At 41.5% G+C, this 65,181-nt stretch overlaps 2 protein-coding genes and 1 pseudogene across 5 annotated transcripts in view; 1 reads left to right on the forward strand and 2 right to left on the reverse strand.

Moving 5' to 3' along the window:
- MMP7 (matrix metallopeptidase 7) overlaps nucleotides 1-10,155 on the forward strand; it is a 10,167-nt gene extending 12 nt beyond the window's left edge. Inside the window, exons 1-6 of one of the 4 annotated variants that reach the window (XM_086338850.1) lie at nucleotides 1-128; nucleotides 2,892-3,201; nucleotides 3,287-3,435; nucleotides 5,160-5,288; nucleotides 7,569-7,730; nucleotides 9,881-10,155. The exon at nucleotides 1-128 is cut by the window's left edge and continues 12 nt beyond it. In XM_086338850.1, the coding sequence (XP_086194976.1) occupies nucleotides 38-128; nucleotides 2,892-3,201; nucleotides 3,287-3,435; nucleotides 5,160-5,288; nucleotides 7,569-7,730; nucleotides 9,881-9,909 (870 nt within the window). In that variant the 5' untranslated portion in view covers nucleotides 1-37 and the 3' untranslated portion in view covers nucleotides 9,910-10,155. The remainder of the gene's footprint in view (nucleotides 129-2,891; nucleotides 3,202-3,286; nucleotides 3,436-5,159; nucleotides 5,289-7,568; nucleotides 7,731-9,880) is intronic. The other 3 variants (XM_086338851.1, XM_086338852.1, XM_086338853.1) reach the window with 3 other exon arrangements.
- Nucleotides 10,156-37,571: 27,416 nt separating this feature from the next.
- LOC147357290 (endogenous retrovirus group K member 10 Gag polyprotein-like) lies at nucleotides 37,572-38,243 on the reverse strand (annotated as a pseudogene).
- Nucleotides 38,229-39,740, reverse strand: LOC147357291 (uncharacterized). Its single transcript, XM_086338279.1, has one exon. It carries the CDS (start codon nucleotides 39,149-39,151, stop codon nucleotides 38,255-38,257), a length of 897 nt encoding a protein of 298 aa, XP_086194405.1. The 5' UTR covers nucleotides 39,152-39,740; the 3' UTR covers nucleotides 38,229-38,254.
- Nucleotides 39,741-65,181: the final 25,441 nt, after the last annotated feature.

Here is a 65,181-nt window from a genome sequence, read left to right on the forward strand (position 1 = left end):
GTAAGTGCGAGGAGACAGCTATGCGGCTGGCGCTGCTATGCGCTGCCTGCCTGCTGCCCGGCAGCCCGGCCCTGCCACTCGGCCCGGGCCCGGGAGGCGAGGGAGACCCACGCTGGCAGCTGGCTCAGGTACGTCTCTGGCCCACTCTCCCGGGCCGCCACGGACTTTCCAGACAAACTGTGCTTTGCCACTTTAATAACTTTCCCTATTATAAAGGCAATATATGATTTAATCAAGTAGCGATTAAGTGCAGGCTCTGAAGCTTGCCCAAAGGGGATTCAAGTTCCACCTCCTCCACTCGACTGCGTGGATGGACAGAGGCGTGTTATTAACCTTTGAGCTTCAGTTTTCTAGCTGAAGATACAACGATATCAGTCAAATAGGGGTGTTGTGAAGCAACATCCCTGAGACATATTATATAAATTGAAGCTTTCACGACCACTACAGTGTATTGTAACTCGAGATATTCTCATAAAGAGCAAAGTGATGCTCCTTAAGATGAGGACCCTAGTGATGGAGAGACATGAGAACAGAAAATGAGGGTAGATGTTGCAGCTCTCCTGCTGATAAACCGATGATGATGGGTGAGGCATGAACTTCTGACTTCGTTTTCTCATATATCCAGTGGAGACAGTAATACTGTGTTTTATCTGGAGAAGTCTAGCAAATAAATGAAGTGGTAACAATACCAGGTATCATGTATGTAACAACTTCAGATTATGAAATACGTCCTAAACGTGGTGTCATTGAATCCTCAGCTCTATCCTGGGAAAAAGAAGAAACCAAAGTAAAAGTAATTCACATCCCACATACTTGCTAACTGTAGAGACAAGAGTCAAGAACAAGTTCTGGTTCAAAAGTCATGTACTTTCCAATATATTACTTAATAATTATCCTAATGTGAGTGAGGGACAGAAAGTGTTAGTGGCTCAGTCGAGTCCAACTCTTTTTCGACCCCATGGACTACAGCCCACAGGGCTCCTCTGCCCATGGGATTCTCCAGGCAAGAATACTGGAGTGGGTGGCCATTCCCTTCTCCATGGGATCTTCCTGACCCAGGGATCAAACTCAAGCCTCCTTGGGTTCTCCTTCAGATTCTTTACAGGCTGAGCCACCAGAGAAGCCCAAAGTGTAATTAATTATTATTTGGTAAAAGTATTGTTTATAAATTTAAGCATAAGAAAAGTTGAGTTTTATTTCACACTAACTTTGACTTTTTTCAAAGTCCCTGTAATGTGTTGGATTGAACCATATGAAATTACTGATATTTGACCATTTTAAAAAAGTATTTATTTTATTTTTGGCTGCGCTGGGTCTTCGTTGCTGTATGTGGGCTTCCTCCAGTTGCAATGCATAGCCTTGTCATCGTGGTGGCATCTCTCGTAAGGACAATAGGCTCAGTATCTGTGGCACACAGGCTTAGTTGCGCCCCGGCATGTGGAATCCTCCCAGAGCAGGGGTCAAACCCATGTCCTCTGCATTGGCAGGCAGAGTTTTAACAACTGGACCATCAAGGAGGTCCTATTTGACTATTTTCTTTTGATCTGAAAAAGGTCCATTTCATATGGTTCCAACCTTCTGGATTCAGAAGGAGTCCACTTGCAGGAGTGTTGAGCCCCTCCACCCAGGGTGCAGATTGCCAGTAAACCAGAGGGAGGTTCTCTAGTTTTAAAGGAAGGTAGGAAAAGTCATCTCAAGGATACTGAGAGATTTCTTCCAGAAAGTGTCTTTGCAAAGCTGGTAGCTCTGGAAGGGAGAAAATGAGCTATTTGTTTTTAAATCAGGGATTAACTCCCAACTGTCATGGATGAACAGTGAGTACTTGTATTGAATGAAACACAGTCTTGGGAACAGGAAGAGAGAGCACCTTACTGCTAAGGTTACTTACGTGAAGTTCATAAACCTAACTCATTTTGACGGCACTATCACACATTAACATGACGCTGTACGTTTTTCTGAGGAAATGGGCTTTGGAATCAGAATTGGAGTTCAAATATCCGTTCCTTTTGTTACTCCTGGGTGACTTCATGCAAGTTACTCCCCTTCTCTGAGCCATGATTCTTCAAATGTGAAATAGGAAAGTATTGCCATACCCAACTTCCAGGGTGGTTATGAGGTTTAAATAAGATAAGCATATAAAGCTCTTGGTATATTCCCTGCCACTAGTAAGTGCTTCATCAAGGTTCTGGGGAGGCTGCTGCTGTTGTTATTTTCATTCACTCTCTATTTTTTCCTATTTAGGAAAAAATAAATATCCTCACACCCATTCACTGGGGTCCTTTAAGAAATTCCCCCGGACCTAACGGCACATGGAACACACCTAAGAAACCTGCTTTACCTTACAGCTTCACAAAGAGGGTTTTACAAAGAACTTAGCTATGGAAAGAGCTCTGGCCTGGCAAGCAGTCAAGAAACTCAGGACCAGTTTGCCTACTAGCATAATACATGACTGCGGAGCACATCATTTAGTTACTATGAGTTTTGATTTCTTCACCTAGAAAATACATATATTAAATGAAATAATGTCCTAATTTCCTTTCCCAGGACTAAAATGTTAAAACCTTTAACCTCAGGGGACCTGACCTCCAGAGCATCTTAGAAAGGGCTGGGTGACTTTGGATCTCCCCAAAGGGTCTCTGATGCCAAGGGCAGACCTCAGGTGCACACCTTGAGGGCAAACGGGGCACTCTTCCTGACTATTAAAAACAAGTCTGTGTTTTAAAATTATACAATGGGATAACAGAAAAAGAGAGGTACTCTTTTCTTTCGGCCATGAAATGAAATGGCAATGACTCATCATCAATATTACATTTCCTTCTCATGAATGTACTTTTGTTTTACCTGGTTACTGTGTAACTATTCTGCCTTCAAACTACTGTTTGGGTCCATAGGAATCAGAGGCAAAGATGTGCAGACTTCTGAGATAAAAGAAGACAACAAACAAGAATTACAGATCAATTACTCTTTCCAACAGGACTATCTTAAGAGGTTTTATTCATCTGACTCAAAAATTAAGGATGCCAATAGTTTAGAAGTCAGACTCAAGCGGATGGAAGGATTCTTTCACCTGCCTATAACTGGAATATTAAGCCCCCGTATTATAGAGATCATGGAGAAGCCCAGATGTGGAGTACCAGATGTTGCAGAATTTTCGCTATTCCCAAATCATCCTAAATGGACTTCTAAAGTAGTTACCTACAGGTCAGTTTTGCTTTGGCTCATTTTGGCAAAAGCAATATAGTCTTTTTCCTAAAAGGTCAAACATTGTTTTCTTGCTTGCTACCAGGATCATGTCATATACTTCAGACTTACCACATATCACAGTGAATCAATTAGTGGCCAAGGCCTTCAAAATATGGAGCGAAGCAATCCCACTGACGTTTAAGAGACTTAGATGGGGAACTGCTGATATCATGATTGGCTTTGCAAGAAGAGGTAAGGAAGATTCCTTCAGGCTGATCCTGTGCGCTGTTTTGCTTGTTGTGTATATCCGTGCCCTCCTGTTTTCCAGATTTAAAATCTTTAATGAGATATAGGTAGATGATAGACAGATACATCAATCTCTTTACAGATTAATGGGATACAGATATAAAGATAAGCATATATGTCAATGTTACTACATTTTTTTTCTAGTCCATTAATTTAGAGCCACTTTTTATAGCAGAAGATGGCAAACTATGATCCATGTGCCAAATCCGTAAATAAATATTTATTAGAACATAGCCATTCGGTTCAGTTCAGTCACTCAGCCATGTCTGACTCTATGACCCCATGGACTGCAGCACGCCAGGCCTCCCTGTCCATCACCAACTCCCAGAGCTTACTCAGACTTATGTCCATTGAACCAGGGTCTCCTGCAATGCAGGCGCATTCTTTAGCAACTGAGCTATGAGGGAAGCCCGAACACAGCCATGTTCTTTCACTTACCTATTGTCTGTGAGTGCGTTGGGCTACAATGACAGACTTTAGTAAATACAGCAGAGATCATGAAGCCCACAGATCTGGTCCTTTGCAGAAAAAGTTTGCCAACCTCTATTTTATAACATGAATCATTTTATATATGTGTGTAAGTTATAAGCAAGGGCTTCCCAAGTAGTGCTAGTGGTAAAGACCTGCCTGCCAGTGCAGGAGACATATAAGACACGTGTTTGATCCCTAGCTTGGGAAGGTCCCCTGGAGGAGGGCATGGCAACCCACTCCATATCCTTGCCTGGAGAATCCCGTGGACAGAGAAGCCAGGCAGGCTACGGTCCATAGTGTCGCAGGGAGTCAGACACGACTGAAGCAACTTAGCATGCACGCACATATATAAGCAAAAGAAGAGGTTACAACTTCCAAAAGCCCTAAGTGGTCTCCAAGAATTGAACTGCCCCTGTGGCCTATTGCCAACAGCTTTCATGTATTTAGTAAGAAAGCAGAAAATATAAAATTTTATATTAAAGGGCTTAAGGAGATAAAACCCATATACATGAACTGCTATTAATTACTGGTGCTTCATGGTACAAATTTTAGAGGCAAATGTTGCTCTTTTGGTCTGCTTTAATATTATACTTCCTGGGTGCTGTGAATTTAGCTGAAATTTAAACTTAAACACAATATTGACAAGAGTGAAGAAAACCTTATAGAAAGCACTGATCACGACACTCCATGCTTTTTAAGAACCAGATAAGTTGGATATGGCCAGATAACAGTTTGAAAATAAATTTCTCTGCATCACAAATAAAAGCACATCAAAATCTACTTTAGGACACCTTGAGCACAGTTCTTCAAGAAACTACTATATTCACAAAGAATAAGCTAGATTTTTATGAAAACTTACATTAAATGATATTCAATTACCTGCTGAATCCAGTATTCTCCACTCTGCCACCATGCGGCAAAGGAAAATGATCAAATTTAACGTTTAGATGGCACCATAAATTAGATGTGAATGTTTTAAAGTCCTGCATCAGTAAGCTTTCAAAATGTGGAGGTTATCAGGGATGAGCAGCAGCTGTATGAAAGAAAAAGTTCCTGTGACAAACAAATACCCAAACCACCCTGTCATGTAGCTGGCTGCTTGGACTGATCTTTTTCACCTCACTAATCATATAGACTGAAAGATGGAATGACTGGATATAGATTCAGTCTCTAAAGGCAATCGCCCTGCTTTCTTTCAGCTCACGGGGACCCGTATCCCTTTGATGGGCCAGGAGCCACACTGGCTCATGCCTTTGCACCCGGGCCAGGCCTGGGAGGAGATGCTCACTTCGATGAGGATGAACGCTGGACTGATGGTATCAGGATAGGTACAGCATCCTGTATCTCTTCCCCTACACATCCTTTTTAAAATCCTGAACTTTCCATATCTTAACTCTCTCTAACTTTGATAATTGCTTTGATTAATAATAGTTATCTAGTCTTGCTAACTGCCAACCTCTGTGCTTTAAATGTGCTCATAATGTTCCACGTATGGAAGATGGAGGCTCCGGCTACAGTGTCAAGCAACATTGGGTTCAATTTGCTCTACCTCTACCAGTTAGTCACATTCTCTTTGGACAAGTTACTTAACTTCTCTGAGCCTCAGTTTCCTCATCTGTGAAATGGAACTGTAAGTAATTCCCACCCCACAGGATTGTTGTTTGAATTAAATGAGATAATGCTTATGCAATGCTTAGCATAGTGCTTGGAATATATTAATATTTCAATAAATTATAACTATTTTGTATATATCCCCCAAATATTTTTTAATTAAAGGAGAAAAAGGGGCTGCTGCCGCCGCCGCTAAATCACTCAGTCGTGTCCGACTCTGTGCGACCCCATAGACAGCAGCCCACCAGGCTCCCCTGTCCCTGGGATTCTCCAGGCAAGAACACTGGATCGGGTTGCCATTTCCTTCTCCAATGCATGAAAGAGAAAAGTGAAAGTGAAGTCGCTCAGTCGTTTCCGACTCTTAGCGACCCCATGGACTGCAGCCCACCAGGCTCCTCCATCCATGGGATTTTCCAGGCAAAAGGACTGGAGTGGGGTGCCATTGCCTTCTCTGGAAAAAGGGGCAGAGACTATGATATTTGGAGTATTATATATAATTCTAATATTATATGGGCTTCCTAGTTTCCTCTAGTCACAAATAATCCACATGCCAATGCAGGAGACATAGAGATGTGGGTTCGATCCCTGGGACAGGAAGATCCCCTGAAGGAGGGCATGGCAACCCATTCCAGTATTCTTGCCTGGAGAATCCCATGGACAGAGGATCCCGCTGGGCTACAGTCCATAGCGTTGCAAAGACACGGGCACAACTGAAGCAACAGCACTCACACACTAATATTAGTCATTATTGGTCAGAAAGAACCCACACTATAACCCAGCCCATTGTGGTCATCATTTTACAAAGTGGAAGATTATAGACAAAACAGAAAACTAATGAAGAGAAGCTCTAGATAAATAATCCTAATTGAAAACAATGCTTTTAAAAAATTGGCTACTAACTGGCCCTGAAAGTAAAATGAATACCTGTGTTTGGCAGTGGGAATTCACCACCATAGTGATGCCTTGCTGTGAAAATCTAACCTATGTAAAATTATGACACTGCTTCCATCTCACATCTTGCGTGTGTTTTTCATTCTTCCCTCTTCCCACTCAAAGTAAACTAAAGACACCTTCCTTCAGTCTAATGCACCATGATTGGAACTCTGGCCCCTCAAACTCACACACTCGCAACTTCCTTGTTATTTGCAAAGCCTATCTATGAGTCTGAGGGAGAGAGAACATATATTTAACACACTTTAACAAATCGAAAGCAAATTGCAGCCTTGCCTGGAGGTCCTGCCCTACAGTCATGCTTTCTCAAAACCAGCTTTCTCTCTCCTGCTATTCAGAGCCACTATCATTGGGCTTCCCTGGTGGCTCAGAGGTTAAAGCGTCTGCCCGCAATGCGGGAGACCTGGGTTCAATCCCTGGGTCAGAAAGATCCCCTGGAGAAGGAAGTGGCAACCCACTCCAGTATTCTTGCCTGGAGAATCCCATGGACGGAGGAGCCTGGTGGGCCACAGTCCACGGGGTCGCAAAGAGTCAGACATGACTAAGAGACTTCACTTTCACTTTCATCATTTATTGAATATTCATCATTTTTCAGATATTGGGAAATTCAAGTTATTATGACAAATCTATAAGGTAGGAATTATTGTCTCCATTTAACAGATGAGGAACTGAGCCTCAGCAATACCCATTAATTTGTCCAGAGTTGTCCAGCTAGTAAGTAGCTGAGCCAGGTTTCAAACTCAGGTCTTTATAATAATCCTTTGCTTTCTGCTTCTGAACACTGCAGAGTGATTACATAAGAAGCAAATAGGCAGAAAAAAACTTATATTTTCTTAAAACCAGAAGTGGTGATAAGATTAAAGTACTACTTTTCTGATTCCTCTTTTAAACCTACCTCCTCATGAAGGCCTGGAAACAAATAATAAAACTATGGAGGATTTAAAGAGTTAGGTATCTTATAGTTACTTTGATTTTGATTATATGTTTTGATTTTATTATACATATAGTTATTTTTACAGTCACTGTATGTCTCTCTTTGGTCTCAGGAGTTAACTTCCTGTATGTTGCAACACATGAGCTTGGCCATTCCTTAGGTCTGAGTCATTCGTCTGATCCTAATGCTGTGATGTATCCAACCTACAGCAAAGAAGATTCCAAGAATTTCAAACTTTCACAGGATGATATCAACGGAATTCAGCTATTATACGGTAATACTTCCATATTTCCATAAGGAGGCATTGTCTCCTTATGGTAGGCCTGAATGAGAAAGGCTGGGAAATAGGTATTTACTCTGAAAAACACACTGGAACATATATCTCTAAAAGCCTATTGAGGGGAGAAATTTGAGACATTAGATACTTGAAATCTAATCAGACTATCTTATACTATGAGAATATTTATACTATGATTTTAAGTTTTCAGTAATATAATATCATTTGATGAAATCGTGAAAATGAAACTTCAAGGGGTTTTTCTTTAAGCTGCAACTCACTCTTACTTCTTGCTTGATTCAAGTACTTTAGGAGTCTCCCCCACAGGGATGGACTGAGGAATATAACACCTTCCCCTGTAGCTTCCCACTCCCAAGGATTTGGCCCTAGAGGAGGAAAAGTGACCTAATTTTTCCTGCCTGCATGTGTACATAGGGAAAGGGGTTAACCATAAACAGTGACTTCTTATAATTGTTAGTCATGACTGTATGAATATCCCATGTCCCAATCTACATGGGATTTTTTTGTTTTAATCAATTTCCAAACTCAGTTTTAAAAAAATTAACTGATTTGTATTTGCTTGATCAAGTCAGAAAGAGTATTGTGAGAAAGAAATCAAAGGACAAGGATAAAAAGCTATGTCTCCAGACAAATGAAAGATTTAATTATATAGGTATTAAATGTAAAGAGTTTATTAATTCTTATAGAAAATATAATAGTAATAGAGCAGAAAATATAATAGTAGGAATCAAAGAAGATAAATAAATCATCCAAGGACAAATTCTGGGTTCTTGAACAAAGATTCCAAGCCAGGGCTGCATGACTTCACACGTTCTACTACACAATTCAGCTGATCACTACTTAGTATGCTTTTAAAAGCAATTTGGAAAAGAGAATATATACAGAATGATATCTTTAAGTAAACAGATACAATTAAACTTTTCTGGCAAAAATGTCAGGATGATAAGAATACACTGCAAAAAGATCACCTAAGAGTCTTTGAATGTTCAGAAAAGCAATGAAAGTGCTCCCACATAATAAGTAATGCAATGTCCTCAGAGGGAAATTACTCCTGAAAGATAACAGATTGAAGCTGTAATTTACTATTAATCAGCTTTTCTCAAATTGTGTTTCCAGAACACTTGGCCTACCAGACAATTCCCGCCCCTACCCAGCCCCCACCAAAAAAAAAAAAAGATGCTTTGGAGAAACAAATTCAAAAACCACTACCTACTGTATTTGAGGTACACAGGATGTTACAGAGAACCTAACAAACTCTCATTTAATTCAGCGCTTACTAAATTACAATCCTCTGTGTGGAACACCCATTGAGCCCTCTCAGAATAGCATTTCAAAGAAGACAGTTTGGAAAATATCATGTAACTGTACCTCAAAGTTCTTATTTAAGGAGATGCTGCTGTCAAAAAAGTTCATGAAACACTGACAACTGTTGGCAGTTTTCACCAACAAAGTAGAAAATATTATTAGTACCTCCCCTTATATAAAACCATGGAACTCATGGATTAGTGCTTTATATCCTATGTTTTAGAGAGTGAGGTGCCTCCAGTCAAAGTTGGAAAGAGGTAGCTTCTGGATAAATTAAAGCAAGACTTAATTATATAGGTATTAAATGTAAGGTGTTTATTAACCCAAGAAGTGATATGAGCAGAAAATATAAATTCAAAAGAATGTGATTAAACTCACAAATGTAGAATTCCCAATATTCTTTTCAGGATTATAAAAATAATAGCTAAAATGCATCAAGTTTATATAGCGTACCAAGCATTTCACATGCATTATCTTGTTTATTCCAACAATCCAGTAAATTCTTAGTGCCCTTGTTCTATAGATTGGTAATCTAATACAAAGAGAGGCTGTTAATAAGGAGTATCTTACCCAAGATCATGCATCTGGTAAAATGGCAGAGACAGGATGCAAAAGTATCTGACCCCCAAGGCCTACACACTATTCAGTGCTGCCTTTTTAGCCTTTGGAGGTTCATCTTCGAAACTTGTCCCAGGCATAGAAAAGTGGGCTGGATGAATGAGTACCTACTGCAACACTTCTTGTGTTTTTTTAGCCTTAGGATTTGTGTGTGTGTGTGTTTTATACAATGCCAGAACGTTCTTATTTTTGTCTCTTAACAGGAAAGAGAAATGATTCAAGAAAAAAATAGAAACTTCAGCAAAACACACCTTCATTCATTGGGTTCTATGTAACCATTCCCAACCAGAAATAATGAGCACTGTTCCCGTCTTCCATTTAACACTTGCTGCCTCCAACCTTGTATTGTGGTTGGTTTTTATGTCTCTCCATTTGCGGATAAACTTGTTTACAACATCAGTATGTCTTACTCATCTATGACTCTCCTCAAGCAAGATGCACTTGGTGGATGACAATAAATGTTAAACATACAGATAAATACAATTTTTATTTCTTGGTAAAACTATTCTGGCTTCCCAGGTGGTATGGTAGTAAAGAATCTGCTTGCCAATGCAGGAGACCCCAGAGACTCGGGTTCGATCCCTGGGTTAGGAAGATCCCCTGGAGCGGGAAACAGTAACCTGCTCCAGTATTCTTGCCTGGAAAGTTCCATGGACAGAGGAGTCTGGCGGGCTACAGTCCATGGGGCCGCAAAGAGTCGGACATGACTGAAGTGACTGAGTACAAAAATGATTTCTATTTGGGAGGACTGTGGCAAAAGAAGATATCCCATACAATGAAATCAAAGGCTGAAACCAAAAACATAAGTAACCCCACCACATTATTTTGGGTGTTCAGTTGCCCTTAAACTATTATCAGGTCAGGTATGGTGTAATATAACCCAAGACAGTAGAGCCCAAAAGCACACTAAGTTCCCCTCACCCTTTGGGCTGAGCGCTCACTGTGAGTATTCTGGGTAGTCCAGTGATTCCCACAAAACACATGTGAATTCCCAAGGATTTGCATTCTCATAGCCACTCCCAGCGGCAAGCTCCCCTCGGACCTGACCTCACTCCATCTCTCCCACCACAGCTGCCCTGGCCCCCCTCCTCTGCCCCACGGCAACACAGATATAGATATGGCTCACCCTCTTCTCTCTTCCTTTCTCCAAACCAGTCCTATAGACTTTGTGAGATCTGTATCAACCATGCGGTTTTACACTGCATAAGGACACTGATTGACCAAAACTCCATTTGGATGTTATCCTCATCCTTCACATCCTTGATGCGTCCCAGCGTCAGGAGTTTCCCACCGGCCAGCAGCCTCCGCAGGCCCCAACCTCCTCCCTCATCTCTCCTGATCTTCAGATCTCTACACCCTAGTCCTTGTAGCTTCCCTCAGAAGCTCATCTCCTGAAGTCCAAGGAGCTCTCCCTTTCCAGGCGTAGAGACTCACTACCATGTTTCTGTGGGAAAAACACTCTCCATGCGGGGCTTAACCCTCAGCAGGACAGAACCGGAAAAGGCTTTTCCATGTGAGCTGCTCCTCCATACGCCCTACACCCCTGCATGGTTTTCTTTGCAAATGGGGGGATGAATAATTGGAACTGACTTTCTTTCTGATACAAATAATGCCACACATAAGCGCCCTGAAAAGATCTGTTATTTCACCCAAAATATATCAATAATTCAAAACTCAGAAATACTGCCAAAACCATTAGGAAACCATTCCAAAAATACAAAAAATGAGAAGGGGAATCCACTACCTAGGCAAAATATAAGGTATATATGAATAGGAGTTCAAAGATTTTTTAGAAACATAAGGGAACAGGTCTATGATAAAAATGTAGAAGAAGATAGAAGTCATTAAAATTCCTCATTTTGTAGATGATAAAACAGATCAAGAGAAGTTAAGTGATTTCCATCAGTTTCATAGTAAACAAATATCTTGTATTTAAAGCATTTCTTGTTTTTTTGTTTGCATTTTGCTTTGGCAGCAGAACACAGTATCTATCTCGCAGCTGAAATGCAGGTTAATTGTTTTGACCTGCCCAGCATCCTTTCACCCTACTTTTGGGGACAGGGACCCTCTTTCTCCTTTGTAGACTGTCTTAGTGAGACATCACTAAGTATGCCACATACTGCCAGGGCTGAGAAGGCTTACAGGAACCAAGTTTGGCCTCTCAGACACTCACCTGTAAACACCAGAGGCTGATTTACCCTGGCAGTGGGTTTTGGAGACACTGCCTACTCAGTCCTACACTCAGATAAATCTCTGAAGCTGCCTTGGGTCCTGTCCTACAAACATCTCAGGTACAGGGCTTCTCTTTGAGGTTTTGCAGCTGACTACAGGGCTTTCCAATAAATTTTATCTTTTGCTTCTACTAACCAGAGTCAGTTTGTGCCTGTTGTTTGCAAATCTCTGCCATGGTAGCTTGACCAGCTCTCCTATGGTGTATGACACAAGGGCTCTGTTGTGTATCTCACCAGTCTTAAATATGAAGTTAAGCACTAACTAAGCATAGAAACTGAATTTTCTTATTTCTATGCAAAATGCATAAGCTCACTTCTAACTAGAAATCCTGCCTAGAAAATAAGAACCCATGTTCTTTTTTTTTTTAATTATGGTTAAGTACACATAAAATTTACCGTTTTAGCCATTTTTAAGTGTATAGTTCATATTAAGTATACCCATATTGTTCTGCAAGAGTAAATGTTCTTACCCTTGGCACTATTAGCATGTTCAACTGACTAATTCTTCATGAGAGGCTGTTCTGGGCATTGGATGATGCTCAGCAGCATCCCATGGCCTCCCCACTCAGTTCAGTTCAGTTCAATCACTCAGTCATGTCCGACTCTGCAATCCCATGGACTGCAGCATGCCAGGCCTGTCCATCACCAACTCCAGAGTTTACTCAAACTCACGTCCATTGAGTCGGTGATGCCATCCAACCATCTCATCCTCTGTTGCTCCCTTCTTCTCCCCACTAGATGCCAGTAAACCGTCCTCAATCATGGCAACCAAAGATGTCTTACAACACTGCCAAATGACCTCTAAGGGGCAAAATAACCCTTAGTTGAGATCTATGAAGCTAGAGAAAATAAATTCTTATTTTAATGAATTATACGCAATGTCCCTTTACCTTTTTTCATCCCTTTCATCTGCTAATCCTGGGCCATCCCATGGGAAAGGAGAACCAACAAAAGATTAATGTGGCTTTGTTTTTGAGACATTTATTTGACAAAGGGACTATCATATTTTAAGGAATAAAACCAACTGTATGTTAAAACCAAAATACTGCATACTTACAGAAGTTCACAAAACTTGTTTATATTTTATTGATTACTTTTATTATCTTTTCTAATTTTAAAGTCAAATTCCAGTTTAAAATAAAAGGCTGAGCACTGAAATTTATCTTTACTTTCCTCTGAGTTTCCATCTAATGGTAGTAAGGCAATAAAACAGAATAGAAGGAGGTCTACCCATAGACAAGGAATTTCAATTTATGAAGGAAATTAAAGGAAATTAAATTTATGAAGACCTAATACAGCTGATGGGTGAAATATATCAGACTCAGTCTGGGATATGTGGAGAGGTCTCAAGTGGAAATGAGAGTCAACTATGGTTACAGGATGAAATGTGAATTTGATCAATCATGACAATATAAAAATGTAGGAAATTGGAGCACATTGCCAATGCCACATATTGTAAAACATAATATACATGTTTACATATTAACATTGCTAAAAATAAGATGACATCTTGCAATAGGGGCTGGCAATTCTCCAGGAGATTTGGGTTTGCTTTTGCCTATCACATGGAGCCTATCACCCTGACATCTCTCTACAATGAATCATGTGCTTGGGGTTGTTTTCACTGTACTGTTTGTGTGAATTCAGTCAGCAATTCTGAGAGAGTACCAGGTTGCCAATATCAAAAAAGCAAGAGAGTTCCAGAAAAACATCTACTTCTGCTTTATTGATTATGCCAAAGCCTTTGACTGTGTGGATCACAACAAACTGTGGAAAGTTCTTCAAGAGATGGGAATATCAGACCACCTGACCTGCCTCCTGAAAAATCTATATGCAAGTCAAGAAGCAACAGTTAGAACTGTACATGGAACAACAGACTGTTTCCAAAGCAGGAAAGGAGTTCGTCAAGGCTGTATATTGTCACCTTGCTTATTTAACTTATATGCAGAGTACATCATGTGAAATGTTGGACTGGATGAGGCACAAGCTGGAATCACAATTGCTGGGAGAAATATCGATAACCTCAGATATGCAGATGACACCACCCTTATGGCAGAAAGTGAAGAACTAAACAGCCTCTATATGAAAGTGAAAGAGGAGAGTGAAAAAGTTGGCTTAAAGCTCAACATTCAGAAAACTAAGGTCATGGCATCTGGTCCCATCATTCATGGCAAATAGATGAGGAAACAGTGGAAACAGTGACTGACTTTATTTTTGGGGCTCCAAAATCACTGCAGATGGTGACTGCAGCCATGAAATTAAAAGACACTTGCTCCTTGGAAGAAAAGTTATGGCCAACCTAGATAGCATATTAAAAAGCAGAGACATTACTTTGCCAACAAAGGTCCATCTAGTCAAAGCTATGGTTTTTCCACTACTCATGTATGGATGTGAGAGTTGGACCATAAAGAAAGCTGAGCATCAAAGAATTGATGCTTTTGAACTGTGGTGTTGTAGAAGACTCTTGAGTGTCCCTTGGACTGCAAGGAGATCCATCCAACCAGTCCATCCTAAAGGAAATCAGTCCTGAATGTTCATTGGAAGGACTGATGCTGAAGCTGAAACTCCAATACTTTGGCCATGTGATGCAACGGACTGACTCATTTGAAAAGACCCTGATGCTGGGAAAGATTGAAGGCGGGAAGAGAAGGAGATGACAGAAGATGAGATGGTTGGATGGCATCACCAACTCAATGGACATGAGTTTGAGTAAACTCCAGTTGGTGATGGACAGGGAAGCCCAGCGTGCTGCGGTTCATGGGGTTGTAAAGAGTTGGACACGACTGAGCCACTGAAGTGAACTGAACCAGGCTGGAGACCACAAGGTCAGGTAGGATGGTTTCTTCCTCTCAGCTCTATGATTGAGACAGCCATGTGCTCTTGCTGCATTTTTGGTGTGGCAGGTTTACTTCTCTTTAATTCTTTTACCAAAAGACCAGCCATTTGTTATCCCAGCCTTATGTTGGGATCTTATGTTAGAATCTGCTGCTTGAATGTCTTGAACACAGAGATGGTTCATCCTACAATAGATGACATTTTAATTCACTGAAACGTGCTTGCTGGAGTACCAAGTTTAGATGCAGTACATGAAAAGAGACACAACTTTGTACAGTAATCTTCCACAATGGAGTGTTACTCAGCCATTAAAAAGAATACATTTGAATCAGTTCTAATGAGGTGGATGAAACTGGAGCCTATTATACAGAGTGAAGTAAGCCAGAAAGAAAAACACCAATACAGTATACTAACGCATATATATGGAATTTAGAAAGATGGTAACAATAACCCTGTATACGAGACAGCAAAAGAGACACTGATGTATAGAACAGTCTTTTGGATTCTGTGGGAGAGGGAGAGGGTGGGATGATTTGGGAGAATGGCATTGAAATACGTATAATATCATATATGAAATGAGTCGCCAGTCCAGGTTCAATGCACGATACTGGATGCTTGGGGCTGGCGCACTCAGACGACCCAGAGGGATGGTATGGGGAGGGAGGAGGGAGGGGGATGGGGATGGGGAACACATGTATACCTGTGGTGGATTCATTTTGATATTTGGCAAAACCAATACAATATTGTAAAGTTTAAAAATAAAAAAAATTTAAAAAAAAGAAAAGAGACACAATTTTGTACAGTAATTTTCCCTTAAGTTTCAGTTTTCCAGAACTATTGATTTCTTGTCAGTATTTTTAGGGATAAACACAAATAACACTCACCTTCAGATCCTGGCCAGCTGCCTGACAGTCCTTGCTCTCTGAGAATGTCATTGACCCACGGCGGATCCAGAGCGCCAAGTGTTTCCTATCCCACCTCCTGCCACAGTCGTCTGGAGCGAAGGCAGACACCCACCCTAGGCAAGGCCCTTGAGGTATCTTCTCCAGGGGGACTGTGATTCCATTCACTTATTTATTCAATGATATTTATTGAGTGTTTACCATGTTCCAGACACAATTTTAAACTTAAGGATATAATTTCAAACAAAGTCATTATGCATGTGGATCTCACAAATTCACCATAAGCAGTAATGAACAGAGAGACTCAGAAACTGAAATTTCTGAGCTGAGTCTTGTTCATGGTCAGATTCTTTAGGAATACTCCATAAACTTCTGTGGCTCAAGATCCTAGAAATTCTTAGTATTTTCCTTTCGTAAGGCCTGGTTGTTCAGTATTTTTCTGGATTCTATAAGGCATTGTAATGTCCTTTCAATAAATCTCCTCTTCAACTAAGCTAATATCAGAATAAGTCCAAAAATTAAGAGAAATAGTATAACACAGGCATCTTCTTCCTCTCTTCATCAGCATTATCTACCATGGTTTGCCATGGAATCTTCCAGAAAAAATGGAGTCCAACAAGAAAGAACAAAGATCAGATCAAAAGTGACTGAAGAGGGGCTTCCCTGGTGGCTCGGAGGTAAAGAATCCACCTGCCAATGCAGGGTACACGGGTTCCCCTGACTGGGGGAAATTCACAATTGCTGTCACCAGAACTACTGAACCTGTGCTCTAGAGCCTGGAGGCTACTGCTGAGCCCACCCGCCACAACCACTGAAGCATGCACTCCCTAAAGCCTGTGCTCTGCAGCAGGAGAAGCCACCGCAATGAGAGGCCTGCACCCCATAACTGGAGAGTAGCCCCCAGTCTCCACAGCTAGAGGCAAGCCCCTGCAGCAATGAAGACCAAGCACAGCCAAAATAAATTAATAAATAAAATCATTTTTTTAAGTGACTGAAGAGGTATAGACTGTGTAAGCCCCGTGCAAAGCTAACCAGGGCTACCCTTTGTTGTCAGTCCATTGCTGTTAATGTAAAAACAATGATATGTAATAAAAAGAGTATTAACCATGTCTGAGGTTCTGTTTGGGTTCTAGCTGTGCTCTGACAGACAGTAAGGAAAGCTTGGGCTTCCTTACTTCTCTTGGCTTTGGACTATCCTTTGAGTTCTCTTACTTCATAAAGCAGGACTTAGAGATCTAGAATTCAGTGATCAACTAAGGATTCACTCTTGACTAAATTTGCCTGTCAGTTTGATTAGGAAAAACAAGGAGATGAAGGCAGATGTTTGCCATCAGAATCACTCCCTGAGGCTCTACAAGGAAAATAGTCCCAGCTTACAGCACTTAAGCAGACACAAAAAATATGCATGTAGGCATTTCCTTTTCTTCACCTGGCAACTCTTGCAATTCTTCACACCTCGGCCCTGACATTTCCACACCCTCCACTTCACCCCTGCATCTGCTTAGTTCCCCTGAAGTCCTTCCACGGTACCAAACGTGTACCCCTCATGGTCATCTTTTGTCTCACTGACTTCCAATCTTCTGATGAATACACAGTCTCCACTAGATTGTCAGTTCCTTTATGAAGCTGAATGGGTTTTTGTGCAAAGGAAAATTATTCCTAAAGCAAAATGAAAGGTTCACTCACAGAAACCTCTCGTTTAGGTTGTGTCCAAATTAAGAAATCATTCAAAGATTTCTAAAAGACATAAGATCAAGTTATACATTAAAATGTAACTGGATTGATATCCTAGAAATAAAGAAAAAAAACAGAACTTAGAAATTAAAAACAAAAAAACAAACACAGAGGAAGTTTCTGAGAAGACGGTGGAATAGGAAGCATCAGAAATGTATCTCCCCTCCTAGACAAAAATTGCACTGACCAACTCTGTCTAAGGCAACTTGTTTGGAACTCTGGAGACTATAGAGGGCCTGAAACTTCCAGGGGAAGGCTTGGACTGTAAATTTTAGTCAATACTGGTCAATTTCAGCTCTTAGTATTAGCACCCACCTCTCAGCCCTATGGCAGGCAGCTATGCACATACTCCTGAAGCAGCTTGTACCCAGTTTGCACAGCCGTGGGAGTGAGGATGTCCTCCAAATGTTAGAAGTCTGATATTTGATCACTAATGGCTCCTTTTGTTTTTTGGGTTTTTTTTTTTTTACTGCACCATATGGCATATGGGATCTTAGTTCCTCACCAGAGATTGAACCCAGATGCCCTGCATTGAAAGCATGGAGTCTTAACCATTGGACTGTCAAGGAAGTCCCACTGATGCTGCTTCTACCACAAAAGTGCAGACTAAAAGGAAATATTCCTTGGGTTGCATCTCCTCATACCATTTCAAGTCTCTCCCCATCCTGCCAAAGTGATTTCCAGGTGCTTTAAAGGATCAGTGACTTTTTCCCCCTCATTTATGTCTTTTTTCCCTATTAAGGGCCAGACAGAAGACTGTGCGTGCATGCTCAGTGGCTTCAGTCGTGTCCTACTCTTTGAGACCCCATGGACCATAGTCTGCCAGGTTCTTCTGTCCATGGGATTCTACCGGCAAGAATACTGTAGTGGGTTTCCATGCCTGGAAATTCAAAAGCAACTGCAGATACAGAGAAAATTAGAAAGTTACCACACATGCCCTGGAGAAAGTACAGACTCACAAAAGACCTGAGAAAACCTTAAGTTTGTACCTCAGGCAGATCTTTGGCACAGAGATAGTCTATAACAATAAAGAAAAATAAACAGAAACAAAACAAACAACAAAAAGAAAACATTGTGAAAGGAGGAGAATCAGATTTCCAGAGTTACCACATTATTAGCTTCAATTGGGCAGTTTTCAACAACAACAAAGGAAAAAATCACAAGGCATTCAAAGAACCACAAAATATGACTCATCCAAAGGAAAAATAAAGCAACAGAAACTGTTCCTGACAAATACCTGATAGTGGATTTAGTACAAAAAAAACTCTAAAGAAAGTATCTTAAAGATGATCAAAGGACTAAAAGAAGACATGGGGGAAATCAAGAAAGCAATGTATGAACAAAATGGAAATATCAATAAAGAAATATTGAAAAGAAAACCAAAACGAAATTCTGGAGCTGAAAAGTAAAATAAGTGAAATTTTAAAATTCACTAGAGGAATTCAAAGGTCAATTTGAGCAGGTAGAAGAAAGAACCAGCAAACTTGAAAATAGGACAAAGGAAATTATTAAATCACAGGAAGAAAAAAGAAAAAAAAGACGGAAGAAAAATGGTCATCAAGTGGACCAAAGACATATTATGGCAGTCCAAGATGGAGGAGAGAGAATAGAACATACTAAATATTTAAATAATGGCCAACAACTTCCCAAACGTGATAAAAGACATGAATATGAATGTCAAATAAACTCAACAAAGTCCAAACAGATAAAGAAATCCACACCAAGACACATTTCAATCAAGCTGAAAAGTAAAGACAAAGAGGGACTCTTGAAAGCACCAAAAGAGAAGCAATTCATCATATACAAGGGATCCTCAATAAGATTATAAACAAATTCTCATCAGAAATTTTGGAGATCAGAGGAATTAAGCCGATACATTCAAAGTGCTAAAAGGGAAAAAAACTGTCAACCAAGAACCCTATATCTGCTGGAACTATCCTTCAAAAGTGAGGGAAGGGCATTCCCTGGAGGCCTAGTTGTTAGGACTCAGCTCTTTCACTGCTATGGGCCTGGGTTCAATCCCTGGTGGGAGAACTAAGATCCCTCAAGCCGGGCAGCGTGGCCAACAACAACAAAAGTGTGGGGAAAATTAAGACATGACCAAATGCAGAAGGAGCTCACAGCCGCTAGCCCTGTCCTGCAAGAAACGGTTACAACAGTCCTGTAGACTGAAGTGAAAAGACAATATCTCAAAGCCACATGAGTAAGAAAGATCTCAGTAATATAAAGAGACAGCCAATTACAAAAGCTACTATTGCTGTAGCAATGATACATAACTCTACTTTTTTTCTACATGATTTAGAAGACGAATCCTTTTCTTAATTATTAATCTAAAACTAGTATTATTGTAACTTTGGCTTATAACTCCACATTGTTTTCTACATAAAAGATATTTAAAATTTCTAATTTATATTTTGGGACACAATTGTATAAAGATGTAATACTGTGACATCAGCAACTGAAAGGGGTGGAGATGGAGCTGTTGTGTATGTTATTGAAATTGAGCAAGTATGAAGTACAATTAGAGTGCTATAACCTTAGGTTGTTAAATATAATCCCCATGGAATCCACAAAGAAAATAGCTCAGTAAAACACACAAAGGAAATGAAAAAGGAATTGAAATATTTCGCTACAAAAAAGTATACACTAGGTATAAAATAAGATGTAATGCAAGAAATGAGGGACAAAAAATTATAAGGCATATAAAAAACAAATAACAAAATGTCAGAAGTCTCAAACTCTCCAATCAAAGAGATTGCCCAAATGGTTTAAAAAAACATGATACAACTATGTACTGTCTCCAAGAGACTCACTTTAATTCAAAAACACAAAATAGGTTGAAGGTGAAAGGACAGAAAAGGATATTTCATGCAAATAGTAACCAAACGATTGCAGAGGTGGCTATACTAACAGCAGATAAGCTATACTTTTAAGTCAAAAATCTTTACAAGAGTCAAAGAAGGACATTATATATTAACAAAAGTTCTAAGCAGAAAGATTATGTAATAGAGAGTTCCCTGTTAGTCTAGAGGTTGGGATTCTATGTTTTCACTCCCACGACCTGGATTCATACCCTGAGTAGAGAACTGAGATCCCACAGATGTGCACGTTAAGTCACTTCAGTTCAGTTCAGTCGCTCAGTCGTGTCCGACTCCTTGCGACCCCATGAATTGCAGCACGCCAGGCCTCCCTGTCCATCACCAACTCCGGAGTTCACTCAAACTCACATCCATTGAGTCAGTGATGCCATCCAGCCATCTCATCCTCTGTCGTCCCCTTCTCCTCCTGCCCCCAATCCCTCCCAGCATCAGAGTCTTTTGTCAACTCTTTGCATAAGGTGGCCAAAGTACTGGAGTTTCAGCTTTAGCATCATTCCTTCCAAAGAATACCCAGAACTGATCTCCTTTGGAATGGACTGATTGGATCTCCTTGCAGTCCAAGGGACTTTCAAGAGTCTTCTCCAACACCACAGTGCAAAAGCATCAGTTCTTTGGCGCTCAGCTTTCTTCACAGTCCAACTCTCACATCCATACATGACCACTGGAAAAACCATAGTCTTGACTAGACGGACCTTAGTTGGCAAAGTAATGTCTCTACTTTTGAATATGCCATCTAGATTGGTCATAACTTTCCTTCCAAGGAGGAAGCATCTTTTAATTTCATGGCTGCAATCACCATCTGCAGTGATTTTGGAGCCCAAAAAAATAAAGTCTAACACTTTTTCCACTGTTTCCCCATCTATTTGCCATGAAGTGATGGGACCAGATGCCATGATCTTCGTTTTCTGAATGTTGAGCTTTAAGCCAACTTTTTCACTCTCCTCTTTCACTTTCGTCAAGAGGCTTTTTAGTTCCTCTTCACTTCCTGCCATAAGGGTGGTGTCATCTGCATATCTGAGGTTATTGATATTTCTCCCAGCAATCTTGATTCCAGCTTGTGCTTCTTCCAGCGCAGAGTTTCTCGTGATGTACTCTGCGTATAAGTTAAATAAGCAGGGTGACAATATACAGCCTTGATGTACTCCTTTTCCTATTTGGAACCAGTCTGTTGTTCCATGTCCAGTTCTAACTGTTGCTTCCTGAACTGCATATAGGTTTCTCAAGAGGCAGGTCAGGTGGTCTGGGATTCCCATCTCTTTCAGAATTTTCCATAGTTTATTGTGATCCACACAGTCAAAGGCTTTGGCACAGTCAATAAAGCAGAAATCGATGTTTTTCTGGAACTCTCTTGCTTTTTCCATGATCCAGCGGATGTTGGCAATTTGGTCTCTGGCTACTCTGCCTTTTCTAAAACCAGCTTGAACATCTGGGAGTTCACAATTCACGTATTGCTGAACCCTGCCTTGGAGAATTTTGAGCATTACTTTACTAGCATGTGAGATGAGTGCAACTCTGCGGTAGTTTGAGCATTCTTTGGCACTGCCTTTCTTTTGGATTGGAATGAAAACTGACCTTTTCCAGTCCTGTGGCCACTGCTGAGCTTTCCAAATTTGCTGGCATATTGAGTGCAGCACTTTCACAGCATCATCTTTCAGGATTTGAAATAGCTCAACTGGAATTCCATCACCTCCACTAGCTTTGTTCGTAGTGATTTCTTCTAAGGCCCACTTGACTTCACATTCCAGGATGTCTGGCTCTAGGTCAGTGATCACACCATCGTGATTATCTGGGTCATGAAGGTCTTTTTTGTACAGTTCTGTGTATTCTTGCCACCTCTTCTTAATATCTTCTGCTTCTGTTAGGTCCACACCATTTCTGTCCTTTATCGAGCCCATCTTTGCATGAAAGGTTCCCTTGCTATCTCTAATTTTCTTGACGAAATCCCTAGTCTTTCCCATTCTGTTGTTTTCCTCAATTTCTTTGCATTGATCGCTGAGGAAGGCTTTCTTATCTCTTCTTCCTATTCTTTGGAACTGTGCATTCAGATGCTTATATCTTTCCTTTTCTCCTTTGCTTTTTGCTTCTCTTCTTTTCACAGCTATTTGTAAGGCCTCCCCAGACAGCCATTTTGCTTTCTTGCATTTCTTCTCCATGGGGATGGTCTTGATCCCTGTCTCCTGTACAATGTCACGAACCTCCGTCCATAGTTCATCAGGCACTCTATCAGATCTAGTCCCTTAAATCTATTTCTCACTTCCACTGTATAATCATAAGGGATTTGATTTAGGTCATACCTGAATGGTCTAGTGGTTTTCCCTACTTTCTTCAATTTAAGTCTGAATTTGGCAATAAGGAGTTCGTGATTTGAGCCACAGTCAGCTCCCGGTCTTGTTTTTGCTGACTGTATAGAGCTTCTCCATCTTTGGCTGCAAAGAATATAATCAATCTAATTTCGGTGTTGACCATCTGGTGATGTCCATGTGTAGAGTCTTCTCTTGTGTTGTTGGAAGAGGGTGTTTGCTATGAGCAGTGTGTTCTCTTGGCAAAACTCTATTAGCCTTTGCCCTGCTTCATTCTGTATTCCAAGGCCAAATTTGCCTGTTACTCCAGGTTTTTCTTGACTCCCTACTTTTGCATTCCAGTCCCCTATAATGAAAAGGACTTCTTTTTTGGATGTTAGCTCTAAAAGGTCTTGTAGGTCTTCATAGAACCGTTCAACTTCAGCTTCTTCAGCATTACTGGTTGGGGCATAGACTTGGATTACTGTGATATTGAATGGTTTGCCTTGGAAATGAACAGAGATCATTCTGTTGTTTTTGAGATTGCATCCAAGTACTGCATTTTGGACTCTTTTGTTGACCATGATGGCTACTCCATTTCCTCTAAGGGATTCCTGCCCGCAGTAGTAGATAAAATGATCATTTGAGTTAAATTCACCCATTCCAGTCCATTTTAGTTTGCTGATTCCTAGAATGTCGACGTTCAGTCTTACCATCTCCTGTTTGACCACTTCCAATTTGCCTTGATTCATGGACCTAACATTCCAGGTTCCTATGCAATATTGCTCTTTACAGCATTGGACCTTGCTTCTATCACCAGTCACATCCACAACTGGGTATTGTTTTTGCTTTGGCTCCATCCCTTCATTCTTTCTGGAGTTATTTCTCCACTGATCTCCAGTAGCATATTGGGCCCCTATTGACCTGGGGAGTCCCTCTTTCAGTATCCTATCATTTTGCCTTTTCATACTGTTCATGGGGTTCTCAAGGCAAGAATACTGAAGTGGTTTGCCATTCCCTTCTCCAGTGGACCACATTCTGTCAGACCTCTCCACATGACCCGCCCGTCTTGGGTGGCCCCACAAGACATAGCTTAGTTTCACTGAGTTAGACAAGGCTGTGGTCCTAATGTGATTAGATTGACTACTTTTCTGTGATTATGGTTTCAGTGTGTCTGCCCTCTGATGCCCTCTCACAACACCTACCGTCTTACCTGGTCATATCCAACTCTTGGTGACCATGTGCAAGAAGTGCCTTCTAGACTTTCTCATTCCCCTTCCCAGTGTCTGTAAAATTATAGTTGATGGGTGTGGGGGGCAGGATGAAAAGAATCTGGAGATGTAGGGCAACAACTAACTGGGAAGGGCTTGAAGATATAAGCTGGAATTTTAATTTGAAATCAGTGGTTTCCAAACTCAGATATACAGGCTGGTATCAATCTGCAAAGGAATGAAAAATAGTGTGTATAATAATAGTGTATGTTGGTAATTTAGTTCATTCGGTTTTTAAATTCTAAGGTGATTTCTTTCTTCTGTTTTGTTAAGAACATATTCTTTCTTCTGTAAAATGATGGCACTAATAGGTGATAGATTGTTTTTAATGTTTCTACTTTAAAAAATAAATATCAGTGCCCTTAATTTTTTAAATGATACTAGGCTACAATTACAGGGAAGCTTTTAGGTAAGGAGCTCATAAGATAAGATTTGTTTCCTAGACTTCAACTAAAATGTCAGCCTTTTGAATTATAAACTTTCGTATCCACAACTCTACCAAAAAAAAGAAGGAGACCAGTATTAGTTGACAAGACTGTTAAAAAAAAATGTGTGTGTGTGTACCGTAGTAGGAATAACAAAGTGCAATTAAAAAAAAATCCTAGGTCAAATGTGATTTTCTTCTCTGTGATTATTTAGAAGGCTATTTATAATACATTTTAAAAGAGGTGATTAACATTCAGCTATTTCATCAACAATGTGTGTGTGTGTTAGTTGCTCAGCCACGTCCAACTCCTTGTGACCCCACGGACTGTAGCCAGCCAGGCTCCTCTGTACATGGAATTTTCCAGGCAAGACTGCTGGAGTGGATTGTCATTTCCTTCTCCAGGGGATCTTCCTACCCAGAGATTGAACCTGAATCTCGTGCATTGGCAGGCAAATTCTTTACTGTCTGAGCCACCAGGGAATCCTTGTAAATAAACCAGATAATTGTAACTTATTCTAAGAATTACACAGGAAACATGATTTGACCATTATTCTCAGTTAGTCATTCAAAAAACACCCATTGAGTCAGAAACTTGGGGGATGAAGAAGTATGCAGAGGTGAAAAATACATAGAACCTGTCTTCAAAAATCTCAAAGTCTGGTGAATAAAATACTCAAAAAATTTTTGTGAAACACTATTTACGTGTCATAATAAAGGATTTTACTATGTGAGAGGGAGAGAGTCCTAATACTGAGATTCTAGGAGCTATTTTAATTAGTTTCTTAGCTACATTCTACAAATTCTAGCATACCATAGATGACATGAATATTCATTGGAAGGACTAATGCTAAAGCTGAAGCTCCAGTACTTGGACCCCCTGATGTGAAGAGCCACCTCACTGAAAAGAGCCTGACGCTGGGAAAGACTGAAGGCGGGAGGAGAAGGGGGCAATAGAGGATGAGATGGTTGGATATCACCACCGACTCCGTGGACATGCGTCTGAGAAAACTCCGGGAAATAGTGAAGGATGAGGAAGCCTGGCATGCTGCAGTCCGTGGAATCGTAAAGAATTGGATATGACTTAGCAGCTGAACAAAAACATGAATAACAAGCAAGTCCAAAACTCCAGTTTGGTCATAAAGTATTCCAGATAAGCAAAACCTCTTAAATAGGCTTGGGACTCCCCACCAGCCGGATCAAAACTTTTTCGGGACTGTGATATATCCTAAGACTTGACAAGACACCAGACCTGTGTCATGGTCTGAAAGCTCTCCCTACCTATTCCACTCCCTCCCCATTTATCCTTCCTAACACAGCAAGGATACCTGAGGATAAATCCCTTGCACGTCTAATCAAAAACAACCAAACTCATAGAAAAAGATATCAGATTTGTGTTTGCCAGAGGCAGCGAGTGGGGAGTGTGGGAACTCTGTGAAGGTGGTCAAAAGGCACAGGCTTCCAATTTTAAGATAAATAAGTGCTGGGAATATAACGTAAACATGATGACTACTGTTAACAATGCTCTATGATATATCTGAAAGTTGCTAATAGAGTAGATCCTAAAAGTTCTCACCACAAAGAAAATAATTTTTGTAACTAAAGAGGTGACGGATCTCAACTTATTTTGGTACTCATTTCACAATGTATACATATGTCCAGGCACTCTACTGTACATATTAAACTTACACAATGTGTATGTCAATCATGTGTCAATAAAACTGAAAGGAAAAATCTCTTACATGTCTAAACATCTGCTCTTTGGAGGACTCAAACCAACACAAGGAGTGTTCTGTTTATCTATCATTGCCTTTAAAGCTGCCCTAAATAATCACTTAAAACAATTATTTTATTAAATCTCATGATTTTGTGGGTCAGGAATGCAGGCAAGGGTCCACAGGGTAATTCTTCTGTTTCATTGGCAAATACCCTGGTTTGGAGGGTCCAAGACCTGCCACTTTGGTGGCTGGAAATCTGGGCTCAGCTGGAAAAGTCGACCATACGACCCATGCATGGCCTTTCCAGCATGGAGATCTTGCTGGTCAGCCTTCACACATGTGGCTTAAGGCTCCAAAAGAAAGTGTTCCCACAAACAAAGAGAAGCTGTGGAGCCTTTTAGACACTTAGCCTCACCTCTGCCATACCCCCTGGTCAAAGTAGTCACAGGTCACCCACAGTGAAGAGGCAGCATACACCCCACTTTAACACAAGAAGTGCCAAAGAATTTGCAGTCATGTCCTAAAACTGCCACATGGGGTCAGCCTTCCTCTTATGAAACCCTCTGTTATTTAAACCAGAGGAGATTAACTGAAAGTATGTGAAAGAAAGAAAGTGAAGTCGCTCAGTCATGTTTGGGACCCCATGGACTGTAGCCCACCAGGCTCCTCCGTCCATGGGATTCTCCAGGCAAGAATACTGGAGTGGGTTGCCATTTCCTCCTTCAGAGGATCTTCCCAACCCAGGGATCAAACCCAGGTTTCCTGCATTGCGGGCAGACCCTTTAACCTCTGAGCCACTAGGGAAGCCCAACTGAAAGTATACTTGCTACAATAAAAATGTTGTATGGATTAGCAAAATTAAACTCTAGCTTGCACCCTCATTTGCCATCACAGCCTAGATGTCAGTACCCAAACAAACAAAACGGGAACGAACAAAATGGGAATACAGAGTTACTGCTTACGGTTCCGGTGGAGACTTGTAGACCATGACCCTGGTGACCCCAGCTGTTTCTCTGAGGGTAAATGTTTCACCATCTGCACATACTGAAGGCTGTCAGGCAACATGACCCCTGCCCACTTATTTACTGACCATTCTAAGTGTGGAAAACAGTTACTCCCATTATGGACAAGCACTGAGAGGATGGTGAACTCCACTTTGGCTTGACTCCAGCTAGGGGACAGCTGTGAGCTACTGTTGCAACTTGAATTGGTGAGAAAGAAACAAGGCATTATGTTTCTCAAAGGATGGTGGGATAAACTTTAAGAATAACTCAGTCTTTCATCCCTGATTTCTTTTGCTGAGGCATTTTCCTGAGGATTATACTTTAGGACCAAGAACCAATAATTCTCCCTGGTTATAAATCCACATAATGGTGGACTTGCTGTCTTAGATTTGAATAATAATGATTATCGTTTGCTTTATGTGCATGTTTTTGGGCTAAACATTAACGTGCAAGAAGCCTTGAGGACTGCCTCAGCATCACAGCAAAAACATATTTGACAGGCTTCTTTTTCTTGCCTCTCATGTTAGCAAATTCACCCAACTCTGAATAAAAACAAGCAACTATGTAGAAAAGTTTGGGACCTTAAATAACAAATTGGAATTCTATTCAAATGTAGCACCTAGTTATATTTTTTCGGTTATCTATATCTAGATCACATTTAGGAAAGAATCCACCTCCAAGTAAGTAGATTACAACCTCTTTAGGAATCATTCTCAGACCCAGAGGGATGGTATGGGGAGGGAGGAGGGAGGAGGGTTCAGGATGGGGAACACATGTATACCTGTGGCGGATTCATTTTGATATTTGGCAAAACTAATACAATTTGTAAAGTTTAAAAATAAAATAAAATTTAAAAATAAATAAATAAAATAAAGCAGTTAAAAATTAAAAAAAAAAAAAAACATGATTAATCTAATACACTCTAAACCTCCTCAACCATGATATAAAAAGTGCAGTTCTTGACAGAAAAGTCTATGTCTAAACTCTTCTGAATTAGAAACCTAAGGATTAGCACCATCATAGGCACATGGAAGTTGTCTGATAAATTTATTTTTGAATGATTGAATGAATACAGTATCTGAATTAATCACTAAACATTTTCACTTTATACATTTTCTAAAAGATGATGATATAAATCAAGAATGATAGGTAAGGTAGAGGCTAAGTTAAATTTGAAATAGCTTAATGGTTTATATTCAGTTTATTAAGGATTATACTTAGAAGATGTTAATTATAACTTACTTAGGGAAGATTTCCTTTGAACTTCATTTCTTATATGTTCATATCAGATATTTAGGGTTTTTTTTTTTTTTTTTTTTTTGCCAAACCCTAATATTCTGGTTATATCAATAAGCATCACATCACCAACAAAGACTAAAGGACATCATCTTAATTCCTTTCAGGCAGGGAACTTAGCTGCTTTGTTAGCGCCTAAAAGAGCATGTGAGTAGGGCACCTGTTTATTATTTGTGAAAAGAAGGAATTAATTAATGTATAAATTAGTGGCCTGGAAAAGCATTGACTAGAAATTGACTTTTTACTGAATGATTTCTCCATGTCCTGTGTTCACTTGAATAATAATTGCCAACATGTAAATACTTAGAAGGGTTTCTGTGGTGGCTAAGTGGTAAAGAATCCACCTGCAAGGGTTCGATCCCTGGGTTGGGAAGATCCCCTGGAGGAGGGCATGGCAGCCCACTCCAGTATTCTTGCTGGAGAATCCCATGGACAGAGGAGCGTGGCGGGCTACAGTCCATAGTGTAGCAGAGTTAGACACGACTGAAGAGACTTAGCATGCATGCTTTGTTCCAAGCATTGACAGTTGAATGTGTTCTTTGGATTAGCAAATGTTCTCTGATGCCTAGCAAATAAGCATCAAACGTAGGATCTTCAAACTACTATAACCATTTTCTATCACGTAATTCTGGGGCTTGGCTAGGTAGCGCTGCTAGTGTTGTTTACAGTGCACGCATGCTCAGTCGCTCAGTCGTGTCCAACTCTTTGTGATTCTGTGGATGGTAGACTGCCAGGCTCCTCTGTCCACGGAACTTTCCAGGCAATACTGGAGTTGGCATTTCCTTCAAATGGGCTGCCATTTCCTTCTCCGGGGGATCTTCTCGACCTGGGGATTGAACCCTCATCTCCTGCATCTCCTGCATTGGCGACGCAGGAAGGTTCGACTACTCAGCCGCCTGGGAAGCCCAATCTTGTGTAGGGTCTTTCATAAATCTTCAGCCAGGTGGTGGGCTGGGCCAGAATGTCCAAGATGGCTTCCTTCACGTGTCTAGCACCTTAGCAGGGGGACTGGATAGCTGGGACCTCTCTCCCCACAAATGGCCTCTTTTGTACACAATGACTGAATCCCCAGACCTACCATTTCCAAGGGGTTAGAATCAGAGGCATCACTTCTTCTGAGTGCTACTGGTTAAAGCATACACCGGTCCAGGCAGCCCGATTCAAAGTAAAGGAAAATAAGCTCCACTTCTCAACGGACAAAGAATTTGTAACCATCTTCAACCCACTCTACATACTTACACTCTAATCATTGTAGCAGGAGAAGGCAATGGCACCCCAGTCCAGTACTCTTACCTGGAAAATCCCATGGATGGAGGAGCCTGGTGGGCTACAGTCCATGGGGTCGCTGAGGGTCGGACACAACTGAGCGACTTCACTTTCACTTTTCACTCTTACGCATTGGAGAAGGAAATGGCAACCCACTCCAGTGTTCTTGCCTTGAGAATCCCAGGGACAGGGGAGCCTGGTGGGCTGCCGTCTATGGGGTCACACAGAGTCGGACACGACTGAAGCGACTTAGCAGCAGCAGCAGCAGCATTATAGCAACCCTGATTGCCTCCATTTCATAAAAGAGGAAGCTCTCACAGCCAGTAATGACACTTGGATTTGAAGCAATGTTTGTGTGTTTCCAGTCCTTTTTCTTTTGTTGCATCTCCAAGAAGGTGGGGGCTTCCCAAGTGGCTCAGTGGTAAAGAACCCACTGCCAACGCAGGAGCCACAAGAGACACAGGTTCGATCTCTGGGTCAGGAGGATCCCCTGGAGAAGGAAATGGCAATCCACTCCAGTATTCTTGCCAGGATAAGCCCAGAGACAGAGGAGCCTGGTGGGCTACAGTCCATGGGATCGCAAAGAGTCAGATATGAAGGAGCACACCTGCTTTTATTTTCATTTCCAAAAAGATTATATTAACAATATACATAACAAAAAAGGCAATGGCACCCCACTCCAGTACTCTTGCCTGGAAAATCCCATGGACAGAGGAGCCTGGTAGGCTGCAGTCCATGGGGTCGCTAAGAGTCGGACACGACTGAGCAACTTCACTTTGACTTTTTTCACTTTCATACATTGGAGAAGGAAATGCAACCCACTCCAGTATTCTTGCCTAGAGAACCCCAGGGATGGGGGAGCCTGGTGGGCTGCTGTCTATGTGGTCGCACAGAGTTGGACACGACTGAAGTGACTTAGCAGCAGCAACAACAACAAAAAAAAAATTAGAGTATATCTAATTCTGTGTCTGGACTTCGTCACTTGCTTCATTCTTGTCCCTGAAAACCATGGTATTTACGGAATCATCAAGCAGAACCTCATATTGCTTTTTTGGCTCCAAAGTCTCCCCTTCAATTCTTATCATCATTGTTGTCAACAAAAATACACTCGTTCTTGCTTTGGCCTGGAGCTCCTTTTCTTTCACAACGCAGGCAATGGTTCAGCAAACAGCCCATCGCCAGGCCTTGGCTTCTCCCACTGCTCTTCTGCTCCCCTGAGTTTACCACACAGATTTCAGCTCCAGGCTAATTTGCCCTAAAACACAATCACATTCTCTGCTGACACGTCCTTCAAGAATACAAAATAGTTTCATATTAGCCTAACAACCATAATTCTTCCCTAACCCAAAGACCTAAAGATAGACGATGCGTTCTTCCAGTAATTTTATCTTTCATATTTAGCTCCTTTCTTACTTTCGTATTCCAGAGTTTATTTTTATATTTTGCCTAAGGTAGGGAGCTAATTATTTTTTTTCACATAGTGAAACAAATTTCTCTACAAAACATTTCAGTTCAGTCGCTCAGTCGTGTCCGACTCTTTGCCACCCCATGAACTGCAGCACACCAGGCCTCCCTGTCCATCACCAACTTCTAGAGCTTACTCAAACTCATATCCATTGAGTCGGTGATGCCATCCAACCATCTCATCCTCTGCCATCCCCTTCTCCTCCTGCTTTCAATCTTTCCCAGCATCAGAGTCTTTTCCAAGGAGTCAGTACTTCGCATCAGGTGGCCAAAGTATTGGAGCTTCAGCTTCAGCATCAGTCCTTCCAACGAATATTCAGGACTGATTTCCTTTAGGATTGACTGGTTTGATCTCTTTGCAATCAAAAGGACTCTCAAGTGTCTTCTCCAGCACCACAGTGCAAAAGCATCAATTCTTTGGCACTCAGCTTTCTTTATGATCTGACTCTGATATCCACACATGACTACTGGAAAAACCATAGCTTTGACTAGATGGACCTTTGTTGTTTGCAAAGTAATGTCTCTGCTTTTTAATATGCTGTCTAGGTTGGTCACAGCTTTTCTTCCAAGGAGCAAGTCTCTTTTAATTTCATAGCTGCAGTCACCATCTGCAGTGATTTTGGAGCCCCCAAAATAAACTTTGTCATTGTTTCCATTGTTTCCCTATCTATTTGCCATGAAGTGATGGGACCAGATGCCGTGATCTTTGTTTTCTGAATGTTGAGCTTTAAGCCAACTTTTTCACTCTCCTCTTTCACTGTCATCAAGAGGCTTTTTAGTTCCTCTTCACTTTCTGCCATAAGGGTGGTGTCATCTGCATATCTGAGGTTATTGATATTTCTCCCGGCAGTCTTGATTCCAGCTTGTGCTTCTTCCAGCCCAGTGTTTCTCATGATGTACTCTGCATATAAGTTAAATAAGCAGGGTGACAATATACAGCCTTGACGTACTCCTTTCCCAATTTGGAGCCAGTCCATTGTTCTCTGTCTGGTCCTAACTGTTGCTAACAAAATATTTCTAACAAAATATTTAAATAACCAAGACTCCCATGTGCCTCTTTCTGGATTCTATTCTGCTTCATGGTGCATTTGTGTGTTCCTATACTAGTACCACAGTGTTTACCTGGGATGGCTGGATAACATGTCTGAATATCTAGTAGTATAAGTTTGTTGAGTAGAGTTGACTTGTTGCATCTTGCCACCAAAGCCTAAGATATTTATTATCTAGCCTTTTATGGAAAAAGTTTTGCTGACCCATGGTCTTGGACTTGCATTCTTCTACATAAATTGCAGAATTATTCTGGCAGTGTTCCCAGTTCCAAGTTCTTGATGGCAAGCCTCAGAAACTGGTTCTGTCTCGCTAAATGCAAAATGAATTTGTTGGAGAGGATATCGGAGAGTTCACAGAAATTCTCCCAAAGGAGGTTATAGAAAAAGACTCCAAAAATGAGTGAGAAGCACAGCAGGCCTGGCAACAGCATGACAGAGAAGGCTACAATGGAGGAGACACTCGCTCAGATGCCACCACCGGGAAAAGCCTTCTGAGCGCCTCCTGCACTACTGTGCCGCTCACATGAGATTCAGAGTTCTGAGAAGGAGAATTTTATGTCTGAGCTAGAATCACATATGTGCTAGCTTCCAAAAAGCAATAAGGAGTACCTTTCCTCTTTCATAGAGTCCTGCCTTCTCCCAGGAGTCACTTGATGGTTCACTGAAAATGTGAGAGCAGCAGGATCTCTCCAAAGGGGCTATGACTTGCTTGGAACTGCATTGCATTTGGGGGAAATTGTCATCTCTAAATACTGTATTCTCATTCACGAAGATAATTCATTTCACTATTATTTCAGCTCTTTCTTATGCTCTTTGATGGAGTATTTAAGGGCTCATTGGTAAAGAATCCACCTGCCATTCATTGCAGCAGAGACAAGTTCAGTCCTTAGGTCAGGAAGGTCCCCTGGAGAAGGAAACGGCAAACACTCCAGTATGCGTGCCTGGAGAATTCCATGGACAAAGGAGCCTGGTGGGCTACAGTCCATGGGGTCGCAAAAAGTCAGACATGACAGAGCGACTATGACTCACTCTCTGAGAGGAAAGCTACTGATTTTGGTATATTGATCTTATAATCAGCAAATACTGAACTTACTTATTTCTTCTAAGAGTCTGTTGATTTTCTTCTACAGAAACAATCATGACACTTAAAAATGACAATTTGGGAACTTCCTGGTGGTCTAGTTGTCAAGACTCTGTGCTTCCACTGCAGGGGGTGCAGGGTTGATCCTGGTGGGGGAACTATGATCCCCTATGCTGTGCAGCATGGCCAAAAAAGAAAATAACAATTTTATATCTTCCCACCCAATCCTTCTATTTCTTAGTGTTTTTTCCTATCTGATAACATTGGCCTGAACTTCCAACATTATGAACATTGTGATAGCATATATTATTGTATTGTTCCTAATTTTAAGGTGAATGCCTTCAAGTTTTTCCATGTAAAAAGATAAATACCTTTCTATCATGTTAAGGGAGTTCCTTCCTATTTCTAGTTGAAATCATAAATAAGTATAAAATGAATCTTATTCTGAACCTGTTGAAATGTATTTCATTCTTTAGTTTGTTAGTATGGGAAATTATATTAATCGATCTTTCACATAGAAATTTCTCCTTGCACTCTTAAGAATTAATCATAATTAGCCACAATGTATGTCATTATTTAATCATTACAAAATTCAGGTAAGCAATACAGATTCTTGCATCTTTGTTCACAAGTGAGGCTACTTTTATCAAGTTTTGAGGTTAGATGTTAAATAGTTTCAGAAAAGGAGTTGGCAATCTCATCTTTCTTGAAGGAGGGAAATAATAAAGCTAAGGTTGCAAAGTAATAAGACTGAGAAGTTTTTAAAGTGGAAATGATTACCAAAATTACTATTTGTTCTTTTAAAAAGTTACTAAAAATAGAAAAATAATCAGTTGCCCACACACTCCAAACTGCCCAAGAGAACTCCATTGTACACTTTTGTTCTCTCACAATTATTAAGAGCAGACCCTTTCATTCTCAAAATGTCACTGTTGGGCAATAAATCATCTATAGGTTGAACCTACAAGTGACATGAGTGTGTTATTTAGTTGCTAAGTTGTGTCTGACTCTCTTGCAACCCCAAGGACTGTAGCTGGCCAGGCTGCTCTGTCCATGGGATGTTCCAGGCAAGAATACTGGAGTGGGTTGCCATTTCCTCCTCCAGGGGATCTTCCCAACCCAGGGATGGAATTCACATCCCCTGCATTGCAGGCAAATTCTTTTCCACTGAGCCAGCAGGGAAGCCAATCTGGGTTTAGGTCACACATTAAGTCTTTAACTTTGGTATTTTCACCTAGCCTGTCTGAGTTTCAGAGAGTTCCATCATTAGAACGGATATCATAGCATTTACCTCCCCAGGTGCTTTGAAGAGTAAATTGTATAAGCAAGTAAAAGTTTAACTTCTAAATAAGAGCTGATTTTAGTACCAACCATTCCCAGCAATCCACAGATTGGAGCAAGGGTTCTGGCACCCAGGTCAATGCAAAAAAATTCCAAAGCCATCCTGACTAGAAGCAGGAAAGTGTGTATGAGGCTATAACACTGTGAATGCCAAAGAATGTTCAAGCTACTGCACGATAGCACTCATCTCACACACTAGCAAAGTAATGCTCAAAATTCTTCAAGCCAGGCTTCAAGAGTACGTGAACTGTGAGCTTCCAGATGTTCAAGCTGGATTTAGAAAGGGCACAGGAACCAGAGATCAAATTGCCAACATCCGTTGGATCATGGAAAAAGCAAGATATTTCCAGAAAAACATCTACTTCTGCTTTATTGATTATGCCAAAGCCTTTGACTGTGTGGATCATAACAAACTGTGAAAAATTCTTAAAGACATGGGAATAACAGAACACCTGACCTGCTTCCTGAGAAATCTGTATGCAGGTCAGGAAGCAACAGTCAGAACTGGACATGGAATAATAGACTGGTTCCAAATTGGGAAAGGAGTATGTCAAGGCTGTATATTGTCACCTGCTTATTTAACTTATATGCATCATGCAAAATGCCAAGCTGGATGAAGCACAAGCTGGAATTAAGATTGCCAGGAAAAATATCAATAACCTCAGATATGCAGATGACACCACCCTTATGGCAGAAAGTGAAGAGGAACTAAAGAGCCTCTAAATGAAAGTAAAAGAGGACAGTAAAAAGTCTGGCTTAAAATTCAACATTCAAAAAATGAAGATCATGGCATCCAGTTCCATCACTTCATGGCAAATAGATGGGGAAACAATGGAAACAGTGACAGACTTTAATTTCTTGGGCTCCAAAATCACTGCAGATGGTGACTGCAGCCATGAAATTAAAAGACACCTGCTCCTTAGAAGAAAAGCTGTTACCAACCTAGCTGCTGCTGCTAAGTCACTTCAGTCGTGTCCTGCCGGTGCCAGCCGGCAAAGTCGATCAGGTCCCGAGAACGTGCATGGCGAGGCTGAGAAAGGAAACTACAGCAAAAGAATTCTACAACAAAGATGGGGTCAAGAGGTTCAGACATGTCTCCAAGAAGGGATGCAGTCTGACCATGACTTTATTCAGCATCTTATATTTATACAGGAGAGTGTGAGAAAGACAAGACAGCATTTTTCTTGGTTGACCTATACATCTTACAAAAAGTCACAAGAAATCTTGAGAGCATGGGAATGGCACCCTGTTATTATTTCTTACACCAGATAACATTTCCCTGTGTGTGAGAAGTTTGTCCAGAACTCCAGGTGTCTGCAGTAAATAATCGTCTAATCTCTGGGGTGGCGGGATAGAGAGCTATGTTTGCAAGCAAACCCTCAAGGACTGAGGCAGCTCCCAGAGCTGTGTCCTTCAGGCAAAGGACCCCGTTCTCATGGGCAGCTCCCTGCATCTCCCCCTTTCTTTTTATATAGGCGCACACTTATGTTCCTTTAACCACAGACCATTTCCATAGATGGAAGCCTTTATCATCCATAGATCATCAGTCAGTTTTTTAATTAAACAAGGTGCAAGAAGCAAAACAGTTTCATTAGTGTATATGGGAATGGACTGACCCTCCCAGTCCACGGGTTGGAGAAGGGGAGGGTCGGGCAAATAAGCCCAGTAAACACTTGAATATTCTTCAGAGTGTGCAGTATTAATCTGATTTAAGATAATTAATAAGGTTATCAGGAAGCTTAAAGGCGATATTGGATCGCCCTGCACAGCAACACGATTCTGTGCCTCTCACATCAATGCCTGGAGTTGTTGCTGAGATGGTAATTCATCATGCTCTTGAATCATCAATCTCCTCATCTGGTTTACGAGAGATTGTCTCCGCCGTGCGTACCAACCTTTCTGGCAGCCAGCGCGGCCCTTCGGCATCCTGTGGGAAAACACAAACATACCCTCGTCCCCAAATTATTACTGGATCTGGTCCATACCATTTTCCCACAAGTGGGTCTTTCCAAGAGACTTTAGGTCTTACTGTTTGCACATCAAAGTTCCAAAATTGCTGTGCTGCTGAATGGCCACATATATCCAATTGTAAAAAATTTAGAACAAATAAAGCATGGTTTAGAGGGTTGGAGGGGGTATTGAGATACAATTCCCCCTTCTTTAGTTTTTGCAATTGATGTTTGAGAGTTTGATGCGCCTGTTCAATGATTCCTTGACCTTGAGGATTATAAGGGATACCCGTTTTATGTGAGATAGACAATTGCGTACAAAATAGTTGAAAATTTTTTCCAGTGTATCCTGGACCATTGTCTGTTTTTATGGTTTTAGGGGTTCCCATAACAGCAAAACATTTAATGCAATGAGCTATGCAATGTTTGCTAGCCTCTCTGGATTGTAGAGAGGCATGTAAAAAGCCGGAGAAGGTGTCAATAGTAACATGAACAAATTTTTGTTTACCAAATTCAGGAATATGGGTAACATCCATTTGCCATATGTCGTTTGGCAACAATCCTCGGGGATTAACTCCATAATGGGGGATGCTAAAAAATTGAGGACATGTTTGACATTGCTTAACAATCTGTCTGGCAGCTTCTCGAGTAATGCCAAATTGAAGTCTTAAGCTATTGCTGTTTTGATGGTGTAAGCTGTGAGAAGTTTTTGCCATTTGTTCCAATGAAGGAAATATCATACATGTAGCTTCGTCAGCTAAAAGCATTGCCTCGTGCTAAAAGTCCAGGAAGTCCAGAGTGAGCACAAATATGACCAAAATAGCATTTATTAACTCTGGAGCAAATTAAATGTTGTATATCACGAAAAAGAGTTTGAATAGTAGAATTCAGGGTACCAATAAATGGAACAGTCTCAATAGTGTTTAAGGCTCTTATGATATACTGACTGTCAGAATATAAATTAAATGGAGCAGAGATTTGTAATAGAGCCTGAAATACGGCAAATAGTTCTACTTCTTGAGCAGACTTATAATTAGTACGCCAGGCGGCAGTATTGTCCTGTATAATCAGACTAGCTATTCCATTAGAAGAGCCATCAGTAAATACAGTTAGGGCGTCGGCAAGGGGCTGAGAAACAACAATTTTGGGGAAGAGAAATTGGTGATAGTGAGCAAATTGCAAAATTTTATCCCTTATCCCGCTTTTGTTGCTGATACAGTACTTCTTTGACTGTCTTTCCTTGTAATGCCGCGGCCAAAGTTATGCCTTGAACGTACAAAGGGCCGATATCGGCACAAATCCGTACATAATTGGATAAGCCTCCCTTTTTTCTGTAAGGTCTCAGGGCAGCTTGACAAGCCGAATTGGCATTCTCATAAGCAAGCTGTTTAGCCAACACCATTCCTGCCTGCTCATCCCCTATCATTTTACTAACTGCCTCAAGCAGGCGGGCAACAAAATCGATATGGTTCATCTGGCCCCTGGCGAATTTTAGGTAAATCTTCAGTCTTTTTATCAGAATTTGGAAGTTTTTTCCATGCTCGTAGAGCCGCAGCACTAATCTGAGGGTAGGCTCCAGGCAAATAATTAAGTTGATTATTAGTGTCTCGATAATCTCCCTCTCCCACCATCATTTCATAAGTGGTGTTCAGTCCCTGTCGCCGATATCGGCTGTGATCCCACACTGCTCAGCAAACTCAGATTTCCATAGTAAATAATCTCCTCCAGATAAGCAAGCCCAAGCAACCTTTTTCCAATCATTAGGTGGCAGATTTTGGTTTCCTAAAGCCTCTATAATAGCCTGAGTAAACGGCGCAGTTGGGCCGTATTGTGCACAAGCCATTTTAAACTCTTTTAGTTGCTTAAAGGGCAGCGGTTCATAATACCTCTGTGTTGAGCATTTTCAAATACTGGATAGATTCCTGAAAACCCAGGAATACGTTCTCCTTCTTCATTAGCTCGCTTAATCGCTTGTTGAAGAGGAGATAATAATATCTCACTTCTAATTATTATGTTTTCACCGGGCAAAGAAGCAGGGATGGATATAAGCTCTCGCGGTTCTACGAAAGGCGGAGGTGGATCGAGCCCAGCAAGAACCAAGGGAGGATATGCTAGAGGCACAGGCTGGCTGGAGTGGGAGTCTCCCTGTGCATCATTTTTTACTGCTATAACAATTTTCTGAATTAAATTCTCCAGCTGTTCTTCGGAAAGCCCTGAATGCTTTAATTCCCCTTTTCCTATAGGGGGTTGCATGCTAACCATCATCTCCCAAGGCATATCCTCTCTATGGTACTGAGGCGCTTGCTCATTTAACTCTTCCTGTTCATCAGAGCTTAACACATCATCATTCCCTCCAGCCTTACAAGCTGTTCCCTCAGGCACAGCATAAAGTGGCTCAGGCGGAGGGGCAGAAGGCTCTGCAACTTCGGGTTCTCTGGAATCCCTGAGGGCCATTTGAATCTTATGTCCTTCATGTTCAGGATCCAGACAGTCTCTTATCAGAGTCCACAAAGAGAAAGCATCCACAGGGACACGATTGGTACCGTGTAAGGAATAATATGTCTGCAATTGTTTTCCTACTTTCTTCCAAGTTTTCAGACTTACTGTTCCTTCCTCTGGAAACCAAGGACAAACTTCTTCTACAAAAAGTAAAAACTTCTCTAGCTGTAACTTATTTACATGAATTCCCCTACCGTTTAACATAGTTTTCAACATATGTACAAATAACTGGTGGCTATTGCCTTGTCCCATGATTTATTACTCTCGACAATAACACTCCCTGCCCTTTACTTTAATTAATTAGGAATTCCTCTTTACTTACCTCAATCTTGGCAGGCAGCGGCTGTCGTCGCGCTCCGATTCCCGAGTCCCTGTTCGGGCGCCACCTGCCCGTGCCAGCCGGCAAAATCAATCAGGTCCCGAGAACGTGCACAGCGCAGCTGAGAAAGGAAACTACAGCAAAAGAATTCTACAACAAAGATGGGGTCGAGAGGTTCAGACACGTCTCCACGAAGGGACGCAGTCTGACCACGACTTTATTCAGCATCTTATATTTATACAGGAGAGCGTGAGAAAGACAAGACAGTTAGCATTTTTCTTGGTTGACCTATACATCTTACAAAAAGTCGCAAGAAATCTTGAGAGCATGGGAATGGCACTCTGTTATTATTTCTTACACCAGATAACATTTCCCTGTGTGTGAGAAGTTTGTCCAGAACTCCAGGTGTCTGCAGTAAATAATCACCTAATCTCTGGGGTGGCGGGACAGAGAGCTATGTTTGCAAGCAAACCCTCAAGGACTGAGGCAGCTCCCAGAGCTGTGTCCTTCAGGCAAAGACCCCGTTCTCACGGGCAGCTCCCCACAGTGTCCAACTCTGTGCGACCCCATAGATGGCAGCCCACCAGGCTCCCCCGTCCCTGGGATTCTCCAGGCAAGAACACCAACTTAGACAGCATATTAAAAAGCAGAGACATTATTTTGCCAACAAAGGTCCATCTAGTCAAAGCTATGGTGTTTCCAGTAGTCACGTATGGATGTGAGAGTTGGGCTATAAAGAAAGCTGAGAGCTGAGAAATTGATGCTTTTGAACTGTGATGTTGAAGAAGACTCTTGAGAGTCCCTTTGATTGCAAGCAGATCCAACCAGTCAATCCTAAAGGAAATCAGTCCTGCATATTCATTGGAAGGACTGATGCTGAAGCTGAAGCTCCAATACTTTGGCCACCTGATGTGAAGAACTGAGTCCTTGGAAAAGACCCTGATGTTGTGAAAGACTGAAGGCAGGAGAAGGGGACGACAGAGGATGAGATGGTTGGATGGCATCACCGACTCAATGAACATAAGTTTGAGTAAACTCTGGGAGTTGGTGATGGACAGGGAGGCCTGGTGTGCTGCAGTCCATGAGGTCGCAAAGAGTTGGACACAACTGACTGAACTGAACTGATAACACTATGAAATAATAGACAAAATACATATTGGTGTCCATCCCCAGTTCATGCCACAGAGCTCCTAAAACCCTTGTGATCTGCTAAATAAGGGCATCAGTAACTTTTTTTTTTCTAATATTTGATATCTGACCCTTGACAATAATTTCTAAACCCTTTGTAATTTCCTGAGTGATACAAACTTTTGTTATCATGAGGCAACTCTGGGTGGGCTCCTGGATGAGGCCTGGTCACCAGAAAAACCAAAGCATGATTATAAACTTAGAATTTTCTGACCCATCCCCAAACATACCCCATTCTCTTGAGGAAGGAGAAGGAAATGAGTCACAGATCAATCATACCTATGTGATGAAGCCTCCATTAAAATCTCCAAAGGAAGGGGTTTGGAGAGCTTTCGGGTTGGTGAACACATCCATGTCAGTGTACCCTAGCTCCATGGAGATAGTAACTCCTGAACCTAGGGCCCTTCCAGTCTTCTTGACCCACGTATTCCTTTCATCTCTTTTTCTGTCTGTTCATCTGCATCCTTTATCACGTCTTTTAATAAACTGGTAAACATACCTGTTTTCCCTGCGCTCCATGAGCCATTCTAGCAGATGATTGACTCTAAGGAAGAAGGTCTTAGGAACCCCTGGTTTGTAGTCACATTGGACGGAAGCTGTGGGTAACTTCAGACTTATTACTTAGGCTTGGTATCTGAAGTGAGTGTGTGAAGGCTGGGGCAGGGGGAGAATCTCCTCTGGATCTGATGCTATCTCCAGGTAGATCATGTCGAATTGAGTTAAATTATAGGCCAGCTGTTAGAGATGCAGGTTCAGTCCCTGGGTCAGGAAGATTCCCTAGAGGAGGGCATGGCAACCCACTCCAGTGTTCTTGCCTGGAGAATCCCACGGACAGAGGAGCCTGGTGGGCTACAGTCCAATGGGTTGCAAAGAATTACACACAACTAAAGCGATGGACTGTGAAGAAAGCTGAGTGCTGATGCTTTTGAACTATGGTTTTGGAGAAGACTCTTGAGAGTCCCTTGGACTGCAAGGAGATCCAACCAGCCCATCCTAAAGGAGATCAGTCCTTGGCGTTCATTGGAAGAACTGACGCTGAAGCTGAAATTCCAATACTTTGGCCACCTCTTGTAAAGAGTTAACTCATTGGAAAAGACCCTGATGCTGGGAGGGATTGGGGGCAGGAAGAAAAGGGGATGACAGAGGATGAGATGGCTGGATGGCATCACTAATTCAATGTGCATGAGTTTGGGTAAACTCCGGGAGTTGGTGATAGACAGGGAGGCCTGGCGTGCTGCGATTCATGGAGTCACAGAGTCGGACACGACTGAGCAACTGAACTGAACTGAACTGAAAGTGATGCACACTTCTTCTTCTAATAGGCCATCCACCTGGTGTTGCTTCTTATGGGGGGAAGGCCCCTACACATCTGGCGTCAGAAGTGCTGTGAGTGTGGTAGTACAAGGAAGAACAAAGAAAAACACGTGAGAAAGACCAGGTATTTTTCCTACACAACCACCAGTGCCCAGTGCCCCACCTCCTCCCACCCCCACTACCTACTAGGTCACTGAGGATATTCCAGGTTTGATCTACGACCCTTGAGAGCAGGCTTCCTGCAAAGCTCTATTCTAAAAAGTCAGGGAAGCCCACATCCAAAGATGTCACCTTCAGCAATTCTTTGTCCCCATCCCCTGTCCCAATAACCATCTCCTTCATCCATCAGAGTCTGGGTTCTTCCTTGTACTCAGCAACCTCCCCTCCACCAGTAATATGTGTCAACATATAAATGTTGACAATGCATAATCTTATCTGGTTTTGTGTTTTTCTTTTTTTTCAATGCACTAGAAAGTGAAGTGCAAATATTTTTCGCATCTTTGGCGAAGCAAGTCCTCCCTTCCCGGGAGCAAAGAAGAACGTGTTTTTCAAGTTATGGATTGAATGAGCTTAAAGTGTATGGTGAAGGAGCACGAGGGAGGAAGTTCCTCCCAGACTTGGAGACTACATAGTGGTGGGAGGTAAGGAGTCCATAGGTCCAGAAGCAGCAGAAGCCAGGCTCTATTCCAAGTCATTACCCTGAGAAGTAGCAAGGGTCCAAACAGGAGGTACGTGGTTTACCCAGGGAAGCTGGGGCCCAGGCACTGGGTTTCAGAGCTTTGCCAAATATTCCAGTACCCTCAGTGTGTCAGGGAAACTGCCAGAAGCTGCCAGCCCAGACAGGATTGTGCAGACACAGAAAATGGGAAGACCAGCAGTAACCAGGGTGGGAGAGATGACTCATCAGCCAGGGAGTATGGTCCAGGTGGCAATGGAGGCTGTCAGATTGACTTATACACCTTCCTACTGGCCCAGTGAGCTTCCTGCGGCTCCGCAGTAAGAAGTGACCTGTCAATTCCCCAGTTTGATCCTTGGGTCGGGAAGATCCCCTGGAGAATGAAATGGCAACCCCCTCCAGTATTCTTGTCTGGAAAACCCCATGGACCAAGGAGCCTTGGCAGGCTCAGTCCATGGGGCTGCAAGAGTCAGACACAACTTAAAAACTAAACAGCAACCAGTGCAAAGGAGTGGCAACTTGGAATCAAAACTAGGTTGATCCAGGGATCACAAAGAAATGTAATATTTCTTACACACCTGAGCTTTTGATCTTAGATTTGGACCTGTTACAATACAGTAGATTCCTACTCAGGGTATAAATCCAGGAGCTGAAGGACTAACCCCAGGAAGAAAAGCCTCTGTTGACCATTCTGTGATCACCCTTCCAGACTCATTTTTGCTGTGCTCCAGGCATACCTCGGACCCCACACTGCTCACCATCCTCAGCCCTGCCAGCCCTCCAGGGCAAGGCCCCTATGTCTCCTCTCCCATTTTGTCTTGAGGTCTTTTATCTCAGGAAAGAGGCACATGTAGGATGGAGGAGTTTCTCTTCCTCGATTACTTTCCAAATGTTCTCTGAGAGACCGTCTATCCCCTGGTGATTCTCGAGTCTGTATCGCCAGGCTTGTCCTGACTATAGAATAACAGCTCGTGGGTGTGACACCCCCTTGGTACCCTACCTAGAATTCAAGCTCCAGATGCTAAAACTAGAACATATTAACTTGTGCCACCCTGCCCTTAGATACCCCTATGTCAGTAATTAGAACCACCAACCAGTTGACTTAATTAGAAACCCAAAGTCATCAACTTTTTTTAAATGTTCTTTATTCACCACCTCCTCCAGTCCCATGACTTCTGACTTCATTTAGGACTTCACCATTTCCTGTCTGGATCATCACAATAGCCTCCTGATCCATCAAACTCCAGTATACTTCCCACAAAGCCAGATTGATCTTCCCAAAACACAAAGTGATTATCACTCCCCTTTTTAGCATCCTTCAGTGATACCTCACTCTTCTGCTTTTCTGTGTCACATAAACTGTGGCCCTTGGCTGAATCCAGCCTGCAGCCTCTTTTTGTGTGGCCTTCAAGATAAAAATGGATTTTATATTTTTTAAGTGTTTAACCAAAAAAAGATGAACACTCAGCAATTGTCATATGTGGCTGACAAAGCCTAAAGTTTTCAGATCTAGCCTTTACAGGAAACATTTGCAACCCCACTTAAGTTTAAAGGACTCCACTCTGGCCCTTTCCCCAACCATGCCCCTCCCCGCTCAGGGCAAGAAATCCCGAGCTATAGCTTGGATAGGGCTTTCTCACCCAGAGCCTGTGTCCTCCTCCTTCGAGAAAATACCCCTGGGATTCCCAGCCCGAACAGCCTGAGCCCACCGCTAGGGCTCACTCATGTCTCAGAGGAGGCCAAAGGCAGCTGTTTGCAAGGAGACAGGACAGACCCTGGACATGCAAGCTGAGTTGTTCACAAATGTGTGTGAGGAGGTTTGAATAACAGGAGCAGGGATGGGAAAAGAAGGGACCAGCCAGGACGCTGTACTTGTGCTTTTGGCCTGGGCCCCACAAGTGTATCTTCCCTGTTGCTCAGATGGTAAAGAATCTACCTGTGATTCAGGAGACCTGGGTTCAATCCCTGGGTCAGGAAGATCCCCTGGAGAGGGGAACGGCAACCCACTCCAGTATTCTTGCTTGGGAAATCCCATGGACAGAGGAGCCTGGTGGGCTACCGTTCATGGGGTCATGAAGAGTCAGACATGACTGAGCGACAAACACGGCTACACTGCCACAAGTGTAAGGATACTTATAGAACCCTCTGGCATAATAAGTAAGACTTTTCATGATACATACCCTTGCACACCACACTCAAGACAGGCACTGACAAGGCTGACTCTTGGTGCACCCTGCTCTTTCACCAGCATCTATGTACTTGCCTCCATTTTGCTGTGCATTCTCTTTCTGGAATCCTCTCAAATTTGAGACTCAGCTCCAAGGTCAGTTCCTCAATGGAGGTTTTCCTACTCTCTCTTCTCTCCTCTCTCATCCTTTCTCATTTAATCTTGGGGGCCACAATACCCTACACAAATGTCTATCACAGTACCTCTGACACTTTGTTCTACCTGGTTTATTGCGTCTGTTTCCTTCCAGTGGACTGGAGCGTCCTTGTCCAGTCAACTGGACCTAGACTAAAGAGACTTAGTCTAATTTTTTTCTGTGATCCAATCAGTATAACGGAGTTTCTGGCACATAATATGTCCTCAATGCTTTTTAAAAGAATACATGAATAAATCAAAATATATGACCAGTCTATCTTACCAAATCCTGGGATCCACACTCAAAGGGCAGGGATACTTGTATATTCCAAGTGACTATGGTCTCATCCCACTTATATCCATGGTGAATTAAAATAAAAACTAGAATCCCACAACTATCTGCAGTTTTCTACAGGTACCACATGTTTATGGCCTTTGTGACCTTGTTTGAGGTTTGGTGAAGTTCTCAAGGCTTAAAACTTACCTCGAGTGTTGCTTCTTTCAAAATGCCTTCAAGCTGAGTTTGCTCTTCCCATGGGTGTACTCTTGTCTGATTGCATATTTCTATTACCAGATTTTCTCATTGTTTATTTCTTTCTCCCTAACAAGACGGAGAGTTTCTTGAAGGCAAGATCTATCCATGCATTTTTGCATTTCCAGGGACAAGGGCTATACCTAACACTTAAAAGTTGTTTAATAAATGTTTGATTAATGTTCATACACTTAGAGACCTTAGAGACTGTGGAGGTTATTCAATCCAAAGAAAGAATCCCAGTAACAGTATTTTCTATTATCAGCCCATCTTTGAATTCCAGTGACAGCCTCATTAAACTGCCCTAACAGAATGTACACCTCACTGGGACAAAAGTTTTCCTGTTGTTTTTTTTTTTTCCCACGGGCAAATCCCCAGAACTTAGATCAGTGCCTGGCACATAGCTGTTGTTCTTGTTGTTCAGTCACTAAGTCATGTCCAACTCTTTGCAACTTCGTGGATTGTAGCACGCCATGCTCCCGTGTCCTTAACTATCTCCTGGAGTTTGCTTGGATTCATGTCCATTGAGTAGATGGTGCTGTCTAAGCATCTCATCCTCTGCCACACTCTTCTCCTTTTGCTTTCATCTCCAGCAACAGTCCGTCCAATGAACATTCAGGACTGATTTCCTTTAGGATGGACTGGTTTGATCTCCTTGCAGTCCAGGGGACTCTCAAGAGTCTTCTCCAACACCACAGTTCAAAAGCATCAATTCTTCAGTACTCAGCCTTCTTGATGGTCCAATTTTCACATCTGTAATGACTACTAGAAAACCCATAGCTTTGACTATATGGATCCTTCACTGGCAAAGTGATGTCTGTCTAGGTTTGTCATAACTTTTCCTCCAAGGAGAAACTGTCTTTTAATTCATGGCTGCAAACACCATCTTCAGTGACTGTGGAGCTCAAGAAAATAAAATATGTCACTGCTTCCACTTTCCCCCTTCTATTTGCTTTGAAGTGATGTGACAGACACCATGATCATAATTTTTTCATGTTAAGTTTCAAGCCAGCTTTTTCACTTCCCTATTTCACCCTCATCAAGAGGCTCTTCAGTTCCTCTTCACTTTCTGCCATTCAAGTGGTATCATCTGCATATCTGAGGTTGTTGATATTTCTCCCAGCAATCTTGATTTTACCTTGGGATTTATCCAGCCTGCCATCTCACATGATGTACTCTGCATGTAAGTTAAATCAGCAGGGTGACAATACACATCCTTGACGTACTCCTTTCCCAGCTTTGACCAGTCCATTGTTCCATGTCCAGTTCTAACTGTTGCTTCCTGACATGCATACAGCTTTCTCAGGAGACAGGTAAGGTGGTCTGGTATTTCCGTCTCTTTAAGCATTTTCCACAGTTTGTTGTGATCCACACAGTCAAAGGCTTTAGTGTAGTCAATGAAACAGAAATAAATGTTTTTCTGGAATTCCCTTGCTTTCTCTATAATCCAACAAATGTTGGCAATTTGATCTCTGGTTCCTCTGCCTTTTCTAAATCCAGCTTCAACATCTGAAAGTTCTTGGTTCATGTACTGCTGAAGTCCTGATTTAAAGGATTTTGAGCATAAACTTGCTAGCATGTGAAATAAGCACAACTGAACATTCTTTGCCATTGCCTTTCTTTGGGATTGGAATGAAAACTGACCTTTTCCAGTCCTGTGGCCACTGCTGAGTTTTCCAAATTTGCAGGCATATTGAGTGCAGCACTTTCACAGCATCATCTTTTAGGATATGAAATAGCTAAGCTGGAATTTGATCACCTCCACTAGCTGTAATGCTTCCTAAGGCCCACTTGACTTCACACTTTAGGATCTTCACCTGTAGGTATGTGACCACATCATTATGGTTATCCGGGTCATTAAGATCTTTTTTGTATAGTTCTTCTGTGTATTCTTGCCACCTCTTCTTAATCTCTTCTGTTTCTGTTAGGTCCTTACTGTTTCTGTCCTTTATCATACCTATTCTTGCATGGAATGGGTTCCCTTGAAGACCAGTTTTCTTGAAGAGATCACTGATCTTTCTCATTCTATTGTTTCCCTCTATTTCTTTGCATTGTTCATTTAAGAAGGCCTTCTTTATTACAATAGCTTTGCTATTCTCTGGAACTCTGCATTCAAATGGATATATCTTTCCTTTTCTCCCTTGCCTTTCGCTTCTCTTCCTCAGCTATTTGTAAAGCCTCCTCAGACAATGACTTTGCCTTCTTTCATTTTTTCGTGGGGGTGGGGGTGGCTTTGGTCACTGCCTCCTGTACAATGTTAGGAACCTCTGTCCATAGTTCTTCAGGCACTCTGTCTACTGGATCTAAATCCTTGAATCTATTCATCACCCCCACTGTATGAGGGATTTTGATTTAGGTCATAACCTGAATGGCCTTATGGTTTTTCCTTCTTTCTTCAATTTAAGGCTGAATTTTGCAATATGGAGCTCATGCTCTGAGCCACAGTCAGCTCCAGGTCTTGCTTTTGCTGACTGTATAGAGCTTCTCCACTTTGAGCTGCAAAGAACATAATCAATCTGATTTCAGTACTGACCATCTGGTGATGTCCCTGTCTGGCACATAGTAGGTGCTTAATAAATATTTAGTAATGTTTGAATGAATAGTTGAAAAGTTTTTTCTGACAATGAACCAAAATTTGTCTCCTTGTAATTTCCACCCTTTGAACCTGGAATATATGTTTTCCTTCTTCACATGACAAGTTCCAAATATTTTTCAGGGAGATCTTGTGTCTCCCCCATTATGTTCCTCTTCTTTTCCAAGCTCAACAACCTCAGTTTCTTCCTAACTTATTCTGAGACCCTTTGCCAACTCCATGCCCTTATCATTAACATCCTTCTGATTCTAAAACAATAATAATAATAATTAAGAGGAGCCATGAAAGAGACAAGTATAATTAAAACTCACAGCCCTAGTCCTAGTATAACAGTTTAAACATTAAAGAGTTCAGAGAATCTCTCGAGTTATCTAGTTTAAGCTTCTAATTTTGCAAATGAAGAAACTGAAGTTACAATGAGTTATTCATCAGAGCAAGACCTGCTCCTGGTCCAGTAGCTAATCACATGTAGACCCATCTCAACCCCAAGATTAATCATCTTACTCTATTTGAATTCTTATTCAAATGCTAACCTGAAAAAAACTTATTAGATTTGCCATAATCTATCTCCTGCCAAAGACGATTCTCTCTACAGATATGATGAAATAGGAAATTTGGCCTTCTCTTCTTTAAATTATAGTTTTATTCATTTATTTATTTTTGGGTGTGGGGGCCTTTGCAACGGCCACTGCCTAGTTATGGTCCACAGGCTTCTCACTGAAGTGCTCTCTCGCTGCAGAGCCTTGGCCCTGGGGTGCTCTGGCTTCAAGAGCTGCGATGCGCAGGCCGCAGAGCATGGCCTCAAGAGCTGCCCAGCCACTCCATGACCTGTGGGATCTTCCCAGGTCAGAGAGTGAACCCGAGTCTCCTGAACGGGCAGGCAAATTCCTCACCATTGAGCTGCCAGGGGAGCCCTGGCCTTCTTTTTAAAAGAATTTCATCACATGTGTAGAGAGAACAGTCTTTGTCAGGGAGCAAGATTTTGAAAATCTACTAAGTTTTTTCAGTTAAAAAAGAAGGCCACATTTCCTGGTTCTATAGCAATAATTTATACTTGTTTGAGCTGTTTTTCATGAATTACCAGATTCTTGGTAGCCTTTCTTTTTTCAGGTGGCGGGGGGGGCCTTCATTTTTTTTTTTTAATTGGAGGCTAATTACTTTACAATATTGTAGTGGTTTTGCCACACATTGACATGAATCAGCCATGGGTGTACCTGTGTCCCCCATCCTGAACCCCCCCTCCCACCTCCCTCCACATCCCACCCCTCTGGGTCATCCCAGTGCACCAGCCCTGAGTGCCCTGTCTCATGCATCAAACCTGGACTGGCGATCTGTTTTCTTGGTAGCCTTTCAAGAGAGAGTTATTAAAATGGTTTATAACTTGTTAGAAAGGCCAAAGGCCATAGAGGTTCACTGACAGTCCAGTGGTTAAGAATCTGCCTTGCCATGCAAGGGACACTGGTTTGATCCCTGGAAGGGGAAGATCCCACATGCCTCGAGCAGCTAAGCCTGTGAAGCCCAAGTGTCCCCGAGCGCATGCTCCACAACGAGAGACACAACTCCACTGAGAAGCCTGTGCACCGTGAGAAAGAACAGACCCTGTCACAGAGTGCCAAAAGCCAGAGAAACCTGTGTGCAGCCACAAAGACCCAATACCACCAAAAAATAATAAAAACTACAAATATTTTTGAAAAAGAGCTATAAAAATCATTTTAATAAGTTCATATATAGACTTTTTTATGATACTTAAATTCTCTTAGGCCAAGAACTGAATCTCACTGTACAATATGAGGTAGAGGCAACCCAGCTGAACCACAAGAAGTCTGTGCCACATTTCTTTTCTTTTCTTTTACCTCACATTAGGATAAGATGGTAAAGAATCTGCCTACAGTGCAGGAGACCCGGGTTCGATCCCTGGGATGGGAAGATCCCCTGGAGAAGGGAAAGGCAACCCAGTCCAATATTCTCACCTGGAGAATCCCATGGACAGAGGAGCCTGGCGGGCTATAGTCCATGGGGTCACAAAGAGTCAGACACGACTGACCAACTAACACACACACACAGGAAATTAAATTAAAACCAACTCTTCAGTACAAGAAAGGATCACCCATTCCCACCTCTATTTAGCACTTTCTTTTTTCGATTTACCATTTTCTCCTATCTCAGAGAAGAATGAATAAAATTAAGTAAAAAATGTCAAATTTTTAGTAGAGACATTTAAATATTTCAAAGGCATGGGCAGTTACATACATTTTAGGAAATTCTGTCTTAATACTGATGAAGTAGTATAAGTAGCAGAGGGATTGTAAGGGTTACTTTGCATTTAGTAAGCACAAAGTCTATTTGTAACTAAGCCAATTTGCAGATAATCCAGTTGAAGAGCTGGTTTACTAACCCATTTTCCTAAAGTGGATCTACCTATTTGTAATTGGGAACTTCTTAGAAAATGGATAATGAACACACAAGTTGTACTTTCATGTTAAGTACAAACTTTAGTAGTCAACAATTTGTACAATTTTGAAAAGAATTCTCCCGTGTGAACTTCCCCATCAAAGACTTGTAATTTAACATAGGAAAACGCACAGTGTAGTTCAGTGTCAGAATTGCATCAGAGTATTACCAGGAGAATGCTGTAGATTTTTATCTTGGAAATTGCAGCTTAGGTAGGTCTTCTTTCTTTCCCTGTAATAATCCTCACCTTTGATAGCTCCGTCTGCCTCAGTGGTTTGCAAACTATGGCATCTGGCTGCATCGGCAACACCTGGGAACTGGTTAGAAATGCAAATTCCCAAGTCCACCCCAGAACTACTGAATCAGAAACTGGAGGGTGGGGCCCAACTGTCAGTGTCTTTACTTGGCGGCCGGGTGATTCTGATGCATGTTAAAGTCTGAGGATTGACACGTGTTATGTAGCAGCTCACCACATCCTGTTCCTTTACCTTTCACATGAAATGCTCTTCCGCTCAGACAAGCCCTTGTTACCTTACAGACGTGAGAAAGAGGAAAGCAGTCCCTGATATCTGGAGCTACTCTGGCACCCACAGCTTAGGCCCTGGTGTACAACATAAACAGATTCACAGAAAATCATCAGAGCAGGCCACTCTGCAATCAGGACAAAAGCAAACCCACTCCATAGTCACATCTGAATACAGACAAAAACAGGAACACGTCCAAACCACAAAGATAACCAAAATATTTTCCATCCTAGCTAAAATAAGCGGCCCTTGCCTCTTTGCCAATTAAAACTTTACACTCATTTTATTCTTGCCTCTTTCCAATAAGCTGTATTAAGATACCCAAACATAGAATAGTCCCCACTTCCTGGCAGCATCCAACCCCAGACAAAGCCCCATCTCTCAGCATTACCTAACACAAGTCCAAATCATAACCTAACACAAATCATTACCTAACACAAGTCCAAATCATAGATCTTCCTAATTACACAAGCCCCTGTTTCTCTGAAGTTTCACTTTACTCACCTGTGGTCAACCTCAGTCTAAAGACACCAAATGAAAATGTCAGAAATAACTCAGAAGTTTTAAATTGTGTGCGTGTCTGAGAAGCATGATGAAATCTCTCACTGTCTGCTGCATCCACCCACAATGCCAATCCTCCCTTTGTCCAGTCATTATGGCCCTTAATCACTCAGTACCCAACGTGGTTATCAGGTCCACTGGTCCTGGTATCACAGTGCTTGTATTCAAGTCACCCTTACTTAACAAGGGCCCCCATTGTAGTGAGCAGTGATGCTGGCAATTCAGATCTGCCCAAGAGCAGCCGCAAGCAAGGTGCTTCCTGTAAGTGAAAAGGTAAAAGTTTTCAACTTGATAACGAGCGGAAAAAAATGGCTTGCTGAGGTTGCTAGATCTATAGGAAGAACAATCCTTCTATCCATGAAACTGTGAAAAAGAAGAAATTCATGCCAGTTTTACTGTTATGCCTCAAACTGCAGAAATTATAACCACAGTGCATAAGTGCGTAGTTCAAATGGAAAAGGCATTAAATTTGTATAGTATTTTCAGAGAGACCACATTCACATAACTTTTATTACAGTATATTGTTTTAATTTTTCTATTTTATTATTAGTTACTGTTTTTAATCTCTTACAGGGCCTAATTTAAAAATTCAACTCTATCATAAATAGGCATGTATTTTTTAAAAGAAGCACAGTATTAGCCACAGTTTCAATATTATCCACATTTCAGTATAGAGTTCAGTATTATCCACAGTTACAGGCACCCAATGGGCGTCTTGGAATGTATTCCCCGAGGATCAGGGCAGAGGACTATTCTTTCTAAGATGTTGCAGGTTGTAACTAATTTTGCTACAACAAGTAATAATCAACTTTCTCAGGAACAGGTGTGTTTCTGTGGTCTTTGACTGGACAGCATTAATACAAGAATTATTGTGCAACCTCCTAGTCAGTGGTTCCTAGTGCCCTCCCGTGAACAATTTGTTCCCAGTCCAACACAAAGTAAGTACAGAAATTAGGATTTGTTATTTAGAAACACAAACAACCATTTGAGATAGTAATTTTATGTCTGTTGAATCTAAACATAGAACATCAGGCTGGTATTTTGCATACCAGTTGTTTAAATTTTATTTTTCTATTAATTCGTAACTACATCTTACAAATGATCCACAATAGATTTTTAAAAAAGAAAAACTGGTACTCCATCACAAATTGGTTGAGAGGCATTGTCCTACAGGGCTTCTCTAATACCTTTCAATATTACTGTCACATTAATCTTCTGAAAACTCTGCTTTCAATAGTTTGTGCCCTTTCTCAAGCATCTTAAACATTACAATCTCCTCTGTTTTCCAGATGAGGAGAGGGGAATCTAATATACTTTGAGTTTCTACTGTATGCTGTTAATTGTCAACATTTAAATATACCCAATTCCCAGGAAGGAATTCTAAATAGATATTAACATCCTGTTTCAAAACCTATTTCACAAAAAATACAAGGACCCAAGGTGTTTATGGGTGAACTTTTTAAAAATCTTTAAGGAACATTATATTGAATGTTATTTAGATAAGAATAAAACAGGACAGGGGCTTCCCTGATAGCTCAGTTGGTAAAGAATCCGCCTTCAATGGTGAAGACCCTGGTTTGATTCCTGCGTCGGGAAGATCCCCTGGAGAAGGGATAGGCTACCCACCCCATTATTCTTGGGCCCCACTTGTGGCTACGCTGGTAAAGAATCTGCCTGCAATTGGGAGACCTGGGTTCAATCCCTGGGTTGGGAAGATCCCCTGGAGAAGGGAAAGGCTACCCACTCCAGTATTCTGGCCTGGAGAATTCCATGGACTATATAATCCATGAGGTCACAAAGAGTCAGACACAACTGAGTGACTTTTACTTTCACCTTTCAAAACAGGACAGGCTTCCTAATTAATTTTTTAGAAGCCAGCATAGTAGGTCTGGAAAATGTCAGTTTTCATTCCAAACCCAAAGAAGGGCAATTTCAAAGAATGTTTAAACTACCAAACAGTTGCACTCATTTCACATGCCAGCAAAGTGATGCTCCAAATCCTTCAAGCTAGACCTCAGCAGAATGGGAACCGGAGAACTTCCAGATGTACAAGCTGGGTTTTGAAAAGGCCGAGGAGCCAGAGATCAACTTGGCAACATTCGTTAGATCATAGAGAAAGTAAGAGAATTCCAGAAAAACTTCTACTTCATTAACTACACTAAAGCCTTTGACTGTTTGAATCACAACAAACTATGGAAAATTCTTAAAGTTGGGAATATCAGATCACCTTACATGCCTCCTGAGAAACCTGTATGTTAGACTCTAACCTCAGTTAGACTCAGACATGGAACAACTGACTGGTTTTAAATTGGTAAAGGAATATAACAAGGCTATATACTGTCACCCTGCTTATTTAACTTATATACAGAGTATATCATGTGAAATGCCAGGCTGGATGGAAACCCAACCTGGAATCAAGATTGCCAGGAGAAATATCAACAACCTCATATATGCAGATGATACCACTCGAAAGGCAGAAAGTAAAGAACTAAAAAAGAATCTCTTGATGAAAATGAAAGAGGAGAGTGAAAAAGCTGGCTTGAAACTCAGCATGAAAAAAAACTTAGATTATGGCATCCAGTCTTTTCACATCATAGCAAATAGAAGGTGAAAAGGTGGAAGCAGTGTCAGATTTTATTTCCTTGGGCTCCAAAATCATTGCAGACAGTGACCACAGCCATGAAATTAAAAGACACTTGCTCCTTGGGAGGAAAGCTGTGACAAACCTAGACAGCATATTAAAAAGCTAGAAGCATCATTTTGCCGACAAAGGTCCATCTAGTCAAAGCTATGGTTTTTCCAGTAGTCTTGTATGGATGTGACAGTTGGAACATAAAGAAAGCTGAGTGATTAAAAAAAACGGTGCTTTCAAGTTGTGGTGTTGAAGAAGACTCTTGAGAGTCCCTTGGACTGCAAGGAGAGCAAACCAGTCAATCCTAAAGGAGAACAGTCCTGAACATTCATTGGAAGGACTGATGCTGAAGCTGAAGCTTCAATATTTTGACCACCTGATGTGAAAAGCTGACTCATTGGAAAAGACCCTGATGCTAGGAAAGAGTGAAGGCAGGAAGAGAAGGGGACGACAGAGGATGAGATGGTTGGATGGCATCACCGACTCAATGGACGTGAATTTGAGAAAACTCAGGGAGATAGTGGAGGACAGGGGAGCCTGGTGTGCTGCAGTCCATGAAGCTGCAAAAAGTCAGACTCGAATTAGCAACTGAAGGACAACAGCAAATAGTAAAAGAAACTTGATCAATATAACATTGAAATTTCTAGTGCAATATTGTTAGTAAATACTGATGCAAAGGTGCTATACTAAACAGTTGTTAAAGTTTGTTCCTGGCTTAACATTGATCAGGAACTTACTAAAAGCTGGCACCATTCACAGTCCCTTTGGCAGCCACATTTGTGCCACCTCCCCTTCTTCTGTCATTCTTGGCTCCAGAAGTAGGGAAGAAGCATAAGAAGAGCCAGTGAAAACACCTCGCTCTTCTGGCCTCAATGATGGAACCAGTGGTGTGTTCATTTTCCATGAAGAATAAACCAGTTTTCCCCAGAATTGTGCTAAGTATAGGTAGCAGGGAAGATGCCCTTTATCCTTTATTGCAAGTCATTAGGACATGGTGCATATTGCCAGTAGCATACTCCCTAGAACATGAGAAAGATCTATCTAATATGGGGACAAAACAAATCGAAACTTCAGAAAGACACAGAGATAGAGCAAGAATGAGAGCAAGAGTGCAAGCGAAAACCTCTCAACACCAGAATTCCCTGGACCAAGTCAACCCAACACCTTCTCTTCCCTTTCTCAGGCTTGGTTTCGTAAATCAACAGCATTCCTTTTCAGGTTAAGGTAGTTTTGAAGCAGGAAACAGACAGACCCTGGGATAAACAGAGTTCATGCCCTGTGGACAGATACTCAAAGAGGAGCAGAGAGAGACGAGCTGACTCCTGCCCAGATAAAAACCACAGATTTCTCATTTTCAAAGTCAAGCAGACCTTCCCAACCACACATATTCAGAAAGGCTCCATAGAGGTCAAAAGAAAGGGAGTGTCACCTCACAGTAACTAATGTCAACCTAGCCACATGTCTCTTCCCTAGATTCCATCTTGGCTAAGAAATGCACATATGGGAGGACCCTGAGATATACCATATCTGAACACAGAACCCACAAAGCAAGATGATTGGCCCAAGGAAACTTGGAAGAAATGCCCCATAACTGTGATTCAAAATAACACAAGGGCATGGCTCTCTCTCTTGAGCCCACCTGCATGTCCATCTACATGTAGATTATTTTTCCTCCTAATAAGCACTATATTTTTTCACTACTTTCTGTTTCTGTGTAGAAATTCATTTCTACACAGCTGACAGGCCAGGGTCTTGTCACTGCTCACTGGTCCCTGGTGGTCTGTTGGCTAGCATTCACAACTTTCATTGCTGTGGCCTAAATTCAATCTCTTGCCAGGATCCAAAGCCCTGATTCAAGCCACTGCAGGCTGAAGCCACCTTGAATCAGTTTGAGGTCCTTTTCTGTCATTTGCAACCCAAAAGCTTTCACTAACACAAATCTTCAATAACTAGCTCACGTGATAGAAAGAGCAAGGGCTAAAGACTGAGACAAATATAGTTTTTTCCAATTAATAATTATATGACAATTAGCCTCTCTGAACATCATTTGCCTTGTTTGCATCTGAGAATAAATACAGCCCACTCCTAGAGTTGGACTGTAAGCTTTAGAAGGACAGGAAACATGTCTACCTTTCTTCCTATGTCCTTCTCTCATGACCTGCCAAATGGGGGGAGGGCCCGGGGAAGATCAGAGAAATATAGTCATTTTCTCAGATTCCTTCAGCTTAAAATATTCAATATAATAAGATGTCATATTTTAGGATAGCATGTCCTAAACCTGGTCACTTGAAAACCAGAGTTTGATTTGGCAAATGTCCTCACAATTAAACCCAACTCACTGACCTTTTTGTGTTTCCGCTTTCACTTACTTTTTTAGCCTCTAAAATTGCTAATTTCCTCATCCATGTTTCTAAATGTCCTTTTGTTACAAGGAAGAACAAAATATGACACGTTGGGTCTGTTTCTTTTACTTTAATCTTTGCTTCCTGTTGCCTTTGGATACTATCTATACATAATTAAAAGATGCTTTCTCCTTGGAAGAAAAGCTATAACAAACCTAGACACCTATTACAATGCAGAGAAATCACTTTGCCAACAAAGGTCCATGTCATCAAAGCTATAGTTTTTCCAGTAGTCATGTACGGATGTGATTGTTGGACCATAAAAAGGCTGAGTGCCAAACAATTGATGCTTTCAAACTGTGGTGCTGAAGAAGACTCTTTTGAGAGTTCCTTGGACAGCAAGGAGATCAAACCAGTCCATCCTAAAGGAAATCAATTCTGAATATTCATTGGAAGGACTGATGCTGAAGCTGAAGCTCCAATACTTTGGCCACTTGATGCACAGAACTGACTCCTTGGAAAAGAACCTGATGCTGAGAAAGATTGAAGGTGGGAGAAGGGGACGACAGAGAATGAGATGGTTGGATAGCATCACTGACTCGATGGACATGAGTTTGAGCAAACTCCAGGAGATAGAAAGGACAGGGAAGCCTGGCGTGCTGCAGTTCATGGGACTCCAAAGAGTTGGACACCACTAAGTGAGTAAGGGAAGGAACAACAACAATACACGATGGGCTTCCTCAGGGAACCCTGCACCTCTGCCTGAATGTTAAACCAAAGTGCTTTGTTCATATCCTGACCCTGTCCACCTGTGAATGGCTGCAACTAAGTAGAAATTAACACATCCCCTCCCTGAGGCTGGCCATTCTAGGAGATATTTGTAAGATTAATGGCCTTTTTACTTTACTTCCTCACCCTCTCCCACTCTCTGTTCTACAAGAGAAACTATCATCCAGACCCAGATAAGATGGTTATTTTGAGACACTGATCTCAAAGAAGATTTAAGTTCCTCTGCCATCTTCTTGGTCTGCCAGTTTTCAAATAAAATTATTATTCCTTGCCTCAAGTCCCTTCTCCTGAATTATTGGCCTGTCACGCGGTGAGAAGAGTGAGCTTGGACTTGCTAACACTTTTATCCTTTATCTAACGTTTTTATTGTAAGCATCAACCAAGATATCTATACTGCCATTTTGCCAGAAACAGAAGTCTCTGATTAGTAGTTCTATTTACTATTCTTATGCAGTTTCACTGTTTTCATTTCAAAAATGTTCCCTGTACTTAGTATTTTCTATATTATTGTAGAATATTTTAACATTTTGTGCATGCTAAGTCACTTCAGTCATGTCCAACTCTTTGTGACTCTGTGGACTATAGCCCACAGGTTCCTCTGTCCATGGGATTCACTAGGCAAGAATATTGGAGTAGGTTGCCATTTCCTCCTCCAGGGGATCTTTCAGACCCAGGGATCAAACCCAGATCTCCTGCGTCTCCTGCACGGGTAGGTGGGTTCTTAACCACTAGTGCCCCCTGATAAGCCATTTTAATCTTTTAGTCCATATGATTTTCCTCCTCACGTTCATAATTAATTCGTCTAAATTTTTGCAGATGTCTTAAAGTTTTCTAACCTTCGATTAATCAAGTAAGTGGTCAGGAGCACAAGCAATTCTCATAAAATAACCAGTAAAGTAGAGTGGTTAAGAGCATGAATTCTGCACCAAACTTCCTGTGTTCAAATTCTCATTGCCACTTAACTATGAGCGCTGTACCTTGAACTCCTTACGTGTAAAATGCAGGTGATAATAATAGTACCCTCCTGTTAGTATTAAAAAGAAAAACCACAGTCCCCAGATGGCATCACTTCTGCTAAAGACCATGATACCAAACCTAGATTTAACCTAACTCAACTACAGTTTCAACCTTCCCCTGAAATGTAATCTTAGTCACCCATCTGGGAATTTTCTGGTCAGTATTAAGGAGGTAATCTGTCCTAGTGGGTCCTCTCCATCCTCTCCCCACCCCCAAAAAGAATCTTTTCTTTTCTTTTGCTAACAGCTTCCTCACCCCACACTTCCTTCCATTTAGCACAACCTCTCAGAGTGCCTTTCTGTTTTCTAGACGGAATGCTGCTGCCTGATCAGGACAGGCTGTCTCTGAGACCGGGATGCTTGTTCTAGCTAGCTAAGTGTCTAAAGGCTTCACTGACCCCAGGAATCTGACATGCTCATCTTCACCTCCGCAGCACCGTGTGTGGCCCTAACGCATAGCGGGTAGGCCATAGCTGTCTTTGGAATGTTGTAAAGGTTAGACAAATGAACGTGTCAGTGAGTTAATGGATATGACTATGAAGATCAGGACAGAATTTTTTGACTGTGGCATCTTGCTTATGTGGTTACAGACAAGGTCTATGTGAAAACACCAGAAGATTTAAATCCCTCTCAAACTCAATATAAAACAGTAGCGAGATATGGCTGATAAATAATTATGATATAACCTTCAGTTCGGTTCAATCACTCAGTCGTGTCCAACTCTTTGCAACCCCATGAACCGAAGCACACCAGGCTTCCCTGTCCATCACCAACTCCTGGAGGTTACACAAACCCAGGTCCATCCGGTCGGTGATGCCATCCAACCATCTCATCCTCTGTCGTCCTCTTCTCCTCCCGCCTTCAATCTTTCCCAGTATCAAGGTCTTTTCCAATGAGTCAGTTCTTCGCATCAGGTAGCCTTGCTATTAAGTTAAAAAGAACATGGTACTCAGAAGAAAAAAAGTTAGTAGGGGATTCTTCACTCCTATGGTCAGTTTCCCAAGCATTCCAAATGCCGTTCTCAAATGCAAAGGAAACTGATCTTCCTTTCCAAGACAGACTCACATCCATTTGTCCTGTTTCCTCACGTGGTTTTCTCCCACCCATAAAAAATGCTTTCCTTCTCATCCTTCATTTCTTTATTGTCCTTCCTGGAATTTTCTGCTGTTCTACAATCCCAGGCCCCATGCTCCCAACTTTTCTCTACACTGCCCAAACCTCTGTTACAATGTTATGGTGCTTATCTTTTATAATTTGACATTTTCACTATTTTTGTCCTTGACTTCTTTACCAAAAAAGTATCAGCTGTAAAGCACTGATCAAAGGCAAGCAAATATCATTATTTTTATTGTACTTGCTTCCACGTACATTTCACAGCTATTAGATCATGATCTTTTAAAGGTCAGTAGTGACTGCGGTCATGAAATTAAAAGACGATTACTCCTTGGAAGGAAAGTTATGACCAACCTAGATAGCATATTCAAAAGCAGAGACATTACTTTGCCAACAAAGTTTCGTCTAGTCAAGGCTATGGTTTTTCCTGTGGTCATGTATAGATGTGAGAGTTGGACTGTGAAGAAGGCTGAGTGCCGAAGAATTGATGCTTTTGAAGTGTGGTGTTGGAGAAGACTCTTGAGAGTCCCTTGGACTGCAAGGAGATCCAACCAGTGCATTCTGAAGGAGATCAGCCCTGGGATTTCTTTGGAGGGAATGATGCTGAAGCTGAAACTCCAGTACGTTGGCCACCTCATGTGAAGAGTTGACTCATTGGAAAAGACTCTGATGCTGGGAGGGATTGGGGTCAGGAGGAGAAGGGGACAACAGAGGATGAGATGGCTGGATGGCATCACTGACTCAATGGACATGAGTCTCAGTGAACTCTGGGAGTTGGTGATGGACAGGGAGGCCTGGGGTGCTGCGATTCATGGGGTCGCAAAGAGTTGGACACGACTGAGCGACTGATCTGATCTGATCTGAAGAGACTCTTGCCATTTACATTATTTTATTTCTCTTTAATTTACACAGTGTACCTAGTTAGTTGTCCTGGACAAGGAACAAATGTTGCTTGTCTGATGGCTGACTCATGTATATCTACAAGCCACAATAGGAGGATGTTAACACACTAGCAAGGAACAAGGGTGTATATATACTCCAAGCCAAGAGCCGGGTTTTTGAAACATCTCTTAGTACATAGACATACAGATATATTTTCTGATTACATATTCTCATGTACATAAATTGAAAGAGTTAACCAACTAAGAATATGAAGAGATAATTTCCAGAAAGGGAAATACAAATGGCTGATGAAATATACAATGGTATGTCATCTTAGTTAATAAAGAAAGAAATGCAAATAGAACAAAATGAGACACCATGATTTGCCTACTACATTGGCAAAAGTCAAAGACATAGATAATAATCAGTGTCAGCAACAGCAAGAATGCACATTTTAAAGAACACTTTACAATACTGATAAAAATTTTGAAACACAGATTCCTTACTAAATAAGCCCACTTCTAAGAGCCTAGTCTTCAGAATAACTTTTTCCATATTGCCAGGATGTTGGCTGAAGAATGTCCTTTGTGTCATTAAATTTATATTAGTAGAAATCAGAGAAAATCAAAATATGTCAAAAATGAGATGTTCAAATAAACTATATTCATACTTCACACTCTGATGCTTCATAGCCATCACAAAGAATGAAGCATATCTATGTGTGTAGACATGGGGAAATGATCACAATATATTGTCAAATTAAAAAAGCAAGTTGCAAAGCAATGAATTTGGTATCATCTCTTTTTTTGTGGGAAAAAAATAAACATACATTCTATGTTTCTATGTTCATATAAGTACCCAAGTTTCTACATAACTATATGCAAAAACAGAAGTAAAAACAAACCTACAAACAAAAACAAAGGTCTGAAATCTGAAAAGGAAAACACCCAGCCGCTAACTGTGGTTACCCCTGGGGAGGAAAAACAGGAAAGGCTTTGCCTTTTATGTATTTCTGTGTATTGTTGAAATTTTCTTTCAACATTAACTTTGGATTTTTTGAAATAAAATAATAAACTCAATTAAAGTAGTTATAAAATGTTTGAAGATTTAAGAAAGTGTTACCGAGTCCAAGCTCCCTCTGCTTGCTGCACGATAGGCCGATGAATCTGAGAGAGAGGTGTTGAGGTAAGAAAGAGACTAATCAGGGAGCCAGCAGACTGAGAAGACGGCAGGCTAGTGCCTTAAAATAACCGTCTTATTGGGGTCTGGATGCCAGGTTCTTTTATAGATCAGAGAGAAAGAAGCAATGAGGAACTAAAGACAAAAGGTAGAATAGAGAGGTAGAGGCAGCGGGAAAGTAAGGTGAAAGCATCTTCAGTCTTACGAAACATCTCCAAGGGAATGTCCAGCCTTTGGAAGGGGTGTTTTAATCTCTTTCATTCACAAGTGGGCAGGGACAAACTGTCTCTCCTTGAGCTGAACAAAGGCACCTTAGTTTACAGTCAAGCAGAGGGGCGGCGTCCTTCTGGCAAGCCACTGAATATGATTATAATAATAAAAACAAGTCAAAGAAACAGTCTCCAACATGGAGTCAGAATTGGTTTCCTCCCTGCAACAGACTATGCTAAAGTCTGACTGTGTGGATCACAAAAAACTGTGGAAAATTCTTAAAGAGACGGGAATATGAGACCAGCTTACCTGCTTCCTGAGATACCTGTATGCAGGTCAGGAAGCAACAGTTGGAACAACAAACTGGTTCCAAATTGGGAAAGGAGTATGTCAAGTCTGCTTTTGTGATGCTTCTTATTTAACTTCTATGCAGAGTACATCATGCCAAATGCTGGGCTGGATAAAGCACAAGCTGGAATCAAGATTGCTGGGAGTAAGATCAATAACCTCAGATATGCAGATGACACCACCCTTATGGCAGAAAGTGAAGAAGAACTAAAGAGCTTCTTGATACAAGTGAAAGGGGAGAGTGAAATAGCTGGCTCTGGTTGAGTGAAAAACTCAACATGGAAAAAACTAAGATTATGGCATCTGGTCCCATCACTTTATGGCAAATAGATGGGGAAACAATGGAAACAGTGACAGACTTTATTTTCTTGGGCTCCAAAATCACTGCAGATGGTGACTGAAACCACGAAATTAAAAGACCCTTGCTCCTTGGAAGAAAAGCTATGACCAACCTAGACAGCATATTAAAAAGCAGAGACATTACTTTGCCATATTGTAATATTGCCATATTGCCAAAGGCCATATTGTCAAAGCTATGGTTTTTCCAGTAGTAATGTATGGATGTGAGAGTTGGACTATAAAGAAAGCTGAGCGCTGAAGAATTGATGCTTTTGAACTGTGGTCTTGAAGAAGACTCTTGAGAGTCCCTTGGACTACAAGGAGATCAAAGCAGTCAATCCTAAAGGAAATCAGTCCTGAATATTCATCGGAAGGACTGATGCTGAAGCTGAAGCTCCAATACTTTGGCCACCTGATGTGAAGAACTGACTCCTTGGAAAAGACCTTGATGCTGGGAAAGATTGAAGGCAGGAGGAGAAGGGGATGACAGAGGATGAGATGGTTGGATGGCATCACTGACTTGATGGACACGAGTTTGAGCGGCTCTGGGAGTTGGTGATGGACAGGGAAGCCTCATGTGCTGCAGTCCATGGGGTCACAAAGAGTCGGAGATGCTGAGCAACTGAACTGAACTTGATGACTGCAACAGAAGCAGTGATCAAATCTGCAAGAACTGCGTGCATGAATTATCTCTTTAAGTATTTTTTAGAACTCTGTGTTCAAAAAATTATTCACACATATTCATGTCAGTTGCTGAGACCTTAAGTGGTAGCATAAAAAGTCATTTCCATGTTGTAGAAGAGGTAAGAAAGGAACAAAAAGAATTAAATTTCTTTCAACACTGTGGATGAAGAATGTCTCCTGTAATATCAGTAAACAAAAAATGCTGCAGTCACCAAGCCATCAGCAACTGCAGACACTCCCAAATGTGTACTCTGAGGGAACTCAAGATGGGAAAGAACAGGGTACTGGCCCCAGACAGTTAAGATGCATATCAAAGGAATGATTTCAATGAGCCCAAACTCTTGCATCTTCCCCTATGCACATGAATGTGTGCTCAGTTGCTCAGTGTGTCTGACTCTTTGCAGCCCCATGGACGCCTGCCAGGCTCCTCTGTCCCTAGAAAAGTCCTATATTCATCAACTTGAGATGTCCGTGTGTTTTTTTAATTAATAGTAATCTTCTGATGTTTCAACTACCTGGTTTTTGTAAAACCTCACATATCCTGGCTACTTCCTTACCTCTTTGGACCAATTCCTCAGAGCTATCTGAGAGTCCATCTCTCAGGTTTAAGTCCTCAGTAGGTACACCAAATAAAACATAATTTTCAACTTTTAGATTGTGTCTTTTTTCCTCAGTTGACAATACTTTTCTTTAAAGAAATTGACAAACCAAGCGCAGGGCTCTCAGAAAAATTCACCTGATCATTGATTTGTGCTAGAGGCCACAAAATTTCACAGGAAACAGGCAAGTAGCAGAGATCAGTGAGGCCAGCTGGGAATAAGATACTAAAGGCCAGAGGGGCTGTTTGGAGAGCGTGTACTGCTTAAAGGTCATAGCGATTTCAAAACTCCAGCTAGTTAAGAGTTTGTATCTGGTATTACCAGATCTTTTAATATTTCAAAGAAAATCAGAAAACAGAATTTTTCATAGCAATGTTTCAGGAACAGGGGCCCCTTCCAGGGCCCAAGAGTGGGCTCTTGTTTAATACTTGGAAATGAATTGTCTGAATTCATGCTTACAAAGAAAGAGATTTTATTGGAAATGAACGTCCAGGTGCACAGAGCAATAGGGGAAGGGACACAGGAGAACTGCTCGGCCACCTGGCTCACAGTCTCAGGTTTTGTGGTAGTAGGCTTCGTTTCTAGGTCATCTCTGACTTAGGGTTCTTCCCGGTTGCTTGCCCAGCCAAGATGGATTTCAGCAAGAAGGATTCTGGGAAGTTGGTAGGAAATATAGACTGGTGTTTCATCTCTGCATTTGACCTTTCCCCATTTTTTCCTGGTTGGTGGTAGGTTGTTAATTACAAGTTCCTTACCTGGACCTCCTGTTGTAAGACAACTCCTGTAGATGGTTAGGTAACTATTGTGCCTGGCCAGGGTGAAGGCAATGGCAACCCACTCCAGTACTCTTGCCTGGAAAATCCCATGGACAGAGGAGCCTGGTAGGCTGCAGTCCATGGGGTCCTGAAGAGTCGGACACGACTCAGCGACTTCACTTTCACTTTTCACTTTCCTGCACTGGAGAAGGAAATGGCAACCCACTCCAATGTTCTTGGCTGGAGAACCCCAAGGACAACGGAGCCTGGTGGGCTGCCGTCTATGGGGTCACACAGAGTCGGACACGACTGAAGCGACTTAGCAGCAGCAGTAGCAGGGTGGGTAGTTTCAGTCAATGGTTCTCCTAACAGTAATAAACTCAACTTGTACATTTTGACAACCAATTCCTTTAAAACCTTAAAGGCTATGTTGGTAGACAGTGCACAAACCAAACAAAACACACCTCCTAGCTGGATTTGGCCGACAGCCTCCCATCTGCCATTTTTGGGTTTTACTGATTTCACAGAGTTCCAGTGGACTAATCCTAACACATCCTTCACCACCCAAATCAGTCCCCTCTTCTCTCACTAGCACTTTGGCCACTGTATTATAGAAAATTAGAGTTCAAAGATTTTTTTTTTAAATCTTATTGAAATCTCTCAATTTCTTATGGTAGCAAAATATATATAACATAAAATTTGCCACTTTAACCATTTTATGTGTACAATTTGGTGTCATTAATTACATTCAGAAGGTTGTGCAACCATCATTACTACCTCTTTCCAAAGTTTTTTCATCACCCTAAACAGAAACTCTGTACCCATTAAACAATTAACTCCCCACTTCTTCCTCCCCCAGTCCCTGATAAATTCT

This window comes from Bos grunniens, chromosome 15 (assembly GCF_055505025.1).
Source record: "Bos grunniens cultivar Pamir isolate PY7600 chromosome 15, Bosgru_T2T1.0, whole genome shotgun sequence".
In the NCBI taxonomy this organism is placed as follows: domain Eukaryota; kingdom Metazoa; phylum Chordata; class Mammalia; order Artiodactyla; family Bovidae; genus Bos; species Bos grunniens.

What these genes read in the sequence shown, in the direction of transcription:
- LOC147357291 (XM_086338279.1), bottom strand. Translation starts at nt 39,151, where the DNA reads ATGGGACAAGGCAATAGCCACCAGTTATTTGTACATATGTTGAAAACT.